The sequence below is a fragment of the Ochotona princeps genome, chromosome 1 (genome assembly GCF_030435755.1).
Source record: "Ochotona princeps isolate mOchPri1 chromosome 1, mOchPri1.hap1, whole genome shotgun sequence".
Lineage (NCBI taxonomy): Eukaryota > Metazoa > Chordata > Mammalia > Lagomorpha > Ochotonidae > Ochotona > Ochotona princeps.
This window is the reverse complement of record NC_080832.1, coordinates 168575582-168647670: the sequence shown is the minus strand read 5'-3', so window position 1 is coordinate 168647670 and position 72089 is coordinate 168575582. Positions and strand designations below refer to the sequence as shown.

At 41.9% G+C, this 72089-nt stretch overlaps 1 protein-coding gene across 1 annotated transcript; it reads left to right on the top strand.

Annotated features, from left to right (window-relative positions):
• Positions 1-29758: 29758 nt before the first annotated feature.
• LOC131481503 (phosphatase and actin regulator 1-like) lies at positions 29759-69083 on the top strand. Its single transcript, XM_058670499.1, has 3 exons — positions 29759-29861; positions 54514-54660; positions 68989-69083. The coding sequence occupies exons 1-3, from the start codon at positions 29759-29761 to the stop codon at positions 69081-69083; spliced, it is 345 nt and encodes a 114-aa protein (XP_058526482.1).
• Positions 69084-72089: the final 3006 nt, after the last annotated feature.

Here is a 72089-nt window from a genome sequence, read left to right as displayed (position 1 = left end):
TTATTTTTCTAAATGAAGTTTAACACAATGGATGTTTGAAACCCAGAGTCCTCTTCAGAAACACAGTTTGAAAGAATACACATCAAATTTTTAATCAAGAGAAGCGTTTGAAATCTTACTGTATTTTTTCATGGGAGAATTTTGACTTGTCCACTTTGTACTCCAACCTTACTCTTTCTATATATTTAATGATAACTAATTGATACAAACTTGTTATTGATATCAATAGCTAAATATTTCTAAATCACTTTGTTTTCAAATAATTATGGAAATTTGGTTTTTCCATCATTTTATATTCAAATGGTCTTACTACTCTTAGGAGATCAAAGCAAAAAGATTTCCCTTTTTAGTACTTTCATATGTCTGGGGTAACCTGGTATTGAACTTGCTCTCACAGTTTTTTCTGGTGCAGTTGAAACTGAATAAGCAAATAAAAACACTTCCTTTCAAAGAGGCACATTGCAGGGCTGGACAGGTGCCACGACAGGCTGAATTACCATGTAAGTGTTTTCCCTATTTGATTTGTCTTGATTTCGCAACTCAGGGGGTGAAGGCAAAAGCAAACAATAAAAAATTCTTTAAGTAATCCAAGTGTAACTCTCTAAGATTGTGTTCTTAAAAGAATAGGGAATAATCTTTTTAAAATACCCTTATTAATATAACATTTTCATTTTCCTTAAACATGATAATAGATCGATAAGAATGCATATTGTCTTAGTTTTTTTAAGCACATACTTGTATAAGGTTAAAAGGACAGGCAACCCTTTGTACCTTTTCCTTCTTTGTAAAAGAAAATTCATCTTTGTTATGCTTGCTGTATTCTGCTTGCTTGCTTATTGAAGACACTGAAGTTCACCAATAAGGTTGCCCTAAAAGCCAACACGTAGACCAAAGGAACAGAACAGAGACCCTATGCATCTATTGTCAGTTGATCTTTGACAAGGTGATAATAAAACACATTGGGCAAAAGACAATCTTTTCAATAAATGGTGCTAGGAAAATTAGATAGCCACAGGCAGGCGGATGAAATTAGACCACGCCCTTTATCATATACCAAAGCCAGCTCAAAATGTATTAAAAACATGCAAGTAAGACCTAAAAACTAACAAAAGAAAACCTAAAGGGACTACTTCAGGACACTAGAACCCTTAAGGATTTTTTTTTCAGCTCCAACACCAAAGTTAAGAAACAAAAGCAAAAATAGGCAAACAGGATTTCATCAAAAAATGGATTTATGCACAGCAAAGAAAATAATTATTGGAAAGAAGACATAACAAGGGAGTTAATATCCAAAACACTTCTAGAATTCAATCACCAAAAAACAAAATAAATAGTTCAAGGTAGAAAAATGAGCTATAGATCACATAAATAGCTAACGGGTACATGAAAAAAATTATCAATGTCATTAACCATCAGGAAAATGCAGATCAAAGCCACAGTTGAGGACCTGGCGGCGTGGCCTAGCGGCTAAAGTCCTCTCCTTGAACGCCCCAGGATCCCATATGGGCGCTGGTTCTAATCCCGGCAGCTCCACTTCCCATCCAGCTCCCTGCCTGTAGCCTGGGAAAGTAGTTGAGGATGGCCCAAGGCCTTGGGACCCTGCACCCACATGGGAGACCCGGAAGAGCTTCCAGGTTCCCGGCTTCGGATCAGTGCAGCACCGGCTGTTGCGGTCACTTGGGGAGTGAAATATCGGACGGAAGATCTTCCTCTCTGTCTCTCCTCCTCTCTGTATATCTGACTTTGCAATAAAAATAAATAAAGCTTTAAAAAAAAAGCCACAGTTGAACTACCTTACATGTTAAATCAGCTTTCATCAAAAAGAAAAAAAGTAGCAAGTGTTGGTTAGGATGTAGAGAAAAGGAAACCCCAACACATTGTTAATGAGAATGCCAGTTAGTACAGTCATTTTGGAAAACAGCATGGAGGTTCTAAAAAAAAAAAAATCTAAAAATCTAGCATATGGTCCAGCAATTGCATGACAAAGTAAATATCAAAGGAAAATAAAACCAGTCTGTTGAAGAGACATTTTCCCTCCCACACTTATTACAGCACTATTCAAAACAGAAATAGTGTTTGAGTCAAAAAGTATTGAGTCAAGACGAATGGGTAGGGAAAGGGCGGTGCATATACGCGGCAGAATGATACACAATCATTAAAAACAATGTTCTTCCCTTCTCTGAGCTCTGGGAAGCCTGGATGTGAATTCTGAGGACTACGCATCTCTTCAGCATAGATCCAGCTAGGTTGTTTGGGGTGGTGGAGTGAGCCATGGAATACTACTCAGCCTTTAACTGGGGGCGGGGAGGGATTCCTGCTATTTGCAATACCCATGAACCTGCAGACTACTGTGCTAAGTGAAGAAGCCAGACACAGAAGCACAAATGCTACTGTCTCACTTACATGAGAATCTTAAAAAACTAAACTCCTGGAAGCAAACAAAGGAGAGCCACTTACTAGAACCTAGCAAAGGAGGGTGGAGAGGTTGATCAAACAGCACAGTGATTCAGTTAGACAATAGGGACAAGTTTCAGTGATCTGTTAAACTTAGAGATGATTTTAATAGACAGGAAGGTGCCATATATTTCAAAATTGCTATTGAAAAAGATTTCAAGACGTCTTCGTCACGAAATGACAAGCATGTGAAGTGCTAGATTTTCCAATCAACCTAACTTAATCAACCCCTTTGTGCATCTTTCAAGACTTTCATTGTAGCCCATCAACAGACACAATCATTATTTGCCAATTAAAAATAAAATGTTCAAGGAGAAGCACAAGGAAAGCATTGCTGAAGGATACTTAATGTACATTCTGTCTTGCAAGGAAACACTTTGAGATTTGTTAGTTATCCCTGCCCCCCCCTTCTTGGTTCAGAGCCTGGTGCATTCAGGAGACTGTCAGCCCTGGGACCGTCTATGCTGGAGCAGCTAGGAGCACAAGGTGCCCAGAAGGAGCTCCCAGCATCACAAGCTGGATGAAGACTCCTGCCAGGGAATGAGCAACAGGACCAGTCCTGCCACCAATAATGTGCTCAGGCAGAGGTTAAGTCCTGACTGTCTCCCCTTCCCCTGCCCCAAGCTCACACCCCTCCCACATCACAACCCACCCATCTTCCAACTCTGGATGGCCCAGACTGGTTGCCTAACTGCCCATAGCATCAATGGCCCCAGAGGCTTGGCACCTGGGTCTAGTTTAGGAAGGAGGCAGAGGCATCCTGCTCAACCATGAATTCTGGTACAGGGTCAAGAGAAGAGAATCAGGTAAAGAGAAATTGAAGGTACAAGACAGAAAGGAGATCAGAAAAACAAAGCAGTATGGTCTCTAATTCACACAAACTTAGGAGAATGAGTGTAACTTTTGCTTCAATTGTAAAATTGGATAAGTAGCCTAAATTTGAAGACCGTCTTTCTTACCTGGTATCCAGGTGTCAGGGGAATAGTAAAATGCTGAAGGCTGGTGGCATGATAAGGGTCCTCACTGCATGCTTTACAGGAAGTCGTGGCAACTACAGAAAAGACACTCAGAAACGCAGCAGAAACATGGAAGAGAATGCTAACCATCAAGTGATAAACATAACTTTTATAGGGATTTTTTAAATTTTTAAAATTTGTTTGATAGGCAAAAGAGAGTTGGGAGCAAATGACCCATTTGCTGAGTCACTCCTTAGGTGCCTAAAATGGCACTGGGCAGATTCTACAGTCAGATACTCAATCCAAGTTTCCCATAGGAACAGTGAGATTCCCATCACTAGAGCCACCCCTGCTACTTCTCAGAGTTTGTGATGGCCACCGGGCTGAACGCCTGCTCCTGTGTAAAGTTTAGTGAGGTTGACTTGAACAGAACAATAGACTATAACAGAATAGAAACTAGGGCTGGGAATAGGAAAGGAGCTCTGAATCACCAAGCACTTTAAAATATTAGAAGAAGAAGGGCATGAAAACTAGGACGGGGGCTGGGGTGGCTAGAAGGAGAGGCACTCAGCAATATCCGTGAGAGCTGAAGAGTTGAGTTGGTTGGAGGGAACTAAGCTTCAATGCCCATTGACAGGTACTGGAACCATATGGGAAGTGGGACAGACTGGACTAGTCTGCTATGTATACTGGCAGGCCAGGGTGAGGGGCGGGCCTGGTGGCAGTTATTGTGGGTCGCCCAGACTGGGCTGCAGACCCCACTGGTTGATGAAAGAGTCGAGTGCATGCTGGGCAGAAACAGGCTGGACAGCAACACCCTTGGTTCCAGTGCAAGTCGGAACTGAGAACGGAGCCAGCCCAGCGATTGCAACCAACAACTGATTGTGGCGATGGACTGTGCCGGGCCCAGTGCTAGCTGGAACATGCGGGAATCTGATCTGGGAATACCTCTAAGTCTCTTTGGTGATCTCCCCAATCGAACTGCTGGACTCAGAGCCCTGGCTAGGAGAAGACGGAGGACGGAACAGGTCAATCAACCACCTCAGCTAAACGTTGGGCAGCGAAATACTGGGCAAACGAAGACTCCGTGATGGACTGTGACAATCAGTGGCTTCTTCAATGACCTAATCGAGCTGGGAGGGATGTGACTGGCAGCGATCCATAACTGGAAGACTATTAAGACCACCTGAGCAAGTATCTCAGCATGCCCCACATCTGGGACCTTGGGCGGGTGGGAGACTGGGTGGGGATTCTCCCTCAATATCCCCCTTCACCTCAGATACATAAATAATATAATAAAAATATATATTAAAAAATATTAGAAGAAGAAGCACTTTCTCTGGAGATAAGTGAAAAGGCAGAGATAACATATGTATATACAGGGGCATTGCCAGAAGCCAGCAGCAATCACAAACTTCACAAGGTTGCAGCATTAGTGGGTGAGAAAGCAGGTTGGAGCAGCAGGGATCCCTGAGAAGTGGGAGAACAGAACCACTACAGCACCAAAGGAACTCCCCGGCGAGGGCAGTGGGCTGTTCGGGGAACAACAGCTGCAACCGGCAGGGGTTTCCACACTCTGATGTACTTCATTTCAGTTTTAAAAGACATTTCTAATTATTTGTTTATTTAAAAATGCAGCATGCGAAAGACAGTGGTCTGGCCAGGCTAGTCAGAAACTCCATTCATGTCTCCCACCTGGGTGGCAGGGAGCAAGTAGTTAACCAAACTCCAGTGCTTTCCCCGGGTGCATTAGCAGGAAACCATCACAAGTGGGACAGCTAGGACTTGAACCAGCACTCACATGAGATGCTGCTGTCTCAAATGACAGGTTGATGTACCATATCACAGCAATGACTCTTGATTTTCTTCATTTTTTAAAGCAGAGGAGCCCACAATGAGGTCTCAAGAGTTGGAGTAACTTAGCACCCCTGAGCTCCTGTGACTGAAACTTTGGGGTTCCTAGTGTGCTTTGGAAAGCAAACAAATATGACCCAAGTACTTGGGTTCCTAACAGCCAGGTTAAAATCCCAGATGGAGGTCCAGGATCCTGGCTTCAGCCTGGCCCAGACCCGGCCATTGCAGCCATTTGGAAAGTGATCCAGTAGATGAAAGATCACATTAGACAAATGAAATAAAAAATTCATTATGTACATGAAAGAAAGAGGAGTACAGTTATAATTGTAAAGGAGAAAGAGACAGGAACCCTGAAAATCAACCACCCCAAACATTTTAACACTATATGACAGTAACAGAAGGAGTTCTCAATGCCAAAAAGCTAAGTGTCGAGCTCAGAAATCGGCAAAGGAGGCCAGTGCTGTGGTGCAGAGGTTTAAATTTAAGACACTTGAATCCCAGATGAGAGCTGTTCAACTCTCAACTACTCCACTTCTGATCCAACTCCTTACTAATGTACTTGGGAAAGAACCGAGCGTAGTAAGCCTAAAAAAGCAACAGAAGATGGCTCAAGTCCGTGGGTCCCCGCCACCAATGTCAGAGAACCTGTCTGGTTATCATGGCCACTAGGTAGTGAACCAGCAGAAGGAAGATATCCTCTCTCTCTCTCTCTCTCTCTCTCTCTCATTTTGTCTTTCAAATAAATAGCTGAATGAATGCATAAGTAAGTAAATGAATGAATAAATAAACAAAAGATTTGAAGTTTGCTTCATAGAATAAATTCACATGCCCAAGATAAAAATGAAAAATGCTCAATATCGCTAGTCATAAGGGAAATGTAAATAAAAGTGAGGATGAGCTATCATTTCACTCCAGTTAAAAATGGCAATTTATGAATGGCATTTGGACCAGAACTGTGACATACCAGGTAAAGCCACCACCTGCTATGCTGGCATCCATATTGGCACTGGTTCGATTCATGGCTGCTCCAGTTCTGATGCATCTACCTGGCAAAGCAGTGGAGGACAATCCAAGTCCTTTGAACCCTGCACTTACCTGAGAGGCCCAAACAAGCTCCTGGTTCTTGGCTTCAGTTGGTCCCAGTGCTGGGATTTGGGAAGGGATCCAGCAGAGGGAAGAATTTCTCTGTCCATATCTCCCTCTTTTACTCTCTCCATAACTCTTCCTTTAAAGTAAGTAAGTCTTTAGGATATGTCAAATTCTGGCAAGGATGTAGAGAAAAGGAAATGCTTATCCACTGGTGGACTTGCAAGGAGAGCAGCTGCCAGTGGGAGTGCAAGCTAGTGCAGTCATAATGGAGAACAGTGAGGAGGGCCCTCATGAGTCTAAAAGCACATTTATGATGTGACCTGGCTATCCCACTTCTGAGTATCTATCCAAAGAAAATAAAAGCAGTATCAAAGAGATACCTGCACACCCATACTCATCTCAGCACTATTAAAAATAGCCAAGATATGAAGTTAATCTACATGCTTCTCATTGGATAAATGGAAGAAGAAAACGTGATGTATAGATACAATGGCGTTTTATTCAGCCACACAAAGGAAAGAAATCCTGGCAGCAACATGTTGAGTGAAATAAACTAGACATAGCTTGACATCAGCTACAATAAAGGAGGGAGGGGAGAAAGAAAAATGGGTTTCGACATCTGCTGTACAAACTGATTGAGTTCTTTATATCATTAATTTATTAACAGGAAATAAATCTTTCTATTGCTCCCTACTCTCATGGCAAAGAAGGAAGGAATAAGTCTGAGCCTGGAAATATAGATGCTTACTTCTTCCACACGTAATTGAGGTGGAGAGTGTGCAAAGAGCCTGCACTGGCTGTATGAATACACACACCTGTTGCTGCATACGTGGAGGAGAGAGAAGGGAGAGGAAGTGAGTGAGGACCAAAAGTGCAGGTGAGCCCTCCCGCCTTCAATGTAAAGCGCAAGCTTCCAAAGACAATCAGGCAGTCAAGTTCACTACCCCAAGCAAGGATGCTCCCACCCACTCCTGCTTCCAAGGTTCCCCGACACCGTTTCATAAAATGAACCTTTTAGGGGGAGATTTTTCAAGCTAAAACATAAGATGTGCTTCGCCTGCAATTTGTTCTAAAAACTATTGGCCTTAGTCATTGCTCAAATGCAAAGCCTATTTGTGGAAAGATGAAAGGCTACAAGTCATGCTGAAACATTGAAACTACAGCCCGGATGTCTCTAACAGCACTACTGTGCACCTCTCACGGTTTTCTATTAAAACGTCCCAAAAAGACCAGCAACCAGGATAGAATCCATTTTCACTGAAAAGTGGATTTCCCTTCTTTCTTTGTGGCTCACGATGTTCACTGCTACCTCTTTTTAGTTTGTTTTAGCAATAGTTTGTTCAATTTCAGGATGCGTCATAAAAGCTTGTGGCCTCCAGAACTATCTTTATCGTTAAAACAGTGAGACTGCTCAGGTACAAAGTTAAACGCAGTATTCTTCACACATGGGAAAATGCAACACCCAGCAAAACTTTCTGCCATCGTGAAGGTGCCTACCCACTCAAATGAAACAAAAGCCTAAGTTTGCATTTCAGAAATCGAAAAAAATACACGAAGTGAATGATTGCAGGTCCTGTTGCTTTCAGAAGAATTTACTAGAATGAGGGGACCCTGCTCGGTACAGCTGCTAAGCCGCTGATGTGAATGTCCATATCCCGCATTGGAGGGCGTGAGTTTGAGTACCTCCCCTCAATACAATTCTGTCAAAAATGAATTGAGTGCTATTTATGGTACCTAGTATTATTTTAAAAACATAATTTGAGACTCACAGGGACAGAGAGTGAGGGGTGGGGTTCCCTTCTGCTGTTCCCTCACTGTTCAAAGGTCCGTACTAATACCAAGACAGGGCTTGAAGTCAGGAGGCTAGGCGCTCAACACCTGTCTCTCACATGAGGTGCCATATATATTACCAACTGCTTGTGTTGTCATGGTTGCCTGTGAGGAGCTGCACTAGCAGGTGACAGATGAAGGAGTCAGATCTAGACATTGGGCCCCGTGCTCTGAGCTGAGGTACATCTTAACTGACAAGCTGTACATGCAGGCCAGGACTATTTTAACAGGGGCTGGGTATGATTAAAAACAGTTCTGTGTGTCAATCTCCTGACAGAAGCCACACAAAGCTAACAGAATGCGTGGACTTATTGCAACAGAAGTACTACAAATTCATGACCTTAAATTGTGTGCAAAACACAAAGATAAGTAAATAAAGAAATCAACTGGTAAAATGAGTTTTAAGAATATCAGAAATAAGACGTGGAGACATACTGCGACACGCATCTCTGCTTCCAGACCAAAGATGGGCTAACATTGAAACTGTTGAATATAGCCTGACAATAGGATGTTGCACTCTCTGCCATTGTCCACGCCTACAGTGTCAGGAAACACTTTAATAGTGGAATGATGGACTTGGGATTGTTCATGATGGACTACCCATTGCAATGCTAGAGGGGAATCAGTAGGGGGTTGGGGGCAGGAGACTTATGGAGGAGGATGGGAAAACCCAAAACCTATGGAACGGAATCATAAAATAATAGTCATCATAAATAGAAAAAAAGAATACTGGAAATACTAAAAAATTGAAAAAACACAACATGTTGGTGTGGTATGCTATTGGAATAGATAAGTAAGCATATATAAAACCTGAGGTAATGACAATTTCTGGCCATCTCCAAATATCTTGGCTCACATTGGATTCTCTGTAAGTATTGCAACTTAAGTGTGCAAAACATTGGGTCTGTGGGTAGTAACACATTACAACAATTCAACAATGTTGTCAGATAATGGGACTATATTTTGGTTTTGGTTTTCAGGATTTCTGTGGACTCTTCTGTATGCTCTGAAAACAGTTCTGGTACTTCTTTTAAAATGTATTGGAACACCACAAGCTAATTACATGGAATCACATAATTCCAAACAAAATGTGAGCAGAGAGTATTTAAACTCGCACAGGTAATGGTTCAAGTCTTGGATCCTCCACTCCTGATTCAGTTTCCTGCTAATATGCAGAGGAGGGCACGAATGCTTGGGTCCCTGCACTCACTTTGAGACCAACACTTGCCCAACTGCAGCCATGGCAGCCATTTGCATAGTAAGCCAGTATATGGAAGATCTCTCTCTTTCTTTCTCTCTCTATCTCTCTGTCTCCCTACCTTTCACCCATTTTGTGACTCTGCCTTTCAAGTACTAAACATTTTTAACAGGGGTCTGGTGCAATAGCCTAGTGGCTGAAGTCCTTGCCTTGCATGTGCTGGAATCCCATATGGGCGCTGGTTCTAATTCCAGTAGTCCCCCTTACCATTAGTTCCCTGCTTGTGGCCTGGGAAAGCAGTTGAGGACAGCCCAAGGCATTGGGACCCTGCATCCACATGGGATACCCATAAGAAGTTCTAGGCTCCTGGCTTTGGATTGGCTCAGTTCCAGCCATTGTGGCCACTTGGGGAGCAAACCAGCGGACGGAAGATTTTCCTCTGTGTCTCTCCTCTTCTGTGTATACCAGACTTTCCAATAAAAGTAGATATTTTGAAAAAAAAGAAAAAAGAAACCAAGAATAAATAATAAAATAGCTTTTACCTCAAAAATCTCATGACCAAGAAGGAAATACATGTTATCATCACCTTGATGATTGCAATTGAGTGAATACGTACAATAAAAACTTGGACCTGGAATTAAGCATTGTCAAGGAGGAAGACTTAAGAAAGCTGTTCACTCAGTCTTTAGAAATTGGTATCAGAGTAGTGAAGAATAAAAAAGATTTACACAGGGAGAGAAGATGTCCTGAGGCAGAAGGGGAACTCATACAATGACAAGTAGGCACCAGAAAGCTCCATGTTGTTAGAGACCAAGCAGGTCTGGTTCCATCAGAGGTCGTCACCCCAAGACATGTGCCCGGGGTGACTCAGTGCCAGTCCGCTAGAGCTGACTGCATCTTACAGCAACAAGGATTCACCAAGGAACACAGCTGTTGAGTGACGCAGAGCCCTTCCAGTAATGAAGCCTTTAGACAAACAACTTCTCCAGTTCAACCTGTCTCCGATGGAAGATTCTAAGTAGATAGCAGATTTTAAATGACCTTAGTTAACATTTATAAGCTGTGTGGAAATACAGCTTGACCAGGGGAAGAGATCTCTGAGTGAATTTTATCATGCAAGTATTTAATTTCAATATTTACTTTAGTGCTTAGAAATTTATTTCTTTTCTTGTTTGAACCTATTGTGTATTTTTTAAAAGTTTTTTTTAAATTTTTATTGGAAAGTCAGATTTACAGAGATGAGGAGAGACAGAGATGAAGATCTTCCATCCGCAGGTTCACTCCCCAAGTGGCCTCAACAGCTGGAGCTGAGCCAATTCAAAGCCAGGAGCCAGAAGCTTCTTTCGGCTCTCTCAGATGGGCACAGGATTTGAAGGCTTTGCGCCATCCTCTACTGCTTTCCAAGGTTACAAGCAGAAAGCTGGATGGCAAGTGGAGCAACCAGAATACAAACCAGTGCTCATATGGGACCTGGCATATGGGAGCACTAGGCTATCCTGCTGGGCCCAACTGTTGTGCATTTTTAACTTTCTAGCTTTTCTATTTTTTATAATTTTTTCTACTCTTGCATCAACCACCACTTCTCCTTTTAAGATCTAATCTAAAGAGATACTCTTCAAGTACTAGGAGATGATTTTTCAGGTCAGGTAGGCACACAGAAGTTCATGTAGTTGGAAATAAATACACTGAGCCACATAGAAAATGCCACCAAGTCGCACAATTAAAGAATAGATGCTTGCCACTTCCAGGGCCTCAGGAACATTGGCCTTCTGCACTGTTTGGTAGGGCCTAAACTAAATATAATTTTAAACTATAAACTCTAAAATTATCCCTAGGCACAGTGTTTGGCGGAGCAGTTAAGTTGCTGCTCGAGAAGGCCACACCTCCTATCAAAGTATCCTGGTTCAAATGCTAGGTGATCGCATGACTCCCGTTCCCTGATCATTGTGTGCCTTAGAAAATGGCGTATGCTCCAGGAATTGAAGCTCTGCTACACAAGAAGGAAACCCAAGCTAGCTCCTGGTTTCAGCCTAGCCCAACTCTGGCTGCTGGGGCTATGGGATACTGCTGCTTTTCAGACCCATATTCTGCAGAAAGCCAACATAACAATATTTTTAACATCTGTAAGTGTTCTGCATTCCCATATCATTGAGAGTTTCATTTTTGTCATCTATTTTTTTAAAAGCTTGGGCTTTATGACTTCACATATTTTTCGTGGCTTGAAGTACAATTTTATTGTATGTTGGAGACAAAAGATTCCCATGATGTACAACACTATTTGTTTTTATTGGATATGCTTAAGTCCCTCCGTGATAGAAAAAACATCTTTCAGCTCTTTCATTGCATTCACAAGTAACCAGGCCAGTTTGCAGAATACAGCAAGCAGCTACGGAACACGACACTGTAGACATTCTATAAAGCATTTCACAAAAAAGCTCTGTTAGCGGCAGGTCACTGTCAAGATGATGATAACACTTCAGTTGTATCATTGTTTGGAAATCTGGAAAAATCATATTAGTAGCAGTATGGGACGGTTTTGAAATGATTAAAATGAAATGATTAGATCATGGAATCTGATTTTATGCTGTCCAAGCTACACTGCTTGAGCTAAATGTTTGAGATAACATACCAAACTGTTAAGAACACATGGCTAATGTCTTCTCCACTCTTTGAATCAGACCTCATCCAGTTAAATTGCAACCTGTTGTAACTAGTGCTATAGGATCAGTCAACAGTTTCCTCTTCCAAACTTTATTTCCAATGCAGGAGCAGTGAATTCCTGGTTCATACTCTATAACTTAGGGATTAATCTTTGACTCATTCTTGACATTTTTCTTACACCTACATGCAGCATTACAAAATGCCACTGTTCAGGGTTTAGCAAAATTAGGCATACAGATCTTTACCCCTGAGAAAAAGCTCCCTCCTTCTCCTGACTTCTTGCTCCATCCTTCAAACTATTTTAACCTAAGACAAGCTTTTGTCCCAGTGTTGTCTCTGCAAACTTTAAAAAATTGTAGCTGCGAGTGTTCTAATTCAAACTCCTGCAAGAGCATTAATAGGAGCTCAAAAGTTTCCTAAAGAATGTGCCATGGTGTAAGTCCAGGATGCCTTCAGAAATTGGCTTCCCTGCATGGTACTGCAAGCCGCAGAGGCCTCTATTAGCGGTATGTTCTCAACGTTGTGCTCTGCTTATATATTGCAAAATGTCCTATTGCATTTAAATGGAATTTATATTTCTGCTTCTCTCCTAAGGACGGTTTTGCACAATGGATCTTTTTCCCTAGGTAGACAATAGACTCATCTGGGGAGCTTTAAAAATATGAATTCCTGGGTCTCACTCCAAAACAAAGAAATAGGAATTTCCAGGGGAAAAGTCTGAGCTTCCTTAGAGGCTTAAATGCATGAAGGTGCTTTCAGGGTAAGGTGTCAGGACTTAAACGCTTGTGTGAGCCATTGGGATTGGTCTGGTCTGCCAATGACCTTAAGAAGATGACTCATCTTCAATGTAATGGCAAGACCCTGATCGACAGGAACACACAAAGTGTATTTAAACTTTAGTGTTTAAATGTCATTTAGATGTGAATTCTGATTTTAAGGGGGTTTGATGTTTCAGGTGTGAGATCCAAGATTCTGCTGTCCTGACTAGTTGCCAGGTTATACAAATGCTGTTCCACGGGCTACTTTGAGTACTAAAGCTAGACAGCTGTCAATTATTATCTTTGGTGATTATTAGCTATAGCTGTGTACCATGCACTCATAAAATAATGAGAAAATAGTAAAATAGTAAAAAAAAAAAAAAGTAATTTTCTTTGATGGTTTAAAAAAAATAAAATAATGAGTGTTTGTCCTGGCCTCCATGCATCCTGAGCTGGACTGATGGACAGAATCCGAATATTTGCAGTAGGGTATCAGCAATGGTGTTTTCAAAATGTTCCCCGAGTGATGAAGCACTACAAAAGCCAGGGTGCTCTGGGCTACCTTCTGTCATCTCAGTTGCATAAATTAGTACCATCAACTGCTCTAAAACAAACACTTGCTGAGATTTGAGGGTTCAGATGTGCACCATTATAGTCGATTGGATGAGCTCTCCTAGTTCGTTTCAGATTAAAAGTTAGGAAAACTGAAAAATATATATATCAGAGCACTGACAGAGAGGTGATCTACTGCCTCTAAAACATTTGGTACAGTGGTTGAGTCACCGCTTGAGATGCCACATCATGTGATGGAGAGTCTAGGTTCAAGCCCCCACTCGTCTTCCTGCTCTGAGTACCTTGGAAAGCAAGATGTAAGAATGACTCAAACGGTTGGGTCACTGTTGCCTATGTGGGAGGCCTAGATTGAGTGCTAGGCTACTGGCTTTGTCCTGACCCAGCCCTGATTGGTGTTGGCATAAGAGAAGTGGGAGACAGCTGGGTGATTTTCTTTGTCTTGTGCACGCACTCTCTCTTTCAAACAAATAAAAAGAAATGTAAAGTAAAATTCACCAAGGTATTTTATGTGGTGGCATAACTTTAGTTACTGAGGTAGTTACACTAGAACTACTATCAAGAACCTGATCAAGTCCGTGGCCACTCTAAACATACAACCAAGAACCCAATCATGTCCATGGCCACTCTAAACATACAGCCAAGAACCCAATCAAGTCTGTGGCCACTCTAAACATACAACGAAGAACCCAATCATGTCCATGGCCACTCTAAACATACAACCAAGAACCCAATCATGTCCATGGCCACCCTGAGCATCTGTGAACTCTTGTTTGCCTGATGCAATGGAAAATTCTTAGATCGGCACCCTTGTTATTGCAACTTGAACAAGATTGGGCTCATCAATAACACGGATATTGAAACCCCAGAATCATAAATTAAAGAAGGTGGAAGTTGAGTCCAAGTACAATAATTAGGAAGTGGGGTTAATGGGCAGCCCTAGAAGCCCCAGTGGAGGAGCGGTGTCACACCCTCAGGAGATAGTGCTCAGAGAAGATTGATCGGGTTTAGCCTCTTTCTCTGCTTCCTGGATGCTGGGACTTCCCTTTTTTGCTAAGTTCTAGCACCCCCCACCTTGATCAAATACCACGCCAACAGGATTGCCCAGAATTAGACCGTGGATCTTTAAAACCAAGAGATCAAGCTTCTCTTACAGTAGCTTGCTTATCTTGGGTATTTAGCTGTAGAGTAATACTCTCCTCATTCTCTCTTGTCACCTAGAGCAACCTATTCCTCCTAGCCCTTCTCAGTCTCTTCTCAGTCCCTTCGCAGGCCCCTTCATTCTGCCTGATCATTGCACATACTAGCCCTGAAGTGATTGTATCCCAATGCATCAATCCTAAATATGCTGATAGAGAACACATACCCAGCGCCCATCCCTGTAGTTCCTATTCTCTTTTAAACATCTACTCTTGAGTAGATTTCAGAGGCAATTGAAATCCAAAGCTACTTCAGCTGTTGCTGGTGTTTCCCATCAAGGCTTTATCGTATTTTGCCTGGACCCTTACTTGCCTCTTAAGATTTCCTGCCTCCCACATAACCCTAGGAATGAAGCTGGGCTATGACAGCCTTCAGAGTGGTTCTTGCTTACTTTTCAACTTCCTTGGCCAGCATCAGAACTTATCGTTTCCTCAGTCTTTACCCCCTCCACTCCAGCCCCCAAATCCTTGCCAGCCACAATTCTATTCTTTGTGGAGTAGTCTCATCTTCTTCTTGCTTGCCGTGTCTTTATTCAGGCTACCCCTCTGCTTAAATGTCAGCTTTGAAATTCTCCAAAATACTACACGCAATATTTTCTGAAACCCAACGTGACCTAATCAAATTTCCTCCGGGTGTCTCTGTTAAAGCACTTTAAATTTTGAATCTTGGATTTGTTATTGTACACCTTTGTCCTTCACTAAATCCAGAGTTGCTTCTCCAGGCAGAGGAACACTGTTGTGTCCTGGTTTGTTGGCACAAGAGAAGGAATTGCAAAGTGAGTGGGTCACACTGATGATCACTGACCTGACCTTCTTTGACATTCCAAGAGCTTAAGCTCAAACTGATGGCTTGGCTGCCTTGGACAGCAATGGAGTTAGAAGTTGATTTAGCAAATAGGAGAAAAGCAAGTACTCCTGTATTAGGATGAATTTAAATGTTTACATGAAGGTTTTTAGTAGGTAGCCTGGCAGCTTTTCTATGTAACCTTCACTCCATGGTTTTAGTCCCGGAGAAAAAAACCACCAAGCTCATCATCAAAAAGGCAACTGAACATCCACCCAAAAAAGGGTGAGGCAGTTTTAAGGGTATTTTTATTGTATCACAGTCTGCATGGCTGAGCAGCCATCAAAGTCTGAACAAAGCCAAATTTTCTAGCTAAATTCTATAAGAAATTCTATAAGTAGAAATGGGAGGCTATGGTTAAGTGCTCAGAAATAGAATTGACAACCCAAATGCGTCAACATCCATGAAAAGTGACATCAGCAGGTTGAGTATGCTATTACTTTTTTTTAAGGTGAGTAGGTGTTTTAAAACTTTGAAATGGTAGGAATAATTTTTTTCAGCTTCAGATTTTTTGAGTTTTTTTTGGGGGGGGGAAGCTATAAATTTTTTGTATGAAAGGAGTTCATTATAAGGTGCAGAAGACATTAATGTAAAAGATTTTTAATTATTGATGACTCAAAATAGGGAGCCTAGAAAGAAAATATCTATGTGCAGTGTGTCTGATGGCAACTATTAGTAGAGCTGCAATAGAACTATGCAGCAACTTGGTTCTGCACATCCCATTTGATGACAGCCTCCCTGATGATTTTTAAAGGACTCCAATGCACTTGTTCAGAGATGACCAGATCAGCTTCAATGTTTGAGCACAAAGAGATGGAAAGGCTCCCAGGTACTCCTCCTCCATCACTCCGCATAAGGTTGTTGATTTTACTACTTTTAAAGTGCCTTCGTGAATCCCGTAAAGGAGAGGTAGGGTATTCTATTGAAGTATTTCATGCATGTGCTTGGGTGGATGGCATTCAGTAAAGTGCCTGTCGAAGCCAAGTCAATTATTGCATTTGCCCTGTTCACAAAGCACAGTGTGTGCCTCTATTGCAAAATGCTCACAACATCAGATTCTGAATCCATTTATCTCAGTTACCTGTGAATTCTTTGAAGGCAGGATTTTCATTTTCAGTCCCTTATTTTTAAATTGTTTTTAGCACCTTACCAGTGCCTGATCCCTTCGTAACCCAACCATGCTTCAGTATCAACAAGTTCAAATAGTTTATCTCAATAATTTTTTTAAGCTTTATTTATTTAATTACAAAGTCAGATATACAGAGAGGAGGAGACACAGAGAGGAAGATCTTCCATCCGATGATTCACTCCCCAAGTGAGCCGCAACGGCCGGTGCTGTGCCGATCCGAAGCCGGGAACCTGGAACCTCTTCCGGGTCTCCCACGCGGGTGCAGGGTCCCAAAGCATTGGGCCATCCTCGACTGCTTTCCCAGGCCACAAGTAGGGAGCTGGGTGGGAAGTGGAGCTGCCGGGATTAGAACCGGCGCCCATACGGGATCCCGGGTGTGTTCAAGGTGAGGACTTTAGCCGCTAGGCCACGCCGCTGGGCCCTATCTGAATAATTTTTAAATATTTAAAGAATGAATACTCAATAGGTTAGTTCAATTCATTTAGGAGGGCTGAACTTCTTAAGAAACAAGATGGTATTCATCCCAGACACTCCTGTTTTACCATGTTTATGAAATGAATACAAGTGTCGTAGGTCTGGTACAAAGGCCTAGTAGCTACATCATCACCTTGCATTCACCAAGATCCCATATGGGTGCCGGCTTTTGTCTTGGCTGCTCTACTGCTCTACTCCCTATCCAGCTCCCTGCTTGTGGCCTGGGAAAGAAGTCAAGGATGGCCCAAAGCCCTGAGACCCTGCACCTGTGTGGGTAACCCAAAAGAAGCTCCTGGCTCCTGGCTTTGGATCAGCTCACCTCCAGCTGTTACGACCACTTGGGGAGTGAATTTGTGGGCGAAAGATCTTTCTCTCTCTCTTTCCTCTCTGTACAGCTGCCTTTCCAAGAAAGAAAATAAAACAAATCTTAAAACTAATAAATAAAAGAAGTGCCAAGTCTTCAGGAGTTTGACAGCGTCAGGATTTGTCCAGATTTGACAAAATAAACAAATCTCTAAAGAGATGAAAAAAGAGGAATTCTGAGCCTCCTTTCTTCAAATAAGTGAACTAAACTTATATGGTCATTTTCTTTTTTTTTTTTTTTTTTACATGATCTTTTTTTTGTTTTGTTTTGTTTTGTTTTTAGATTTATTTTATTTTTATTACAAAGTCAGATACACTGAGAGGAGGAGAGACAGAGAGGAAGTGGAGCTGCCGGGACCAGAACCAGCGGCCATATGGGATCAAGGCGAGGACCCCAGCCACTAGGCCACGCTGCCAAGCCTATATGGTCATTTTCATATGAAAATATTTGTTCCAAACAGCAGATTTTCATCCTGTGTACATTTTACATATTAGATGTATAGAGAATTAATGACTTTTATTCCTATTTCTTAAATGTAGATGAACAGGGAAGTAAAAGGAGCCCCCGGCTGTGCTACCGCAGTTCATCTGTGACCTGCAGCGGTGGCCTCCTGCGAACAGGTCTGAGTGCTGGCTGAACCTCAGTGCTTTGGATCCAGTCCTCTGCTGGTGCCCCCGGGAGGTCAGCAAAGGCTGATCCCAGTGACAGCGCCCTGCAAGCCATGTGGGAGACCCAGGCAGGGTTCCCAGAATCTAGCCTTGTCATGTCCCAGACCTGGCTGGTGCAGTCATTTGGGAAATAAGCCAACAGATACAAAATCTCTCTGTTGCTATCTTTCGCCAACCTGCCTCCACTTGCCTTTCAAATAAGTAAACCTTTTTTTTTTTAAGAAAAAAAAAGCATAAAATGGAATATAAGTCATATTGGTGACTTCTGGAAAGCAGAGATTTTTATTTATTAGAGTACTTTTACGAGTTCATGAAAATGGAATTAAAAACTTTATTTTGGTGCAAAATAATTTTTAAACCCATGAGTATTTTTTCACAGCATGAATTTTTCACAATATGAACTTCTTGACACACCCTTGTGTATTTCAATGAACTTTTGCAGAAGATGTGTCCTTGTAAAGACTTTAGAGAAATCCAGATCAACTAAGGTCAGAATAAATTGCATAGACATATTTTGCAAATCACATTAAAATGATGATATGAGAAATATGTAATAGCACTCAATAATTCATGTCAACAATTACTTTCTGCTACAAAAGAAAGCCACATACATTTTTAAAAAGCATTTCACCTTTTGATGAATGTTTTTATCCAATTTCAATGCCATTTTTTCATACTACTAAAATTATCCTAAAATTTTGAATATGTACTGTTGGGAAATGACATGCTTCATTTGGCGTATACTAAACCACTGGTGGGTGTATTACTTGTCCTCAGCCACTACATTTAGACCAATTGGCTGCTGAAATCAGTGCTCATTGATGATTTGCTGCTATGAAAGAGTTGTTTATTGAAACACGAGTTTCACAATAGGCTCTACGTGTCTGAGATGTATGTAGTACAACCCATTTCTGCAGAGACAGCATGATGCTGGGCTTTGTGAAGTCTTGAGAAGTTACCATCCCTAGCTCCTAGAACATGAACTGAAGAGAATGAGACAATGGTCTGGATGTTAGCTGGGGTTCTGTCAGGGAGGAACTCAAACAAGTCACTCAAGTTTTCAAAGCCTTGCCTCTGATCTTTTCTGTGGAGAAACTCTCCCCTGATTTTCAGGTGGGATGGTCATGACAATCAAACTAAGATGCAATGGCAACTTGGGGGAAAGTTGAGTAGGGGAGGAGAGAAAGTGCTTTCCTGAGAACAGATTCCCATTTAATATCCCAGGAGGAGTTCTATAAGGAAGGTCCGGTGACTTCCCACCCTTAGCAGTCTGACCATGTGGAAATGTCTACCACCAGCACTTGATCATTCACCGTGTGTCCACAGACAAATTACCCGATCTCACTGCTTTGATTTCTGCATGTATTGAATGGGAATAGCAGCTAGTAACCTTACTGGAGTGAGTGAAAGTGGTTCATGGACCTTGCTTCCCACAAATTTATCAATGGGAACATAACCCTGTGGATACTCTGTCCGTAGTCCTCACGCTGAATGTGGCGGCACATTTTCTGATGATCTTGTTACAAGGAAAATTCTAAAAGAAGAAGCCTGGAATAGGGCCTGCAGTTCCCCGGTTTCCAAGAATAATAGTGTTGCTGCTCATTTGTGAGCACATTTTAAACATCAAGACTGTACCATGGCTCTCACCAATTAGGTCCTCTTCTAAGTACCTTAATCTTGCTTCATAAGAAAGATTCAGAAAGTGTTCAAAAGGAACCAATATTGTTGTTCAGTTCTGCAAAATTTAGGCTCTCTAGGTAATGGGTACCCTAATCTTAGGCTTAATTTTAAACTTCAGTAGTCAACGTCACTGTCTTGTGAGCCAACTCTCCCTGCTAATGCACCTGAGAGGCAGGGGATGATGGCTCAACCTCTGAGTCGTTGTCACTCAGCCAACAGACCACTGTGGAGGATTCAGCTTTACCCATGTGGTAGGGTACAGGTGGCGACACCCAGTCCTACTGTTGTGAGCCTGTGGAGAGTGAGCCAGCAGCAATGGATAATCTTTGTCTCTCTCATACTCTCCCCTGATCTCTGTCTTTCAAGTAGATGAAAACAAATTAATTCAAAAGGCATGAAAATAAATGTAAGAAGACAGCAGACTCCAATCTGCATTAGGCATTAGCAAAAAACTATAAAGACATACAGTAGGAACCAAGGGCAATCCTGACAGCCTCTTAACAGGAGGTCATATGCACAGAGCAGGAGGAAAACCCAGGGTGGAACAGGAAAGACAACAGGAGGCTTGTATCCTAACCCCGGAGGCCCCCGGTATCTCACCAAGGACTATATCCCACTGCCAAAGAGATCATGGGAAATTGGAGTACCTCATAGGCCGAGAACTCTTGGGTCAACCATTCCCTATCAGATCTCCCACACAGGATGGAAGAAGCCCAAATCCTTCCTCGCAGGATCTAATGTCGTCAGAACAACAGCCAGGAGCCCTGTGCAGTCCTCAGAAACAGAAGAACAGTAAACTTTCATCGGGACTTGGGAGAGGAGTTTTCTCTGGTCCTTACTTAGTTCCAACTTTGGATCCACACCCTTTCTTGCAATGACCATCAGGGTCACTCCGGAGCCCCCAAAACTAGATCAGATAGACAGACAGAGACCAATAAGAAAAGCTTAGAAGAGTCAGGATAAAAAGTCAGTTTGGGCTACTATACACCTTACTAGGTAGGACACAAAGATCAGTTACTCCTCACTAAGGTACTGAAGATTTCTCTGCACATCCCTCCTAAAACTGTTGTGCTCCTCAATCATTAACATATGGCTTATTAGAGTTATAAACCTGTTTGGACTATCCTAAAATTCTCAAAGTTCAGAAAAATCATGCTTGAATACTATAAGCATCTAAATATAAAAATGAAAATAGACACAAGACGGCTGAATAGTATCCTATAACCATTTTAAGGTGTATAGCAGCCGGTTGTGTATATACTAAAATTGATATGTCAATGAAGTAGTTACAGCATTTTCTAACATATTCGTCACTCAATACCAAGTTAATTAACTTCATGATGTCATAAATTTCCATGTTTCTTCCTGTTGTTGAAATTGTATAGTGGCTTTTCATTGGAGGGGATGATATTCTGCCAGTTCTACTTTCAGACCAAGGATGGTCTCCCAATGGAACTATTGAATTTATCTGGACAATAAGATGCTGGACTCAGCATGGTCCATGCCCGCAATGAAGGAATCATGACTGGATATGAACTATACTGCTGTAACAATATGGAGGAATTCAGTAGGGGGGGAGGGTTTGGGAAGGGGTTGGGGGGAATCCCAGAGCCTATGAAACTGTGTCATAAAATGAAATAATAAAAGAAAAACAAAAGAAAAGACATTTAAGAAAGCAGAGTCCTGAGTCAGGAGTCACTGACTTCTCCATCCTGCCCCTTCCCCTGGAGATGAGTGATACAAGACACAGCCACAACCCATTGCCTCCCTAACCCACTTCCTGAACAAGGCAGCACAGGAACAGAGGGACGACGGGGAGCCTCCAGGGAGAAGCTATTAGGGGTACCCTGCTTCTCTATGATCTAGAATGTTCCTCCAAACTTTTCCAAAGGACTGAAGTCAGATAACTGTTGTGTATTTTGTCAATATCTTATCCTAGGAAAATATTTATTCTCCCTAATGAATCTTAAAACACCTAGCTAGAATTTAGTCTCTGTCTTTTATTTTGCCTTCCGATCCTTAAACATCAAGCTTTGATTTCTTATTCTGTTCATTGAAAAAAGGGGGGGGCAATAGGGGTGTTGGGAGCAATATTGGTGAAAGCTACCCTTCCACCCGGTAGGCAGTCAGCTCCAAGGGGTATTTCTCTGTCCCTGTGACTAACCATTCCAGCTTCCTAGGAACATGTTACAAATGTTCCCAGAGCTGCACGGCAGCCCGGTTGGTGCTGTTTGGCTCAGTCCCACCACATATGTTATCTACATGGTAGCTGCTCCCAAACGGGCGTTAACTCAAGGGAATCTCTTCACAGATTTGTGCCTGGCTTTTAAACAAGGAGCTCTCAAACATGTCGAATCAGGAAAGCAGACGGTCTCCCTATTTTGGGGTGCAGTTTCCCTTTGGGTATGTAAAGGTTTTCTCTGGAAAGACTCTACCCTTTCACCTTCCTGGATTTGGTGGCTTTCAGGTTGGAAGCTAACTGGTCTGCCGGAAAGAGCCTTTTTGCATGGTATAGAGTTAGCGAAGCTCAGGTTGAACGCCACTGGGAGGGAGGCAGCAGAAGGTGGGGGCGGAGCAGGACGCTTAAGGTACACAGCATGTAGCATTACTTGAGTCCTTCTGTTGGTTGCCATAGGAATGAGAAGACTTTTGATTTCAAATCACAGCTCCTTTAGAGCTCTGTGAAAAATATGACTGTGGATTTTTGCTGTTATTGTTACCAGCTTTTTAAACCAAGGGCTCTTTAAGAAATGCAGCCCAAAAGCTTATCCTGCCAAGAGAGGTTACAATAACCTGGAAAATGTCACTCCCAAGGTTTTAACAGCTGCAGAACATAGACTTCTTCAAACTGCCTGGAGTCCTACAGTTCCTGAGCTAGTGAGACACAGCACATTGCTGCTACTTCCTCTCCCAGGAGGCATCTGTGAACTACACAAAAGATCTTGTAAGGGATGGTAGCTCACCCAAAGCAGTTCTCCTACTATTGTGGAAATGCATTTAAAAACCAAGCAGTGGGACCTGGGCGTGGTGGCCTAGTGGCTGAAGCCCTTATCGTGCATGTGCAAGCATCCCATATGGATGCTGGTTCACGTCCTGGCTGCTCCACTTCCAGTGCAGTGCCTTGCTTGTGGCCTGGGAAAGTAGTCAAGGACAGCCCAAAGCCTTAGGAACCTGTGCCCGCATAGGCGTCCTGGAAAAAGCTCCTGGCTCCTGGCTTTGGATCAGCTCTGCTCCGGCCACTGCAGCCACTGGGGGAGCAAAACAACAGATGCAAGATTTTTCTCTCTGGCTCTCCTCTATGTAAATCTGACTTTCCAATAAAATAAATATTTGCCAAAAAAAATTTTTTTTTAAAAAACCAATCACTGGATTTAAAGCCAATAGCTCTTGACTGTATTTCCTGGGTTGTTTGAAATGGGGCAGTGTGTGTTTCCACACCCATCAGTTTTTGGATGATGTGGTGGAAATGCTAAGTTCTGACTTGAGAGTATGAGCCTGCAGGTCAGCATGGAACACAGCCCCAGACTTAACAGGTTCTTCTCTTTCCTACCCTAGCCATTTACTAAATACTCAATTATCCACCTAGTTAGAAAAGCTATGGATAAATGAAATCTTTACAAAACTAAGTAGAGTACACAGAGCTTCCTAACTGAAATTACATAATGTAGTGCCCTCAGCTCTTGGCAGCTGAGTCCCTGTACCGACCATTTGCACCTGTTTGTTTTCAAAGAGGATCATTTTCAATTGATACCTTGCCATGAAAAAAGTTGGCTAATTTGAGTTCAGCTTACTTGTAACCTCTCCAGGAAAAGAAATCAGGCTTGTTTATTGCTGTCTTCCCAGAAACTAACAAAGATCCTGACATACAATGCATGCAAAATAATCACACATCCACCAAACAATGAATGAAGAAAATAATGGCTGAGAATCTGGAATAGACAACATTGGTGGACCCAGTCCCATTAGGATAGACATTTCATTTCTTGAAATATCAAGTATAGAGGCCTTTTCTCTGCTGGAAATCCACTTGTCCTGTGCCATTTAGTTTGGCCAAGCAAAGAGAAGATGAACTTAGGGAAATTCTGCTATATGTGGTCAGTCAGTTCACTTCTGCAGACGTCTCTTGGACAAGTACAGTAGTAAGAATGACAGATGCCCTTCTGGATGACAATGTCTTTGTAGTGATCTTCAGGGCTCCTCTGCTTTGCGTCGCCTTCCAGAAAAAGGATGTTCCTTAGAGGACTCTCTGTGAGAGAAAACAAGTACAATAATAAATACTCTTTGGGTATGTGGATGTGTTACATGTATTAACTCATTTAATCTTTACATGTACATAATTAACTATAGTACAAGCTAGAGATACGGAACTGAGGGCAATATGCTTGTCTTGTTAGAAAAAAACAGTGAAATGACATTATCATATATACCTAAACATATAAACAAAACAGCTTCTTCAATTTCTCTCATCAGCATCGCATGGTAGTTTTCATGTATTTGTAGTCAGGGAACATTTTAGCCATTACATAATTGCTTGATATTCATTCATGTTTGCTCAATCTCTCCCCCTTTCTCTACTTCCAGGTCAATTTTCTGGGTAGTGATTTGGAGACATCTTTTCGACTATCTTCTCCACAAAGGAAAATGATTTCCATGTTATGAGCCAGATGAACTTACTGGACTCCAGCTGGCAGAAGAGTTTGATGGCATCTGGACCCTTGCTCTTCCCTCATTGGACCAGCATTTCCAACAACTCTTCATGGAGGGAAAGCAAGGGGAGCCAAAGTGTTCGTTGTGCCGGCCAGGGGTCTCCGTGGCACTGTGCTGACTGTTCCTCCCACACCAGGGCTTTCACCAGCATGGTTTCAAGAGCACAGGGAATGTGCCATTGGCTTTTGGAGTTCTGCTACATGAGGATGAACCGAGGGGGAACGCCTTGGGATGAAGTTCAAGGTACCATTCAGGGGAAGCAGCTTCAGGCCCAGGTTCTGACTGAGATGTTCACAGAGCTAGTGCGTGCTTTACATGGCTGAATACCCAGCATGTTAGATGTAAAAAAAAAAAAAAAAAAACCCAAACTGGGACTTGGAGCTGAAATGGAGTAGCATGGGACCCCTACTCCTTGGGAGGCTACTTTCTCCTCCTTCTCAACCCCCTACATTATCCTTTGCCTGTCCAAGTATCACCAAACTTCCTCACTCAGAGGAACTGGGAATGCATTCACTCAACATTAAAACTGATGACAGCTTAAAGTGTGTCCTTACCTCGGGAGATTCTGTTAGTTTAGGAAGCTTAACATTTTACCAAAGTTTTTCAATCTAGGTAACCCATTTAAAAGTCCAAAATATGACCAGATTTTAAGAGAACTTCTAGCATGGTGTTTCAAAATTAAAGCTAGGACCAAGTATGTGGTCTAAATGTTAAGTCCCCTGCACCCCATATTGAAGTGCCTGGCTCCAGCTATCAAATGCAGCTGCTGCCCTTACAAGATGTATACTCAGTTTCTAAGCTTTAGCTTTAGCTTCAGCCCAGCCCTGGATGTCACAGGCATCTGCGGAACCAGCTGATTGGAGGACTCTCTCATTCTCCAAGAAATGCTCCCTCTCCCAGCCTTTTGGCAAAGAGGAACTGCCCAAAGGATTCCACGTAGGCAGAAGGTAGAATTTCGTGTAGTGCAACACAAACATCAAACCTGGCCTTGTCAGTGAACACGCTCCAACTTAAAATCACAAATAAGAAACAGATCCAGTCCAGACTGACTCCAATTTGCGCTGATCTAATGGCACCTAAAGAGTCATTTATCTACTTACAAACCATCTCACTTTTCTCTCCTAGAATGTTTTCCCCAATTTCACTCAGTGAAACCAAGGAATACACTCCAAAGACAAATCAACTGAAGCTGATACATTCTGCTATCTCCAGCCAGCATGATGAATAGGCCTCTATTTTGAATGAACTGAGTCCTTCTTTGCGTGTAGAACATTCACTCAGACCCTTTAACACGCTGAAAGCAGAAAAGTCCGTGCTGTCTCATGTATTTTTAAGAAGTCTACCTTTATTTCATCCTTACAGTTCTTCATCACATAATGCATCATTGTTCAAAATAGGGCTACATCATGGAATCATAGAAGTCTGTTTTATTTCTAGTCACGAAGTTACGTTAGCACTATCTGAATTGCACTGATTATCTAAAAATCAGTTGCTGGGGTCTGTGCTACAGTAGAGTAGGTCAAGCTGCTGCATTCAATGCTGGCATCCCGTCTGGGCACTGGTTTGTGCCCCAGCTGCTCCTAACATGTCTAGGAAAGCAGCAGACAATGGCTCAAAAGTATGGGCCCCACCACCCACATGGGAGGCCTGGATGAAGCTCCTGGTGTCTGACTTCGGCCCGGCTGGGCACTGGTCATTGCAGCCACTTGGGAAATGAACAAGCAAATGGAAGACCTCTGTGTGTGTGTGTCTCCCTCTCCCCTTCCACAACCTTGACTTTCAAATCAAGAAATCTTTTTCAGAAATAAAAATAATTTCCTTACGTACATATTTTTATGTGTAATATACACCTATGTGCCTTCACGCATGAAATCACTTTAATTTAGACTTCAATAATTAGTAAAATCAAGTCTCTTTTTCCAAATGTATAATCCTCCTCTTCTCAAATATGTTTCCTTAAATTGAAGTTTCCCTCCCCCCCTTCTTTTTTCTTAAATCGTGGCCCTTTTATATTATTTGTTCACCCTTACAAGGTATTTTAACTTTCCTTTTTTTGCCCCTCGATCCTGTAAAAATGACTGACTTCAAAATCCATTCCCTAACCCCAGGAATCAATTCTATTTTTCAAATTTCTCATTTAGCATTACATTTAATGCATATTCATTTGCACTCACCTAAATGTTGAATGTTTGTCAGTAGCAATCGACTTGTAACTTCTCTCTTCCTCTCCCCCTCTCTCCCTCTCTCCTTCTCTCTCTCTCTCTCTCTCTCTCTCTCTCACCTATGAGTCATTCCAATTTCAGTACAATCACAAAAGAGGGTTCAAAACCTGTCGCCCACACCTCACTGCATGTGAAAGCAATCAGAAGACAGCTTTCTCCTCTTGGAAATGTCAAGTGTTCCACATCTCTCCATTGGGGGCTGAATAGAAATGTAACCAACAAGGAAGTGAAGTCCTTGGGTCTAAGCAGAGCTTTGTGGAGCTCAAGTTCACTCTTGCGTCAGGGCATTCCAGGTTTGGTTTCAGCTCCTTTCCTCAAGCTCAGCTATCTGTAGCACCAGGCTCATGTCTGATTTGTTTGCACTGAGTGAGAAAGCCCACAAGGCAAACAGATAACGTGCAGGTTTGTCTAAAGGGCAGGCATCCGAGCTGAGCATACGGGGGAAGGATGTAGCCCTGCTTTCCTGACAATCTAACGTGCTGCACAGCACACCCTACTAACGGCCACTTCTGGCTTGTCCATAGGGATGTAAGAGGGGTGTGGGGAGCCCACAACAGGGCCTGTATCTTTACTGGGGGCGTTTGGTAGTGAGGATGTGAAACCAGAGCAAAGTCAAGTACCTAACCAAAGTTGCTCTTTGTTATAGGGATTCTTGTTTGGTTATTTTATTTGTTCTCAGAGAGAAATGTGTTTAGAAAATTCAGTCTGATCGGGGCTGGAGATCAGAACAAGCAATCAGAGGCAGGCAAAGAAAGGAAGGCCAGAGAAAAGAGAGGGAGCAAAATCAAATGTGCCCTCTGGAGTTCCTTCCAGTAAACAGCTGACAATTATAATTACCCACCTTGTTCTGCAGCTCAGAATAAAAGTGGTGTTGCACCAAGCCCTGCAGGAGCAGCCTTCATGATTGCAAAGTACTCCACACCTTGGAAAGCCGAGGAGACATAAGAATAATTTTAAATGCAAATTAAATTGAGGGGGTAGCAGAGAAGAGCACATGAAAGACAGTAAAACAAAACCTTTCCATTTTCTTAAATTAGCAATCTAATGTGTTCTAAAGAGCAGCTCCACTCAGATCTCTTCTCTGCATTTCATCACAGTGCAAAATGGGCAAATCCATCAGTTGCCTCCGCTCCGTGTTCTTGAATTGAGATTGAAGGGGAAATTAGAAGCTGCTCATTTGAGCTGTGGGCTCCGCGGCAGCACACGGCTTCCTGTTCTTCTCTCGGGAGTCCTGTTGACAGGGGCCAACAAGTGCTGGTGAGTAGCTCCGAACTTCAAGATCTCTTTTGGGTTATCTTGGGGAATACGCTTCCTTTACTGAGGGGGAAAATTGCCCCCAGAGAGCTATACGATTCTCCATCTTTCCAAATCTGGGCAATTTCAGGCAGCTTTAGAAAGCTGCTCCAGTGACTGATTTGCAGAAAGAAGCAAAGGGTTATTTTCAGCCTAGACGCGGGGACTGTTCTGTGTATTAATTATAGCAGGCGATGTTGAACGTATGCCAGTTCCAACGGCCTCCCCACATCTCGCTCCGATGCCTGCTATCGTTGGGCATTAGGGCAAGAACTGGTGCCCCACCACCTCCTCGACACACAGCAACAACAACATCTAGACCTTTTGGCTGTCATATTAATTGTCACTCCTTTAATATCTTATTCTGCTCTAATTGCAAATCAAACTAGCAGTTGGGATTATAAAAAAAAAAATCTGACTAAAACATGAATCTGCCTTGTAATCAGTAGGGTACTTTGGTGTATATGACGTAGCATGAGAGAGGAATGGCCAGGCATGATCATAATATGTAGCTTGTGATTTTTTTTTTTTTTTTTTGCCAAAGTTTCACAAGGGAAGCTGGTGATTTTCTTGCTTTACAGGGGAGGGTAAGAAGGCTAAGGCTGGCGTCACCTTGTGTTGCTAAGGTAACGTGCTCTGGCCATTTCATCTGATAAAGAAGTCCAGTGGACGGAATACATTATTCATTGCTGATCTAATCAAACCATCAGAATTGTTGACTTTCACCGGCAGTACTGAGTGACATCAAGGCTACTGGCTGAAACTGCTTTTCTTTTGCTGCTGACACTCTTTGGTGAATATATATATCTTGCAGTAAGTATAATTTCCTGTCGGAGTACCTTTGGGTATTTTTTTAAAGTTTCCTCTTACAGGACCTGTTTTGTTCAAATGTGTACTGTTCAAATGTGTACTAATTAGATTAGCCTTCTGAGCTCGGTTTGAATGATTTTGCCTTGTTACCGTTTTCCAAAGATGCATCTTGCAGAAATAGAATTACTGCCCTTACGCAGACAGCAGGGACTGGTGTAAAGCGAAGGTGAAAGAACCCCGGTGGCTGACCATTTGGGGGTTGAAATATATTTGTTTACAGGCAGGCAAGCACATGCTAATGTTATGGGTCTCATCGCAAAGCTGCAATAATTGTCGTGGCTCTAAACAACACAGTTCCCTCTCGGAAACAGCGTGTATCAGGTCCAGGCAGGTGATGGTTTGGGTAGCACTTTCTGAAATGTGCTGGGGAGGGGATCATTGAAAAGGAAGGCATTCAAAGCATTGCTCCAGCAGGCGATTCTGTGTGTGTGTCACACACCCCAGACAGCTGCGAGTACAGATTCCAAATCCTGGGGGATTCTCCCTCGGAGAGGCGAGCACACAGGTCCCTGAAACAATTTGGAGGACAGTCCGAACGACTGAGGCTTCCCAACGCCACTTCTCAGACAGACCTTTTAGAAACTGATGGCATGTGAATTTAGCGGTGTTTTTTTTCCCCCCAGTTACAGCAAGGAAAAACTGGTATGTTATCTCCTTTACCGGATCATTGCTTTTTCTGAGTGGAATATATTACTTTGAAGGAATGTTGCCTACATGGGTTGTCTCCTACAATAATTTGGGGAGAGGGTAGCTTTATAATTAGAAACGTCAGTCAAATTGTGAGATGCTGTAATTGGATATTGGATATTCTTACTCAAAAAAATGTGAAAGGCATATATATGCTTTGTACTTAACAGTCTAAAATACTGAATTTGTCCCCCTCTTTAGAAGCATCCAAGTGAACATTTTCTCACAAAGCTGTATTTGGAGTCTCAAGGATGGATTATCCCAAAATGGATTATTTTCTGGATGTCGAGTCTGCTCACAGACTCTTGGATGTCGAGTCAGCTCAGAGATTCTTCTACAGTCAAGGAGCTCAAGGTAAATCAAAAAAAATTTTTTAATGTGGAAATTCCCATCATCTACATGTTTTATATTAATAGTACAGTGTGGGCTGCCACAGTTTAAGCTCTGCTCCAGAAGTTCAACCCTTACTGTTTCTAAATTAAAAATCTCTACCAAACTGCTGCTAGAAGGGAGAGGGGCATCTAATAGAATAAGTCAATCTACACTTCTTGGGTGGGTATGGAGAAAGAACAAACAAAATAGTGTAGCCACCTTTCATCAGAAATGCCCTTGAAAGCTGTGTGAGAAAACAGTGCCCTGCCTCGCCTTGCCTAAAAAGATTTAGGAATGCTCTTGACCTATCCCAGAAAAGGTCAAGTTCACAGCAGCTGTACTTGGAGTCTTAAGACGCCCTAACCTAGCTGATTAGATCTGGCTGGGTTAGGATCCCTGTGATGTGATTGTGCTTCTGTAGCTGCCTCGTCTGTTTGCAGTGACCTTGGAGAATAACCGTACAGACAGTGTGAGATGGTGGGAAAGATGGCGAACGTATGCACTTCTATTCGATCTATCCCGGGCCTCAGTTAGCTTGTGCTTCTGTTCAGAATGTCATTTATTTTTCTCGCATTAAAGAAAGAAGTTTTGTGGGCTTGCTGACCAGCAGGAGATTTCTTTCTCATGTTTACCAATGTGCTGTTTTCCATGGAATATGGAAAGTGTTCAAAGCCACCGTAGGATGAGCTTGTCCCAAGATGCGCTCAGGAGGAGGCCCCTGTTCCCACCTTTAAACAGCAAAGCGGCTGAATTCCTGAAAGTTGCAGATCTGAGAGGCAAATGTCTGTGTAATATTGGCGGTTTCCCTAGTTAGAACGTAATAGGTCCTTCACATGGGACATTTGTAACACCCAGCCTTGGCTTCTCCAGGTGTTAAATTGAATTGAAGCCAATTTCTCATAGTAACCTTGAAGGCTTGCAAGCTTCCTCCTTCTCTGCTTCTGCTTTCCAGATCATGGCCCATCTTCTTAGAGAAGTTGGAAATTGTCCAGTGTTTTGTTTTTTGTTTTTTGTTTTTTGTTTTTTTTGGCAGGGGTGGGAGGTCATTAATGGATTCATTAGCAGAACTGAAAAGGAACAGCCAATTCTCATTCTTCTGGGTGTAGGGAGTCAACCTTGCTTCTCATAGCCACGTAAAAAAAGACAAGAAAATATTCATGAAGAAAGAATAGGGGAGATCTTGGGCAGCGCCTCCAGCCTCTTCTAGAACTGTGAGTGAGAAGATGCTAGAAATAGATTCAGCAAGCAGGCAGGAAGGGAACAGGAGAGAAGGCCAGACTCCCTCCCCAGCAGCAGTAGCCCTGAGTTTGCATAGCTCACGTCTGGCCCATTCCACTAGGAAGAAGGAATCGTGTCCTCTAGTGGGGTCAGCCACCTCAGTGGTACAGCTGTTCAGAGAAAGAGGGCCACAGCAAATGGCGGGGAATGCAGAGGACATCTCTGCCTTGCATCAGGGAGGATGCAAACCTTGAAGCAGGCTGTGGGCTCTGGACTTTGAAGGAAGGGAGGCAGGCAGGATGTGGGAGGCTCCAAGGATTCAAGGCAGCCTGGTGGTTGTCAACAGATGGAGCTGGGGCGAAGTGGTCAGAATTGTCACCTTCCGTGACTGTGGTTTAGACGCCAGAGCTGGAACGACTAGAAAATGCAGGGGAGGTGGCAGTACAAGCGACTGCTGCTCCTCAGAGTCACGTTCACTTGGTGATCATCAGAATGACGTTCCAATCCAGGAAGGGTGGAATTGCCCAAAAGATTATACAGATCATGTCTAAAAATCCTTTGAATCCCTGAGTCAGAAATTCAGGATTAAGACCTGAGAGTCAGCACATTATACAACAGTGGCAGCCATGGCCACTTGACTGGCACAGCCATCTAGGGACCCACATTCAAGACCTCTTCTACCAGTCCGGAACTGGCACATTTACTATCCCTGGCATTGAAGATGGCCCTGTGCAAAATGGAGGCAGTGCTGGTGCCTAGCTCGTCAGTTGTTAAGAGCACCAATGGGGGAAGTGTCTTCTGTCTGCTACATAAGACACATTAGATGACAGCAAATGAGTACCACACACATCCCTGGCAGAGGGCCATCCCTCTGCTATCTGAGATTTCATAGGGAAGCCACTGTCTTGCAAGCAAAAAAACTTGGCTTCATAGGAACCTAACCTATTTCTAATCAATGCATACATACATGTGTACACATATATAGAGACTGCATAAATGCACAAACACAATGTATCTTGTCCCACAAAAACCCCAGTCAGAGTAAAACTAAGCTTGCCTTGATGCCATCCCCATCCTTCTTGTCCTTCATCTCAAATTACAGGTGAGAGGACCTCTGCTTCTGGTACCTTGGACCCAGCACCCCGGGCTGCTCCTTTCCGCGGCTCTCCTTCCATGACGGACGGAGCTTGTCACTACTTTGCACAGGCTCCTCAACCTTTACCAAACCCCCCAAATCCTAGCCATGACAAAGGGCCCCAGGGGAGCGAGTAAAGGCATGAGTGTCACATTCTCGGGTGCATGGGTATAATCTGTGTCTAACCAAAAGCAAGACTTTGAGGACTGGGGGAAGGAGGGCAGCATGGCAGTCAACTGTTGAGAAGAACACTGGGGAGAAGGAGGGTCTTACACTGTGCTGAATTTCACTACACATGAGCTGTCTTCCCAGGCAGGCCAGCCCAGAAGCAGAGGGCTATGAGGATGGCCAAATAGCCCCAGTGTGATTCCCTTTTCTACAAAACAAAGTGTAACTTCAAGTGTGGTATGGAGTTGAGTACCTGGAACATGGATGACCTAAGATGTGACTGGTAGAATTGCTGTGTGTTTATTGCTTGTTTGAATTATCCATTCTCACTGTCATGCAGATATTCCTATACACTGACTGGACATTCTTTAGAGGTATAAATATTTTCAAAGTGGAAAGCAAGAAATCTTGAGTTTCTCTCTTTCATTTTTCAGAACTGTTACTGCATCCATTTTTACAAAGGCAGCGTCATCAAAAAGCTCATGGGAAACTCATGTTATGAAAGCATGGGGCATGGATTTAAAAATTATTTGCAGCAAAATAAATAAAGCTTTTAGCTCCATTTATTACAAGATGCTTAAAGTACCCTTTTATCCATTTATCTATCTATTAAACTCATTAAATTCCAGGGAAAGAGCACATGTTAAATAAGGCATAAAATGTTAAGCCAAAGTAACAAGTTTAGAAGAGTGTTTTTGGCCACTTCACAGTTGTTGAGAGTAGCCAAAGCCTGCCTCGAGGTAGAGATGCGTTAGCTGATTAACAAAGGGGAAAAAATCTGTCATAGTACAAGTTCTTTTGGAAATCCTTAAGTTATTCGAAGGTCAATGATCTGTTCTGCTGAATCAATGAGCTTGTTATTTCCCCCATCTTTCTTTTCTCTTGGTTTAATCCCGAGCAAGACAGACCTCCTGGGGCATTCTGAATTAGAAACATGGTGTGTTATAGAGAGCAGGAGTGAGTTCAGAGTCATCCTGTTTAGCCTCTTGTTAGTGAAAGATGCTCTACTGGTGGATCCGTGAGTAACGGTTTGTCAACAGTAAATCCTGATAGTGTGGAGAGAGTTCTACAAATGTCCCCTCTAACTCAAAAGAATTTTACAAGTTGAAGATATATATGTCTTCAAAGATCGGCCATATTCTGACATAACATATTTTGAGTTCACTCATCTTTGGAGCTTCTGACAGTGATATGGCACACATTCAAATTGAAAAAAAAATTTTAAGAATTTTTAAAAAGAGTTTTAGGGATAGGCATGATGGCTTAACCGGCTAATTCTCCACATGCATGTGCCAGCATCCCATATGGAAGCAAGTTTGTGTCTGATTCACCTCCCTGCTTATGGCCTGGGAAGGCAGTGGAGGATGGTCAAAAGCCTTGGGACCCTGTACCCGTGTGGGAGACCTGCAAGAGACTCATGACTTCTGATAGGCTCAGCTCCAATCATTGTGACCATTTGCAGCGTGAACCAGCAGCCAGAAAATCATTCTGTCTTTCTGTCTCCCTGTAAGTCTGCCATACCAATAAAAATAAATAACTCTTTAGATCTTCCAGTTGTTGCTTCAGTCCCCAACTGCCACAATGACCAAGATGAGCCTAATGAAAGCCAGGAAGTTCATACAGGTCTCCCATGTGGGTGCAGGTGCCCAAACACTTGGGTACTCCTTGGCTGCTTTCCCAGGCCATTAGCAGGGAACTGGTTCAGAGCCACAGCAACGGAGAAAAGAACCTGCATCCCTTGGGATGCTGACAGCATAAACAGTGGCTGTACCCATTACCACACAATGCCTCTCCTCTGCTCCAAAGTCTGTAACTCTGTAGGGAACAATTAAAAGGGGAGGCAAGTCCTATTATAAAATCACAAAATTGGTGTCATGGCACTTTCAGGTTGAAATGGCCATTCTGGCTCAGTGGTTCTCTCTGGTTCCTTAAACCAAGGGAAGCAGCCTGGAAGGCCCAGACACAGACCCTCATGATCAGTTTTCAACAAGCTCCTGCATGATTCTCATCAGCACCAAAGGCTGAAAACCACTGCTGAGAGTCCCCAGCCACCTGATCCTTAGACCGTGGCCCCAGACCAGCAGCACTGAGCTTCATCTGGGACCTTGCGAGACATGCCAAACCTCAGGTTCCAACCCCAGACCTACCAACCTCAGAACCTGCCTGGTACCAAGATTTCTGGGTAACATGAAAGTCTGAGGAATAACAAGTGAATGGTGCACCCTGCAAACTAACTAAAAGAACCCTTTGAGGGAGAATGGGCAGTGGGACTCCTTTGTCCCAGGTGTTTCAAATAGGCAAGTATGGCTGAGAACTGGCCTGTATTTAATTTCCAAGGAGGTTTTTGTACCTCCAGAAACGAGTTGTCTGAATATTTTTTTTTATTTCTTTCTGTCCCTTTCAATGGATCCAAACTATTTGAAAAGTTGCAAATTTGCTTTGAGGAAAAGGGAGCCTGTCACAGGCCATTGGTCCTTGAAAGAAACTTTGAGACGTGGGAATTACTGGTCTTGAATACTAGAAAACTGAAGGTTGGTAGGGTAAAGAATCATAAAAAGAATTATTCCTTCAGAGAGAGGTATAGATGGGAATTGAATTTAAGTGTGTCAGATCCAAAGCCCAGGCAATTTTGTCAAAAATCCCACATGTAGAAATAGCCACTCCTAGCCAGGTCAATGCAATTAATCCTGCAGGTTCCTGAAAGTAAGATTTCTGTCTGAGTGGTGATGCTGATGCCCAGAGTGGTTGTGCCTTATGCCTTAATCACACAGCTTCGAAGAAGATGGAGACTAAAATTGGATCTCAGCACGCCACATTCATGCCCTTTCCACCACTCTGAATTTCTTTGCTCTAAGACCATCAATATCCCAAGACTTGAATTACCTTCTAGAGGGAAACTACATTAAAAGGCAGTCAATTGTCTAGAGTCACCAGGCAATCAAATTTATGACTCTGTTCACCATTTTCCCTCTTTTATCGTCTTGAATAACTCCTGGCATTAGGAACAGGCACTGTAGTCCTTGTAACTCGTCACAAGGCAGCCTTTCTGTCACTAGCATTGTCTTTCTCAACAAAGGAAATGCCATATTTGACATCTGATGAGTATCACGGGGAACAGCTAAGAGTCTCTGCAAGTTGTTTTAGGGAACACAGAGAAATTCATTGACACCCCCTCCTTCAAGCATCCTCCCTGTTCCCCTCCCACATCCACCCTTTGCCCACCTTGTGAAATCTGTCAGAACAGCTGGCTACTGAGTCAAAAGTACTCTAGACTCCCACCTCTGACGCATCTTAGCCCGGCCCCAAGGGTCAGTGACGTTTGAAAGCACTCAGTTGCAAATGACTAACAACCATTACCAACACAGAGTGTTAAGTGCGTTTTCTACCCTCTTGTACACAGAACACAAGGCCCGGCCCCAAAGTCTTTGCTCAGCTTTTCCTGACCCTCTAGTCCCTCTGCATTACAGCTATTGCCACACTGTATAAGGGCCATCAGAAACCTCATGGGAAAAATATGTATTGGTAATAAGCAATTCACTAACCATTTCTGCACCAAAATGAACTTACCCTATTCGTTCAACGTGACATGAACTTTTGGAAGTCTCCTTAATTTTCATGTTATATCTCTATGACGTACTTTTTCTAAAGACTTATGTATTTATCTGAACTTAGGGGTACAGAGGGGGAAGGGGCAAGATCAATCTTCCATCCTCTGGTTCACTTGCCAGTTGTCCTTCTCCGTGCCTTTATGCCATGGCCTTTTGCATGGCCCTTATGGGAGCTTGTTAGTTTGCTTTTCCCCAGAAGGACTGGAGCAGAAACAATGACTCCGAAGCCTCTCACTCCCCATTCAGCACATGATTGCCAGTGGGACTGGAACTTGTCCCATCTACCGTCTAACACCCTCCACCAGCTCCTGTCTGTGTAGGGATGTCCTACATTTCTACTGTTTGATTTTCCAATTATTTACATGACATCATGCTATCTTACCAACTCCTGCCTCTAAAAACGGCTTCCAATGACAGTTGTTCAGAATAGTGCTGTCTTGCTCTCGTAACAGTTAAGCCATCAGCCTTGGCAAACACGAAAGCTTTTCTTGGTTTCTGGTTTTCTTCTCTGGAACTCTAGCCAGGAAGCAGCGTGCTGTGCTGTACTCTTGATGACAAGCTACCAAGCCTACCCTCTAAACTCCCACATGCTCCATTGGAGACCATTAATTGCTCACACCCTGGGTCTTGAAACCTGTATTTAAGGCAGGGAACATTATGTTTGGAAAGGATGAAGGTAGATCAACAGAAAAATTCTTGTGGCAATAGGTAGCTAGCCTGCCAATTTCAAAGACATGGAGATGACCATGAAATCCAGCCCTGTGCTTCTGAAGGTGCCCTTGGAGCAGGACAATTGGTGACAAAACACCCTTGGCATCTGTAGTTCACCTATACGTAAGTCTTCCACGGCTCTCTGTGTCTTTGCCCCCAACCAGCGGTTACTTTTGCCATGCACTGAAGTACAGGCTTCATATGTAATGTAGGATGTGAGGAAGAGAGGGCAAAGGAAAAAATGACATGAAAATGCAATGAAATAATTTCAATCCATGAATTATTTCTACTGTCACATGACAGAATGAGTTATATATGTGCCCATCTTCACCCGCTAATTAGCCATGACCGATTAGTGTAAATAATTCACAGGTGTTTGAATGAGCATCCGCACTTGTCATTTGCTCAAGCAAACCCATTTTTTTTTCCAGAATGTTCAGTCCTACCCTCTGTGCCTGTGCTAGAAGAGGCAGGGACAGGGGGCATAGCAGATCAACCCCAGCATGTGGCCAATACATTTTTAATGTTTACAAGAATTTCTCAGCAAGCAGCTAGATACATACAGAGATGCAAAACCACTGAATGAGTACTGATTAAACTGAACAGAAAGACTAGACACGAACCCAGAGAGCATATGCAAGGTGCATCTTTTTGCAAATATAAAAGCAAAAAGAAAACAGAGTGGTGTTTAAACTTCTACCAAAAGAGAAAATGGAGAGTAAAAGAAACCATTTGTAAATATTTAAATTTGTTTGTATTTACTTCCTGTCCATTCCAAATATATTTGAAAATATAATTAAATGTCTGTTTTGGTACATTTTTGAAACTCACGAATTGTTTTTTTTTTTTCACGATATGTATTTTCCATGAACTTTTTGCTCCATTTCCAATTTCCAACTGCTGACTTTAGGCAAATTGTTTAACTTTTCTTGGCTTTTCCCATTTCAATGCAAATGAAAGTCACAGAGGTTCTTACTCCAAGTAGAACATTCAAGGATTAAATGAAAAGAGTTTTTAGAAGCTACAGTACAATATGTGAGTTTCAGGTAATAGCTGAATACCTTTTGTAGTAGTAATGTGATTACATTTTAGAAAACTACAGGAAAAATCAGCAATTTAAAAATTTGAAATGTAAATGCCAACACATTCCTCTATACAGTTCTACCATTGCTATTGCTAGCCAGCCTCTACTGATTTCTTGTGCATCTGTAACAACCTAGTTTGTCAGACATGGGAGATTTTCCAAGTTGGCATCCAAGATGAGAGATGACAATTCACTTGCATTTGAGTTAGACTTCAGGAAGAGAAAAAAGAATATTCTGGGCAGTGTGAAATGGCACGTGATAAGGCACGAACATATGTGGTGTTTGAATTAGGGGGACTGCAATATTGTAGGAATTGGTATTTGGAGATGTGGTGAGTGTTCGAACTACCAAAAAATCTAACTCAGAGGAGAGTTGTTGTCAGATTTGCTCTTTAAAAGGTCATAAAAATGTGGGAGAGGGCAGACTGGGGAGAAGCCGCAGCAGGAAGGAAAACCAAAAAGAGGCTACTTCAAGCAAGAAGGGAACAGAGAGCTGACAGAGTGAATTCAGGAGGGAGATGACGGAGCAGGTTATGCCACAGAGATTTAACCACCTGCCACACATGTGTTCCATACTGGAGTGCTGGTTCAAGTCCTGGCTACTCCACTTCCATTCTACATCCCTGCTGTTGGACCCAGGAAAGCAGCACACATGCTTGAGCCCTGCCCACCACATGGGAAACCCGGATGGAGTTCCAGGCACCTGGCTTTAGCCTCTTCTATTGCAAGCATTTGGGAAGCGAGCCAGTAGATGCAAATCTGTGTGTCTGTCTCTCCCTCCTTCTCTCTGTCACTCTGCTTTTCAAATAATTTTTTTTAACAAAAAAGGGGAGAGATACTGAAAATAAAGCTCATGGAAAACAGAGTTATAAGCTAAGTTTATTTTGCACAAAAAAAAACTTTGAAATTTAGGCATACAAAACGTATTTACAAAACTCATAGAGGAGCCTACATGGTGGAATAGCAGATAAAGTTGAGTCATATCCTGGCCATTCTACTTCTAATCGAGCTTCATGCTAAGAGCCTGGGAAAACAAGAGGAAGAAGGCCCAAGAGTTTGAGCCCATACAGTAAATAGGTGGAAGTCCTAACTCCTTGATGAGGCCTGGCTCGACCTTAGCCCTTGCAGTCATTTGGGAACTGAACCAGTGGGTGGAAGATATCTCCATCTCTCCCTCTGTTTCTTGAACTCTGTGTTTCAAATTAATAAGAAATCATGGAAAATGAGTATTACACAGAAACCTCACATGGATTTCAAGGATTTTTTGGCAGCAAAAGAAACGTCTTTAATCTTCCTTTCCATGAACTTCTGAAAGTCCCCTTGCAGTGGTATTGATGGCTGCCAGCTTTTGTGGTGACAGCATGAGTAAACACAAAGTTGAGAAGGGGACTTCAAAAGACCTGGAGGATTCACTGGCACTGCTGGAGGGTTGATAAAGCCATTCACAGAACGAGGGAATACAGACAGAGAATAAAGCTTAAGGGAAGAAGATCCCAGAGCCTATGAAACTGTCACATAATGCAAAATAATTAATAAAAAAAAAAAGTATACACACACAAAAAAAGATTCTATCTAAAAGGTCTTGGATATGGACCCCAGGGAACATCCAAATTCATGACCACCGGTATGAGGTACGTTTAATCAGCATAAAGCTTGGTGATGGAGATCTTGGAAAATCCTCCAAAATACTCCATGCATTTAGCTAATTCCTAAAATCATGTCTACTTACACATTTGTTTATAATTACATGGTTGTACTGGGCTTCCAATTTCACTTTAACACTTTTTGGAGCATTCAGATGTTTTCTTTCTTAAAGGAAACGTTATCTAAATTAAATGTTTTTCCTAGGCCCGATGCAATGACTCAGTGGTTAAATCCTCTCCTTGCATGTGCCCACCCATTATGGCACTGGTACATGTCCCTCTCCATCTGTTTCCCTGCTTGTGATCCAGGGAGGCAGTAAGGGACAGCCCAAAGCCTTGGGACCCTGAACCCACATTGAAAGTCAGGGGAGGCTCCTGGCTCCTGGCTCCTGGCTTTGAGTCAGCTCAACTCTGCCATTTGTAGCCACTTGGGGAGTGAACCAACAGATGGAAGATCTTCCTCTCTGTCTCTCCATGTCTCTAAATCTGCCTTTCCCATAAAAATAAATATATATTTTTTAAGGTTTTTCTTGTAAGTGCAGTATTTTATCCCTAGGAATAACACTTAAAATTAATAGTCTACTTGAAATATTTATGAGAATCAAATGTTTGCAGTCAGTGAGATTATTTCAAATTCCAATTCATGTTCTCATAAGAAGCGACGTTCTGAGTTAGCTCTTACCAAGTTCCTATAAAGAAAATGCATTTTTAAAATATAATGGGGCTTAGTCACTTTGTAGAACTTCAGAGCTTGTCATAGAGCATTACAAAGAAAGGCAACCTAAGGGAGTCACCTCTCATTAAAAAGAAGTCTGACTTTTGTGTCGAGTTATGCCATAAGAGCTTTTATTCTATTTAGTTGATTATGTGTTCTGTGTGATTTAATTTTATAGATGACAAGCAAAAGAGAAACTAGTTGACAGTACAATTTAATTCTTATATTTGAAAATGAAGGCCATTTTCCAAATATCAGAATGTACAGCTGATGTGTGCATGAGCCCCGTGTTCAACCCTAGCTAAATAATCTGAATGTTGAACTTGCACGAGGAAATGAGAGTGACAGGAGGACTCACTATGTGCAAAGGGCTTTATATTGATAGTCTCTTCTGAGCCTTCCAGGGTAAATTTGGGAAGTAAATGTTATCTTGATTCTACAGATGCAGTCCCACGGTCTATTGCTTTACTACCTTCTCAGTGTCACAAAAGTATTATAATGGAGCCAGAACAATAACCTTGAACTCTTCAGTTCTTCACATCGTATCATACCATTCCAATGTTATGTAGGCAGGCTTGCCATACCAGCAAAGACATGTATGAGCAGACAAGTGAATGCATCTCTACCCATTCAAAAACAATGTCTCGGTGGCGTGAGATACAGTTGTGACATGGAGTCACTTTATGTAATTATGCTCTTAGTTCAACTTCTTCGAAGGATGGTTTGCCTTTTTCTCCCTCAGGAAACTATCACAGATGGATTGTGGAAACTCTATCCCTTAGACTCAATTCAAGGAAATGTGATGTGCTTATAATGTCTGAGGGTGAGATAACAGGAACATCTATGAAGTCCCCAAGGGGATTTTTTGCCATACCCGTAGTTTGTTTTTCCTCTTACCACTGATGTAGCAATGATGACCATAGAATATGTAGAAAACACCACCAATAAAGCAAGGCAAACCTTCTAGCATAGGAACACTTCACAATCTGCTGACTATTCCTGCTGAATTTTTATACACATGAGCACACATAACCATTTTAAACATCAAAATCAAATTTCTCAGATTTATTCCCTTTCCTATTTTTGGATAGAGAGAATTCAATGATTTTTTTTTTTCTTTTACCCAAAGCAGTGACTCTGCCAGTTGGGTTGCTGTCCTGGAATCAGCTCTGCCTTTATTTACTAGACAGGCTTTCTGACTAACACTCCGTTATCTGATCACTGTCATCAGTCCATCTGTAGACCAACAGAGTGCAAATAACATGTCTACACACACTGTATGAGATGAGTCTACCCACGAAGACAAACAGGAACATTCCTATCTCCCCCAGCCCTAGCAACATTCGCAATAGGCCCTAATAGCTATGATAGAATGATGCAGGTTTTTATTGCATGTCACTCACAGGTGCCTATGTTTTTCTAAGATTCCACTTAGCTGTGTAATCATTACATTATAAGAATCAAGCCTAGCACAGAAGGGATTGCCTTCGATGGGCTTGTTCTACAGGTGATGAGACTGAGGCTTCAAGAAGAAAGAAAAAGCAAATATTGCTCATGAAGCACCTAACATGTCCCAGAAGTTATGCATATTTAGTTTCCTCAAAATCACAAGTGCATGAATTAAATAGTTCTGTACTTTACAAGAAATAAAGTTTCAGAGGATCTAGAGTAACCTAACATCAAAGCCTGGAGCCAGGACTCAAATCTGAGTTATTCTGTCTTCATCCTCGTTTCTCCCTGGAACATCCTGCCTCTCTGGAAGGAGGTGACTTACCTGAACCTGACAGCCTGATGTCTGTGTCTCTATCCCTGCTGTTTTGTTCTTATGGTTTGGCTGAAACTCAAGACCACAGCCTTTGCCTTCTAAAGTTGTCTTGCAAAGGAACAATTGGCTACCTAAAGATTTGTCAAGGTTTTTTTTACATTAAATATATGAATTACAAATATTTAAACCTTTATGTCTTAAATTGCTACATTAATTTCAGCATCTATCTTGCAATCCAGCCATGTGAAAAATGCAAAAATTAAGTAAATAAGATCTAGTTGACTATCAAATATCCAACTGTATTGGAAAAGTGAATTGTATGTCTTAATCAGGCTTGTTCATCATTTAATTAATAGAAACCTTGGATTTATGCTCAGCTCAATTCAACAGACAAAGCTTTGGGACACATTTTCCTTTTCAGCATCTAGTGTGTTTTAACAGCCAGCCCCCAGCCACCCTGCGCAGTATCTACTTTAAGAAACTGGGAAGAAAGGAAGCAACGAACATTTGTTGCCCGCCCACCATTTCTCAGGCTCTGTGCTAGGTGTTTTACATTTCTTATATAATGTTTTATCCTCCCAGGGCCCCATGAGAGAATTCATTTTACCTCTAGTCTACATGTAAGGAAACCAAAGCTTTGAGAATTCACTGACTTTTTAAATGAGATCTTAGAATTATGGAGTTTTGGAATGATGCCAAGGTTTAATTACACAGTCCCAGTCTTACTTGGAACTGGCAAGTCATAATGGTTTTTTTTAATTTCATTTTTATTTATTTTTATTTTTTTTATAATCTTACATAGTTGATTAGGGTCAAGGGCTACAGGAAAGTGGGTAAGACCATTGTTTCCACACTAATATCATTTTCCCCTCCCCCCTCCCTGCATCTGGGGTCAGGGAGAAGCTTCATTCAGCATCCCACCCATCCCAGGTCCCCTATGTGGGCCATGCTCCGAGGGTCCTGCTCAAGCAGTTTTGATAGTTCAACAGTTCTGAATTGCTGCCAATGTCGCCATTCCAATCACAATGAAATCCATTCAGCATCCACTAGCTGACATGTTCTTTTCATGGTTGGGGTTCTGAGATCAGCAGTTCAGTTAAAGGGATCTCCCAAGAAACTTCGCCTGAGGTGATCCCAGACCTGATTCTTGTGTGTGCTTGCCAGTACAGTATCTGGCACAATCTGTTGTCCCAGTCAGCTTATGCACATGCTGGTGGTTGCAATTCCTAGGTCAGTTCTGTTTGCAGTCCTGTCTTCCACTGGAACCAATGGGTGTTACAGTCCAGCCTGATGCTGCCCACTTCCTAGTCGGCCCTCACACAAACCAGTGGGAGCTGCAGCCTAGTTGAGACTCCCCATAATCCTCACCAGGCCTGCCACCTACCCTGGTTCCCATGAATGCCAGTATGTACTGCAGACTTGTTCAGTCTGTCCCCCATCCTATTCACCTCTCATACATGTCAATGGGCATTGAGGCCTAGTTAAACCCAACCAACCTACTATCCAACCCACACACATACTGGCGGGTACCTTTCTATCTAGCCACCCCAGCCCCTGTCCTGGTTTTTGTGCTCTCCAGTGGGAGTGGTAACCCAAGAGGGAGGTGCCCATTGTTTCCTTACTAGGCCACTCCCACTCCCAGATTATGCACTATCCAGGTGGTTCTGGAGTTTAACTTGACAGATTTAGCTCCCAGTGCAAGCCTCTGGCAGCTGGTGCTGTGATAAAGCCCAACCAACCCTCACCCACTCTAGTTTGTATTGGCACCAGTCAGAACAGTCAGCCCAACTTGGCTTTTCCCTGATCTAGCTCACATGAGGCCCACAGGTGTTGTAGCCCTGCTCGGTCTGGTCTACCCTCTTCCCAACTCCTGCTCTCCAGTGGGAGTGGTTGTCCAGTAGGGGAGCCCACATTCTCCATGCTGGCTTTACCCCCTTCTTTCCTGGTTCTCACGTGCGCTGGTTTGGGCGCTGCGGTCACATCTGGTACAGTTCACCTCACCTTAGCATTCCGGAATGTGCACTAGTTTTTGTCGCGATCAAACTTGGTTCGACCCACACTGTTCTGGTGCTCGGATTCACCAGTGGATGATGTGAACTGGTTCAACCTGGTCTGCCCCCGACCCGTGCCAAATGTATGCCAGTGGGAAACTTTCCATGGCCTGTTCTGGGCTGTTTCCTATCACGCTTCTTGCGCTTACCTGCAGGGACTATGTCCTGACAGAGGAGTTTCCCAAGCTCCTCCATCAGAACCTCTCCCTATGCCAGATCTTGCATTTTGAGAATTCACTGACTTTTTAAATGAGATCTTAAAATTATGGAGTCTTGGAATGATGCCAAGGTTTAATTATGCAGTCCCAGTCTTACGTGGAACTGGCAAGCCATAATGGGTTTAATATAATAAAAGCTTCTCTGGAATTTCCTTTGCCAGAAACTTCATACAGATTGTATGAAATGGTCCTAGGTGTAGGCACAATGTCAGTCCCATCTTATAGCTTCATGCACAAGAGGTAAGTACTTGCCTGGACCCGTGCAGTTATTAAATATAAAACTTGTGTACAAACTTAGGGGGCTAACCTCAGTACCTGTGTTGTTAGCTGTTACTTCCTGTTGTCCAGGAGGAAACTATTACCCATACTGTTTTAGTTACATATTAATACAGATAGAAATCACAGAATCAGGGAATATGTGCAGAGATAAAGAAAGAAAGAAAAAACAATATTGGTGTAGTGATGTGAGAGTGGTAACAAAAACATTGCTTCCATGAAGGAGGCTGCCACTTGTTTGTCGCTTACAGCTCCTTTCACTCACAGCTTGCAAAAGTTCCATGAAAGTGCTTAAGATATGGATTTGCTGACAGACTGTAACCACCTCAGCCTTTCCGAGGGATGCCTAGTTTCTTGAGAACCCTCGGGTACAACATATCTATGGCTGCATAGCAAATTACTCCAAAACCTAGTGTTTAAACCCCTGAATTGTCAAACCTCTTGTGTGAATCAGGAAGAAGTGTCTTAGTTGTGTGTTTCTGGTTCAAAACTTGAAATGACAGTAAGGATGTGGTTCTGAAAACCTCATGGGATTCCCAAGTGGTTCATGTGCATAGCGCTTAACAGGAGGTTGATTCCTTGCTAATGAACCTGTCTGTAAATTTCGTCTTTATCCTCATAAAGCTGCAGTTAACTACCAAAGCAAAGGACTGAAAAAGAAAGCAATGCAGACGTCCTATTTTCTATTGCTTCCTTAGTGATATACCATCACTTCCACCTATACTGTGGTCACAGAGACCAACCCTGACTCCTGTGGAAGAAGGCTTCACAAAGGCATGAAGATCAAGATGTGGGGGTGAATGGGAGTGATTTCAGAACCTGGATACCACCATACACATCTTCACAAAAGTTGGGAATTTTCAAAACACGCAGAGGACATGATTTATACATTTGAACAGATGTTGTTAATTAATAGTGATGACATCATCAAGTGATATTTAAATTGGGTAATGCATTGCATAGACAAATATGTAGGCCTTCTACAAAATAGATCACTCTGCCACTGTTAGAATTGATACTGAACAATTTTGCATCCTTCTATGCTCAGCATCAATTCAAACAATACTGGGTATACATGCCTTACAAAACAGAGAGAATTCACAAGTATGCCTGCATGGTTGTAAGTGACAGGGCTGTCTGAAGACCGAGTAATGGAAGCCACCTCCTTAGAGTTATGGATGCGTAAGTTATAGGTCTCACAATCCCATAATTAGAATCACATAATTTGTGACATGAATGGTGTACTCCCCAAAATTGTGCAACACGGAAAAACTAAATTTTGGGCCAGTAGGAACATTGTGTAGCTGGAATCCTGGGTAGCAATGGTAACAAGATGGCAGCCGCCCCCTCTCCCTTACGGATCCCTTCAAAATTAGCCACATATAAGAAAGAACTAATGGAGAATCAAGATGGCGGAATAGGGTAAGGACACGTTTAAACGGATGGAAAAACATTTAACCAGGATGAAGCAGAGAGGACATATTTCAGGAAATAGGAGAAGACAGAACAACAGCAGAGGGGTACCTGGAGACTGACAGATGGGAAAGCAGCGGACACAACGGTGTGGTGTTGCAGAAACTGATACTCCAGCACGGCATTCTGAACTCCACAGCAGCCGGAACTCCACCAGCAACCAGGTGGGAAGGGACTTTCACTGGGAGCTCGGGTGGTGAACCCAGACAAAGAACTGTCTGTCCTGCTGGTCCGTTTGATTTGACCAGGAGCAGAAACAGAGCAGCAGATCTCAGACGGGCAGTGCGAGAACAGAGTGGATTTCACAGTCCAGTCAGCCCCCTAGAACTGAATTGGGCGCCATTTTGCGTAAGGAGGAAAGGGTGAGGGAGAGGACTGAGCATGCGCTGAGCTGGGAGTGAACTCATTTCTGTCTCGGTGAATTGCAGCAACGTGGCATTCTACTTGTTCCACTCAGGGCAGGTCTGGGTAGCCCTCGGATCTGACGGCCAGCAAATCAAGAACCTTAGTGGTTGTACTTCAGGCGCCATTTTGGGCACTGTGGCAATAGCTTTGGGACTGCAGGGGACAATAGTGAACTGCACGTGTGTTGATCTCGCGAGAACTTGCTGAGGTCAGTGATTGCACTGGTCCCGCAGGAAAATAATGCTGATGCTGTGGCATCATACGGGTCAAAATAGGTCCGTGTGGCACCCAGACCTAACGTCCAACAGGTTCCGACAAGATCAGCACCACCAACAACCTAATTATAGGACACCTGGTGTCTCTCTAATCCTGGGACCTGCTCCAACTGGAAGTGTGAGAAAGGTTGCAGAGACAACAGTGCAGCCTCACCATGGTATCACAGGAGGTGGAGACTGGTGAGCCAGGAGCTGGGGCTGTGGAGACCATGGTGGAAATCTAACATAAGAACCCAGACCTGGAACTCACTGAAGGTTGTGGCACAAGTGGCTGCAAGAAAAGTTGTGAACCAACCACAATAAGTAAAATTGCATTGTAGACCTGTGGGTGACACAGCTTAGAAACCTACCCCAAGGAGAAGACTCTGCTAACCAGAAGTACAATGATCAAGAGCAAAAGAAGAGACAAAGGCACAATGAATATTGCCGAAAGCTCTCCTGCAAGGGAGCAAAACCCTATGCCAACCTCAGAGTTAACTGAGGAAGACATTGAAAAAATGGGGCACACAGAATCCATAAGACTCATTTTAAAGATTCTGATCAACAATGAGAAGCTCATGCAAGAGTTCAAAGAATTTAAGGAAGCAATAAAGCAAATCAAGGCTGGTATATCAGAAATTAAGAACACAGTAGAGCAAGTTAAAAGTACAGTGGAGAGTCTCCAAAACAGAACGAAGCAAGCAGAAGAAAGCATCTCAGAATTGGAAGATACTTGCTGTCACCAGGGGAAATAAACAAAAAGCTGGAAGCAGAGCTGGATCATGCCAAAAAAAGTATCCAAGAATTGAAAGACACTATTAAGAGGCCAAATCTAAGAGTTATGGGAATCCCAGAAGGTGCAGAGAGAAAAGCTGAGTTTGCAAATGTATTTAATGAAATAATAAAGGAAAATTTCCCTAATCTGGAGAAAGAATTGGGAAACAAATTCCAGGAGGGGCACAGAACTTCCAACAGGCTTGACCAAAAGCGATCTTCACCACGACACATGATAATCAAGCTCTCTTCAATCGAAAAGATCCTTAAATGTGCACGTGAAAAAAATCAATTGACATATAAAGGAATGCCAATTAACCTCACAGGAGATCTCTCACAGGAAACTCTACAGGCAAGAAGAGAATGGAGTGACATATTCCAGATTCTAAAAGAAAAAAATTGTCGGCCCAGGATAACATATCCAGCAAAGCTTTCTTTCGTCTTTGAAAATGAAATCAAATTCTTCCACAGTAGAGAAAAGCTAAAAGAATTTGCCTCTTCCAAACCTGCCCTACAAATGATACTTCAAGATGTTCTCTTGGCAGAGAAGAGGAATAGCACCTACCAAAACCAAAGGCAAATGGGAACAACATCCCAGTAAAATGACAACAGAAGACTAAACCAATGAACAACCCATTCCTAAAATGACAGGACCAACGTAACACCCATGTATATTAAACTCTGAATGTAAATGGCTTAAGCTTAATCAAACGTCATAGATTAGTAGACTGGATTAAAAAACAAAAACAATCTGCTTATTGTCTGGGGGAGACACACTTCAACAATGATGGACATATGACTGAGTATGAAGAGCTATATGTTAATAATGATATAGAGGAACGGGAGGTGGGAACTGGGGAGGGGATAAGGGAATATGAAACTGTACTATAAAATTATAACAATAATAAAATATATATATTAAAAAAAAGAAAGAACTAATGTCAACACTGTACAGTCAACAGCTCCTTCTTCACAGGCAGATCCAAGTACAGACAACTGAGACAAGCCCGTAACAATTCCCCAGATTTCTATTTTCTAGCAATATATGCATGTGATATGCTCAACAAAGAAAAAAATGTGCTAGGATTACACACTAAATTTAGTTGTAATTAAAAGTCCAGAAGCATTCTGGGGTTTGTTTTTCTTCAGTCTATTTAGAACATTCAAGTTATCATTGTAAGTTGGTTGGATATTATAGTTAGTGATATTCATTCTGATTTACATCTATACTTTCCACATGAACAACTTTCAATATTTTCTTTGTAACTATTGACATTGTATGGGATTTAATTGTGAAGTAAAAAAAACCCCTAGGTTTCCAACTCTTGTTAGATATGCAAATGGAAAACCATATTTTCATTTATATAGTCCAGCTTCTTAGTCTGTTTGTTTATAATACACCAAAATCAAGTTTTAACAAAGCTTAAAAAGCTTACCATAGATCTGGCATAATTTACCCTTAATATAAATCTTGTATTGGTGTGGAAACCTACATCTGTGGAAACACTTAAAAAATAATCTTTCCAAAAACTGTCTTAAATAAGAATAAATTATTTTAGTACTAACCTTTTAAATTTGATTGATTGCAATTTAAAGGATATGGAAAAGTTATGAAAAACAAATTTACAATGAAAACTTACATACTTTCTGCAGGAGTCACCATTAATGGCATTTTACTGTATTTTCTTGCTCTGTTTTCCATGTATGTATCTAAGTTTTAAACTGTATTATAAACATCATACACAATACACATACATGCATGTATACATATACATGTATATGTTGTATATTATACATATATTATATACATGATTTTTACATGTGTATATATTAATACATTCTGTCATGCTCCTTGATTCCTAACCCCTTAGTGCAGATTTCCTATGAGTGGGGATCCTTGCTACAATAAGCACTACACATCTTCCAACCATAGTAAATCCAACAAGTCTAATACAAATCTCAGCTTCTTTTATAAGTAATTCTAATCTGTATACGCCAATTCAAAGATAAGTTGATTCTAATCTGTATATGACAATTCAAAGATAAAAGCATAGCCTGCAGAACCTTGAAAAATTAGATTAAATTTTGAGGTTACAATAAAAGGTAACAAGATACACATGTAAAGTACAAAAACTATAAGAAGAGACTCTGTGTTTACCTTTCACGTTGAAATCCATGATACTTGGGGTTGAATTTTGTGTGCTGTGTGAGGTAGTGAGCAAGGCTTGTCTTCTCCCACCAGGAAGACAAGCAAGTGACTAGCAAAGCCCATTGAAAAACCTATTCTTTCTCTTCTGTGCTACAATGGGACTCCTGCTACAGTCCAGTATCTCCATGTATGGGCATATTTTTAGATTCTTCATTCCTGTCCATTGGTTTATTTATCTCCTATTGTCTTTGTATTCTACACTCTTGTAATAAGTTTTGGTTGATAACATCTACAAATGCTCCTATGCATTCTGTAATCATGTTTAAAAATAATAATGATTTGAGATTTTGATTGCAGTTGTACTGAATCCACAGGTCAGCTTGAAGAGCCTGGTGGCCTAACAATATTATGTCTTTCAACCCATGAGTAAAATTATTGTATTTTAAAAATTATTTAGATCTTGATTTCTTTCAGCAGTTTTATTATTTTTCATAAAATCACATAGAAAATCTTTCTTGGTTTTTCATAAAAAGCCTCACTCATCTTTTCTTAAATTTAGTCTTTGGTACTTGATAGTTTTTTCTTTAATGAAAATGTATTTACTGATTTGAAAGGCAAAGTAACAGAAAGAAAGAGAGGGAGAGACTTTCATTCATTGACTCACTCCCCCAAATGGCTACAAAGGGTCTGGACTGGGCCCATCCAAAGCTGGAAGCTCAGAATCCCCATCCAGATCTCCACGTGGGTGACAAGGGCTCATGTGTGTGGGTTAACCACTGCTGACATCCAAGACACTTTAGAAGGGAGCTGGATGGGAAAGGAACAGATAGAACTGGAACCTGAGCCCCAGTATGGGATAATGGTGTCAGAAGCGGCAGCTTAACCCACCACCATACAAGGCCAGTCCCCTGCTTTGGATAGTTTTGACACTATTATAACTGTTATTTGAGAATTTAAACTTTTCATTTTGCTGACATCTGGAAGGAAAAGTGAGCTTTGTATTGATTTATTCCAGTGACATTTTTATATAAATAGCCTATGCATACAGTCATAATATGACTAATAATGTTCTTGTTTTCAAGCTATTTCACTATTCTAATGTTTTTTACTTGCAATATTGCCTACTAAACTCTGCAGTATCATATTGAGTAGAAGCAATGAAAGTTTGTGAGATTCAGAAACCTTTCGAAAATCTAGGTACACAGGTCTCATCCATCCCCTTCTGATACAGTAGGTTCAGGTTTGGGGCGGTTCTGAGGAATGAGTAGTTTAGAAACACACTTTAGATAATATAGTTAAAGGTTAAGTTTTGCTTATCAGTAATTTTCCTTTTTGAAACAAGGAATTATTTATTTATTTGAAAGACAGTATTACAGAGCGGTATAAGCAGAGATCTTCCATCCGCTGGCTCACCCTCTAAATGTTAAAGCCAAGACATTAGGATGTCATCTTACTCTCCTGTGGGAGTGGCTTGGGCATCTTTTGCTGCTCTACCGGGTGCATTAATAGGGAACTGGATCATTGGAACATCTTGTACTGCTTTACCGGGCGCATTAGTAGGGAGCTGGATCAAAAGCAGAGCAGCCAGGACGTAAGCTAGAGCTCACGGGTGATGTAGTATCACAGGAGGCGATTTAACATATTGCACCACAATTCTGGCTCCAGAAGAATTTTCTTAGTAAGGATTTATTATTACATCCTTCTTTCTGTTTCCTTCCTCTTCCCACCTCTATCCTCTTCCATGGTAGTGATCAATGAATAGCATGTTAGTTTTAAGCACCCTATTGGGTCACTTGTTTTTCTTCAATATGTATCATGTTAACACATCAACTGCAGGGCAGTAATTATTAGCATATTGGCTGGCAGGATACATATCTGTAGCTACGATGCCAAATAAGATACCTGCATCTTATACCGGAGAGCGTAGATTTGAGTCCCACATATGCTGCCAGTTCCATATTCCTCTTGATGCACCTGCTGGGAGACAGCAGATGACAGCTCAATTACTTGGCTCCCTGTCTCCTGCATAGGATATCTGGCTTGCACTCTTAGCTCCCAGGTTTAGCCTCAGCCGGGTCCTGGCCATCATGAGCACTGGAGAAGTAAAGTAGTAGATTAAAGCTTATTGTGCCCATTTCTCCAATAAAGAGGGGATAGGTTCACAATTGAATCCAATCTTTTCTACAGTGGACATCCATATCTATAAATACAATCGCAGTAGAGCTACTACCACATGCTAGAGACAGTCTTGGGTTAAAAAAAAATAGATTCTAGAGGATATAGAGTTACATAAAATAGACTTGAATCACATGAAGTAAATCACTTGAGGCAAGCTATGCCTTCCTAAATAAGACTATTTACAAGCAAAAAATGCATTTACTTATACTTAGAGCAAAAGTATGCCGTGGGCATTGGTGAAAACCAGCAGAGATACAAGAATAGCTGTAAAGAAATGTAGCTGTTAAAGCTATGTAGACCCTGAAAATCACTTTTGGTTGAGGCGACTGAGACTCATACTGCCAGTGGGATGAACTGTCTCCTGACACTTACTGATGGAACCATTGTGCTGGGAGCTGTGCCCACCATCACTGCCAGGACACTTTTCTGACCTCAGTTCATCAGATATTTCTTAAAGGGTCATGCATGTGAAGAGGATATTGGAAAAGCATAGGATCTGTAATGGAATTGTTAGAATTAAAGAAAGGAGAAAAGAAAGGCAACGTGAAAAGGATATTGGGAAAATTAGATGAAGAACTAGAAAGCAAATTAGGGAAGCTAAAAGACGGAAGATAGTCATCAAAAATGCAAAGGAGGTGAAAAAATTTAAGAACATGAAAAGATAGTGTTTTATGCTCATTTTAATTAAAAGTGTATCAAGAATTAAATATTTGCTTAGGACATTATATTTAAAGTGCATTTAAACTATTTTGCAGAAGGATAAACAAATTGTTAGCAGTATTTAATTCCTCATTTTCCTTTTTTTAAGATTTATTTTTGTTAGAAAGTCAGATATACAGGAAGGAGGAGAGACAGAGAGGAAGATCTTCCATCTGCTGATTCAATCTCCAAGCAACCACAATGATTGGAGCTGCACCAGTCCGAAGCCAGGAACCCAAAGCTTCTTCCAGGTCTCCCGTGCAGATGCAGGGTCCCAAAGCTTTGGACCACCCTCAACTGCTTTCTCAGGCCACAAGCAGGGAGCTGGGTGGGAAGTGGAGCTGCCAGGATTAGAACCGGCGTCCAGATGGGATCCTGGTGTGTTCAAGGTGAGGACTTTAGCTGCTAGGCTATTGCGCTAGGCCTAGGAATGCACCTTCTATATTAATCATCATTAATACCCCAACTCAAAGAAGTATCAGTAAAATTGAAAGTAAGCACTCCTTAAAATGATTCTGTATCATTTTCCTAGAAACATGACTGATGAATGAAAATACAGGGGGACGGGGAAGTGCAAAGATTCTCAACAAAGATTTTCACTGTTGCTGGAAGGAGGCACAGTTTTTACAAATGTTCAGAATTGTCCGTGTTTATTTCTTCACATTTTGCACTTCCCTAAATACCTAAACTGTCATCATCACAATACTGCTTTATAGCCCAATCAGTCATGTAAACGTGTTAACCTTCCTGGTTCAGTTCATAAACCAAAGATCCCTGTTGTGCCTCTTGAAATAGAAAACATCCATTTTTAATCTATGCCTATCAGGAATAAATAGGCCATAAGTGATGAGGCAGATGGCACAGAAAGTCTCAGAGTTGGTCTGCGTGTTGGAAAATTAAGAGGGAGGAAGGTGTGAGCATGTGAGATCACCAGATGAGAGTTAGAGCTGACAGTGGAAGTGCAGCCTTGTCAAGCAACACCTCCCCTGAGATTTAAGGGCAGCTCTCTGCAGCTGAACGGCCTTTGGAGCTGGGAGGTTTGTCTGTACTCCGAGAGTGGCAGCATCAGGCCGCACAAAGCCCCAGTGACCAAAGCTGCAGCCAGACCAGCATCAAAGGGATTCCCCTGCCAATAGTCTGGGAGCTCCACACCCCAGGTTCTTGTGCAGTGGTTCAGGGAGGGTTGCAGGCTGCAGTGCGGACCTTCAAAGGAGCCTCAGGTCCCCTTGATCTTGACCTCTCCGGGCTGCAGAGGCTACATACTCCACCCAAACACTATGACTTGTGCTGGAGTGATCAAATAAAAGGGAAGCTAGGGGTGAAGCTGAATGGGTGCTATGAAAACAGACACGTGTTCTACAAGTTAGGAATGGTAAGAAAGATGCTCGGTTCTACATGAATATGCCCCGGCCACTGCTCCCGAACTTGGACATGCTTTTTCTCCACTTCCGCTCTAACTAGTAAAGGACAGGATCAAGAGCTTCTGAGCCTTTTCGCACTGGTGATGCGAGAAAGGATGCAAAGGGCCGCCCTGGGTACCATACCCTCCTCCATGGCAGAGGGAGACTGGGGCTTGCACCGCAGGAGTGACCGGAGTGGGATCCCACAGCTGGGCTGTCTCACAAGCGCGCCCTCAGCCTGGAGAAGCCTGCAGGCTCTGGGCACCCTGGTGCGCACCTGAAGCGCAGAGTAAGTGCATTTGGCGGGAGCCTGCACAGTGCTGACTGGGCATCTTTGCCTGGGAGTCTTCTCGCGGGCCTGAGCCGGCCTGAGGTTGCCTGTGTCCGCGCTGAAAACTCGGGTATCTTCCCAGAACCCTGAGCCTGAACCCTGCAGTGCGAAGAGGGATGGGGGCAGCCCCGGGGCTGGCCAGCCAGGGGTAGTCTGATCTCTGCTCCAGTCCATAATCCTTAACGGGTTTTCTTTCTCTCCCTGCACCCTTTTCTCTCCTTTGCTCTCTTTCTCTCTCTCTCTCTCTTTCTCTCTCCCTCTCTTTTCCTTGCTCCCTCTCTCTCCCCCTCCCTTCCCACCCCCTTCCCTCTTCTCCTACCCCTCCCCTCCCCCTTCCCTCTGCACCTCTATCCCTGTCACGGGCTCCTGTCCCTCTCAGCTCGCCGGGCGACCCTGCTCCTGCCTCCCACATTAATGGCGGCATCTTCGGAGGACGACATCGACCGACGGCCCATCCGGAGAGTGCGCTCCAAGAGCGACACGCCCTACCTCGCCGAGGCCAGGATCTCCTTCAACCTCGGGGCGGGTAAGGACGCGCGCCCCTCGGGCTGCTCAGGCTAGCTCTTTGTGTGATGAGGGTGTGAGGAGGGCGTGTGTTGGGGATGGGGGAGGGGTGGGGCGGAGGGCTGTCTCGGAGTGGAGGAGGGCTTTGAGTGTCACCCGGGTCCCCGCGTGGAGGGAAGAAAAGTGCTGTGAGCGACAACAATGACCTGGGAAAACCAGGCGCCCTGTGCCATGCACCTTGCGCCGCCCCGGCGGGCCGGCCTCGAAGACTCCTGGCCTGGCCCGCCTGCTGCAGGGTTGGAACTTGTTGGTGACATTGGGTTTCCAGCGGTCCTGCTTGGGTGAAGCCGCAGCTGCGGTGTTGGAGTGACGAGAGGGGGCGGGGCTGACCGCTGGGAGTCAAGCTGTTCCTTGCACCAAACGCTGTGAAAGCCACGAGGTGGCCATGAGGACGCATGCTGTGCAGAACGCGTGTGAGGGTACTGCAGGCTGTCTCCGGGACAGTGTCCAAAGTTGCCTGGCACTGAGGTAGAGGAGGAAGAGAAGGAAGGCGAGAGAAAGAAAGGAAGGGAAACGGAAAGAAAGAAGGAAGGAGAGAATGAAGGAAGGAGGAAAGAGGGGAAGATGACAGAGAAGGTGGGCAGAAAGGAAACTGAGGGATTCCTAAGGTCAACGAGGACTCCGTTGAGTGGGCTTTAAGACACACCAGAGCCCTCTGGCTCCTCTGATGCTGTTCCCAGGTGTCCTGAGCAAGTTTCTCAAAGGTGGTCACCATGACAGAGGAAGTTGCTCACACCGACTTCCCAGCACCAACTGTTCATATGAGCCTTACACCTCAGTCCCATCTCCTGGCTTTTCCTCTCCAGGATATCCTTTGATTCCAAAAATTCCAGTGCAAAGAAAATGCTTTTTCTTCAAAAGAGTGTCTTTCAAAATATGTGTTAAAACCAGGTGATACACTCTTACTTATGGAGGGTTCTGAACCCTCAATAACAGAAACAAAACCAAATTCTGTGTGTGTGTGTGTGTGTGTGTGTGTGTGTGTTAGAGCAAAGATAGTGTCAGCTGATGGGTATTTGATGCTCTGTTGAGAAATACCACCCCCCCTCAAAAAAAAAAACTGAATAAGGACTTGAGATGTATTGACTGAGCAATCACATGTTTATGGGCTGGAAGAATGGGAACTGAATGTACCGGAGGAACTAAGTTCCTTGAACTGCAATTTGCCTGACTTGGTGATCCTGTTTTTCTAATTATGGATGTCCTGTCACATCTTAAGTGTTTCCATCTAGATATGGAGATGAGAAAAACAAAAAAGAGAAAAATCTTGCTAAGAAAGCTTCCCTAGTTCTTGGGGCATGGTGTTGGAAATGATGATGCCCACCTTGGAGCTGTCAGTCTCTCCGCTACTTACTCCAGATTCAGCATATGGCTGTGAGGAATCTTGGAACAGAATGGAGAAAGTTTCTTTAAGACGAAGTTGCTTTCCCCCCAACGCATAGACAGTAGTGCTTAATCTGTTGATGCCTTTGCTAACAGACTTGCCTGTGTTCCCTGAAAGTCAGTAGAGTAGAATAGAGTCTAAAGCAGAGTTAAGATTATTTACCTTCCACTAGTCCTTTAATAACAAAACAAAACAAAACAAAAAAATGAAGCACTGGAAAGAGTTCCAAATTTCAGCTTTTACTCAATTACAGTAAGTCACTCTGTCATCAGATTACCCTTGTAATCTTTTGTTCTGTTTAAGTTGCTCTAGGGTCTAATTAAAAGATTAGAGGCACTTGTCTTCCTTTCATCTGGGAGTAAACTAGCTATACTGGCACCCATTAATTTCTGTGTCCCTTAAAATACTCCTAAATGCAAAATGGAAAGAAACATGTGCCCTAAAGGCGATAGCGCTGCTCTGTGGGGTCCTTGGGAGCTGTTCTGCTCAGTGGTGCTGAAGCAAAGGATGGAGACAGAGAGATCGGACTTTATAGGCTGGGCAGTGGAGGGAAAGTAAGCAGACCCTCTCGAGGGTGGCATCTTGTGGAAAATGGTCCCTCCCAGCTACCTTTTCCTCCTGTTTCCTATGTCTGACACCTAAGGCTCCAATGCTCAGATCTGCCATTTTTGCTCTGATTTTGCGCTGACTGCTCACTCCTGGGCATTGTTTATTTCCCAGCTGGTTTCTGGTTGCTCTCCTAATAAAATAAGATCCATTCACAGATGTGCCTTTCCCTTGCATTTGAAAGTAATTGTAACCACTGGTTTAAAAATCAGCAGCCTTGTGTATCTCTTTGAGCAGCAAGTTGTAATTAAACTATTAGTATCATTATCAGCATCGCTTGAACAGGAGCCTGCACACTCCCAACGAATTACACAATGTGTGCAGGGAAATAATTTTGTTTGTATTACCAGCGATTTATAAAATCAAAGAAGCATTCTTCTGCTACTTCTTCTCACTCTTTTCCTGACCCCTTTATTGTTTATTCTTTCTAGACAAATTCTTTATCGAATTTATGTTTAAAACTATTCATGTTTAATTTGTGCTTTCCTACACCCACTGATTATACGTACACTCATGTGTAGTATTTTAGAAGTTTAACAATTCTCCAAAAATAAGTATATTTATTTGCCTAGTGTAACCATCAGTTTGGGGACAAACTACCTTAATTCATCTGTACAGTTGCCAAATAAAGTGAACTGGATATCTTGAATACTAATTAAATTCTTACATACTCCATTAAGGACACCCTGTTTCTGAGAGCACTTGCTATCATTTCAGATATAACTCCTCAACCTGAGTGAAGGGTACATTCCTTCACCTATTGTCAAGTCTTACCAAGATACGTGTACCTTCCACCATGAGGATTCCAATCTTCAGATTCAGCCTAAGCTAAGAGAGTAGAGCAGCGAAATTTAGGGAACCACAACTTTTTTAAAAGAACCTCTTTCATAGGTTCTTAAACTTCTTTTCAGTATTTACTCATTGCAAACATTGAGAAATGATTGAGAAATGATTCCTGTTAATGCTAAAGAAACATAAGTCAGTATTTTGTGAAGTTACCCAGATAATCAGATCTCCTTCTAAAATACTCCAAGAGGGCTTTTTCCCCCTGAAACTCTCAATCAGTGTGTTAAAGGGACATCCTGCAATGAATTACGTGTTCACACTGTTAGTATCAATTGTTTCTAATTGTGTTCTCATTTAATAATGAAAAATCCCAAATATTTAGCTTAGAAGAACTCACCCTGCCTTATGAAGTCATTGTGATTCTCTGCATTGAAGTGAATATAATGAGGAGTTGTAGCTCATCTGCCAGGTACTTCTCTGTGGTCTAGTGTGTTCTAGTTATCTTCATACGCATAATACCTGAGAGCGCATCCGATACTTAGAAAGGATAGAAACTGGTTCTCCATGATGTCATGGTAAAAGAAGAAGTAAATTAAGCATGTCCTGTATTTTGTAAAGGGCGTCAAAAGAAAGTCTGATTATCTTTGTGGTTTGTCATCCGTAAAACCGATATTGTGCACTATTGAAATGAATGCGTGCCTTTATATCCATAATAAAGTTGAATTTCTGCTGACATTTCAAAGTTGCTTTATAAAGAAAGAATATAATGAATGTCACGGTCAACCTCAGTGTACTTATTATCTTTGGAGAGTTGAAAGCTGTTTTAGCGCTTGGCATTACTCAAGCATAGCTGTTTCCAGGTTCTATTGATCAGTTCCACACCTTCAGGCCCACCAGATAATGGCTGTCAGAATTGGCTAGCTCTGGGTACTACTAAGAATAAAAGGGTCAAACACAGGGAATTATAAACAGAGCCTCAGGAGGCCAATTTCACACATTTTTGGAGGAGGAAAACTTTCAACCCTTAACTAAATCCTGAAAGCCTAAGAAAGTGAGAAGTGGCAACTTGCTATGTGTTAGTATCACTGAGCAATGAGAACCATTCTTGGATAAATGGTGAACGCTGTCATGTTTGAAATTGCCTTACTAACTTAAAGGTCTGGGTAAGCAGCCTGCTCTACTTTTTCACTGAAGAATATCGGGATGACGCTCACAATATTTTTTGTTAAGGCTTTCAGATGGAAGCAGATGCTATGTTGTCTGCTTCAATCTGGTGAGCCCAAACTATCATGTTAAGTGTTTCTTGCCATGCTCAGTAGCCATAATTATGATCAGATAGCAAATCAATGGCCTCTGTTATGAGTTTCTTCCTTGTTTTGTACCATTGATTAAGCTGGCTAACCTGATCCTCTCATGTACTCAGGTTGTACTAATGGAGATCACCCCAGATACAACGAACAACATAAACAAGCTACAGGAAAGTAATTAATAGAATGAATAAACATTTACCTTGACTGCTTATCATGTTGTTGTTCCAAAAGCAATTTATAAATTTAGGAGACAGCACGAACACAAATCGGTGTTGAATAATCAGATTGCCTTAGGATCATTGGGGCATTATTAGTTTTTCCTGACATCTGAGGATTAGCTATTGTCTTATAGATAAATGGTAAACTGGTTTGTATGTCTGCACATATCCACAAAATTTGATTCCATAGCAATCCATAGAGATGTGTTTTATATGAAAAGAAGAGTCAGAAGAATTCAGCTCTCATGTAGCTCTTTTCCAAGAACATGGGAAGATCATTTCACCTTTTGGGGCTTGATTCGCTTAGCTCTAAGTTGAGGAACTTAGATTTAAAATCCCTGAAGACCTCTCCAACCTAAAAACAACTGGGACTTCTAACTATATTGTTGCATGGATACACAGGAGAGAACTTCAAAACAGTTTGCGAAAAACTGGAATTAAACTCTAAGTTCATTTTGATACCGAAAAAATCCTGAAATCCATGCACAGGTTCTTTTCAAAATATGCATTTTCTGTGAAGTTTTGGAGAAGTCCCTCATACTATACCATTGATTTTGTATATAGTCTTATTTGTGACTTAACATGTAGAAATGTGTCATTATAATAAGAAACATTTGATCACAGCACAGTCATGGAAATATATTGGATTGAAAGAACAAATGTATACTATTGCCTATGGTACTGATTAAAGTAGTTTTAACTTCAGTATTTTCAGTATCAAAATCTTTAGCCAGTTGGTCTCTATAAATATTTATGTTATGCTTGAGTAAGGTACTGGAGAACCGTTAGCCACAAGTGTTCAGTGAGGAAACTGATGTTAATCCAGTTCACCATTGACATTTAAAACCTCTTTACCCTGTTCTCTGTTGTCATTACAATTGGATGAGCATGTGAGGTCTTTATTTTCCTTTAATCTTTTGGACCCCAGGAAAGATAAACATGTATTCAGTCGGATAAGTGGGAGGATTCAACAAAGCTGTAACATATTCGTTTGAATTCACACAGAAAAATCCTCACCTCTAGGCACTGAGTTGGCCATGAACTGGCCATGCACTACAAAGAACATTTTTCTTCATGAGCATATAATTTAAAAGGAGCAAATAAGCTGCTTGGAATAAATGCAACACATTAACCTCAACAAATTTGCATACATATGTTTTAATATGAGAGCAAAAAAAAAGTTACATATGGAGTTACTCTTTGATAGACGTACCCCTAGTTCATGATAATTATTTAGTGTGTAAGAAAAAGAATTCAAACCCAATTAGGAGGTAATTTGTTGAACTTTTTTTTTCATGTAATGAGATGGAAGCAGAAATACCTAGCAAAAATGGGTGATGGAGTGTTTCCTTTTTGCATGGTGCAAGAGAAAACACAGTGTTTTTGTATTGTGTTTTATCTTTTTCCCCCCTGAAGTAAATGTGGTTTCTGGAGGAAAGGTGAACCATATTGCCATCTTAATTTCTTTAATTTATGTATTTTTTAATCTAATGAAGAATAGTAAAACAAAAGAAAAACACTGATTTTCGTGGCCTTACTGAACGATGATAGATTGTGTGATGTTCCATGCAGGTTACCGAGGGACGACAGGAATTATGTCCAACATGAGCAGTTATTGCATATTTATGAATGTAACTGTTGTGGAAAGACCTGTAGGTTTCCTGTTTATCTAGCCACATTGTGTACTCTCACCCTATAATTCAGCATCAGAAGCTTTGATAGGAACCATTTGGACTGTCATGCTAGATACAAGGATTCAACATATATCTTGATTATGGAGCTATGCTCAGCTTTATCAATACGCTGCTTTGCTGTTTATCCATATAGAAAACTCATTGTGACTCATAACAAGGTAATTCAGTACTAAATAATGATTTAATCAAAGGTGCAGAAAGAATTTTATTCTTGAGTTTCTCCCTTATTCTCCTCAGTCACTTTTTTTTTGGGGGGGGGGGGAAAGGGTGAGAAGAAATAGTATAACATTCTTGCCATGAGTATTTAACTATGTAGCAGATCTTTTTTGTTGACACTTGGGATGTATTAGTGATCAAAACAGATAGCATCTGCTTCACAAATTTTAACTTTTAACACAGTTGAAATATCCACTAACTGGAATGCTTAGGCTGGACATGTCTAAAATTTTGGATTTTTTTTTTTGGCATTATAGAATGTTTACCTAGACTTGATTGGTTGAATATCCTAATATGATAATCAGAAATCTAAAATGTACAAAAATCTAAAACTTCTTGAGCACCAATATGATACTGAAAGGGTTGAATGACACATTATGTAATGATAAAATCACTTTTTCAAGAAAAAGCAGTGTGTTGTACCTATGAGGTGAATATGCCAAAAGGTTAAAATTGTTTAATCCTAAATATATTTTCGAAATGCAGAAAGGCAGTTTTGGAGTTTAGGGCATCTCAGATTTTAAATTTTGAGATTAGAGATGCTCCAAGTGGCCAATATGACTAAAGGGAGCTGAGAGGGTGAGGTACTAGGAGCAGCAGAAGGAGTAGGTGGAAGAACTGGGGAAGGAGGAATTTGAATGAAGCTCTTTAGTGCAGATGAAAGAATGAGCAGTGTCAATATGGAGTGGGAAACAGATTGAGACAAGGATAAAAACTCTGAAGCATGAGTTTTCCTGGTGTGCCAAGGAGGTCAGTGTATTTGGAAGGAAGGGAAGGGTGGGGGTGGAGCTGAGGGCCAAGGATCAGATCCTGTAAGGCCAGAAAGGTCCCTGCAAAACCTGGACTTGAGTTTTGATTCAAGCAGAGTGTTAACCACTGGACCAATCTTTTTGTTTTTAATTTCACGTATTTTATTATTATACCTCAAATGCCAAAAATGATAAAAGCAACATACAAAGTAAAATTATAAAGCAGCTTAACACATAAATAAAGATAGAAAGATTCTTGATAAGATGTTGTGAAGTCTTGCCTGGCAAAACTTAAAATGATAATACATCAAGACAATATATTTTATATACCTTAAATGGAAGGTTAGTTCATCTTCTAATACCTATCTAATCAACAAAAATACTATCATAACAAATTGGCAAACAAAAACCATGACCATCATCATCAAAGCAAGGGCCTTTCATACAATTTGAATGCATCCTTTTTAAAAAAGAAAATACTCCTATTAACGGGACATAATATGATTATTAACATAATAATTATGTTATCATATGATTATTAACATTAATAATCATACATAATATGATTATTAATGGGACCAATCTTAAAGGAAACACTGGGACTGTTATGTTAAGAGCGAACTGTCATGGGGCAAAGAAGCAGGAAAGGTGGTTTGGAAGTCATTACAGCACCCTGGAGAACGGTGGCAGTTCATGGTGGCGGTCCAGCAGTGACCATGGGAAGCACTCATACTCGTGTGATGTGAAGGTCTTGTCAAGAGGTCTTCAAGGTGGAGTGAAGGAGGGTCAGGAGAGGAGCAGAGCCTGGAGTGCTTCAAAGGCTTGGCTTGAGCAACTGGCAAGATTTGGGAGAGCTCTTCTAGGGACTAAGGGAGTGATCCGCTGTCCAAATGACAATGGGTCAAGTGTGACGTGTTTACTGGACATCAGGAAGAGATAACAGAGAAGAGTCTAGATAAGTCTCAGCTTAAACATGAAGTTCTGTCTAGAGATAAATATTTATATTGTCACTATATAGAGCATGTTTATTAACGTTTATTGGGTCAAGGGTTTTATAAGTACTTGCTGCCTTATTTCTCACCATGATCATTTGATTGGCCTTATTATCGTTCATTTTATCCACAGGGAAATTAAGTCACAGAGAAGTTAAATGACTTAACAAAGACAATACAGTTTAGAAATGGAAGAATTGGAATTGAGATAAGGTTTTATATAACTTCAAACATATATTCCCAATGAGCATAATTTACTATAAGAGAGCTGCCTTGCATTGCCGGTTCTACTGTGAAGTCATATTTGAATTTGAATATAGCTAAATAAAAGAAAGAGATAGCATCAGGAATGTATACTCAGTATTTAAAATATTTTTCTTGCCTGGGACTCACTGTAAGAATTGTACTTTATAGCACTTCCCAGGATGCATGCATGTATTTATAAGTGTAGTTAAACCTTTCTCCAAATACCCATTTATGAAATGTGAACACCCTCTGGTGTTTTCTACATTGTCCTATCCCATCCTTCCCCACTCCATTTCATTCCAAAACATTTTAATTACAAAATGCTAAATACAACCCACCTAATGATTTTACAACCCATCATTTGAAAACCACTGTTTAATTGATGGTTTTCTAGGGATTGTGTCTGAACTCAGAAAGTTATTCCAAGGAAATCCCACCAGTCACTTCCAGAAGGCTATACAGGTGGTGAATAAGTCCATTCTTCTGCCTGGACCTGAGTCAAGGTGAAATAGAAAGAGTTCAGAAACTCAGGAACAACTTTGCCCTTGGGCACAGGGGGCACAATGCCACACTCTGAGATTTTTGGAGGGCTTTTAATTTTTGAAGGAAAAGAAATGAATGTAATCTAGTGTTTTATATTTGTCTTTGTACCATCATGATCATAAAATGTAGTTTTTAGTACTTTTTTTTCTTTTTGTGGTGACCGAATCCCATGAAGGCCAAAGTGTCTTGAACACAGGGATGTCGCAGCAAGGTCTACAAAGATGGAAAGGGGCAGGAAGAAAGGCCCATCTCTCCCAAGGTGGTGGCAATGAGGCTGTGCGTGGCAGCCAGTCTTCCTGGGTGTGATGCCCCATCTGTCAGATTCAGTGTAACCCTTGCCAAGACATTTTACCTTTTCTTGCCTCTGCATTCCACCCATGAAATGGAATTAATGATGGCGTGATATCCTTAGAGGTTTGTTCTGAGTAGCGAAATCTTTGTGAATGTGAGACCCTGATTGCCTGTTCATTGTGTTTGTTAGCACAAAGCAGGCAACGGGGTCTCTTGGGTGTCTTCATTTTGTTCTTCCAAGATGCTACCAAAAAGATTTGTTTTTAGTGAACGCATCTTACTCCTAGCAGCAGATTAAGAGAGGTACACATTGAGAAATATTCACATAAGGAGTACTTTTTCCTAGGGGTAACTTACACTTCTTTTCAAGCTGACATGCTAAGATTGCAGAATGAACACCAAGCACCCCAAATGGGAACAGAAGTCATGGAACTTTGCATTAGGAAATACAGAAAAAGTCAGGGAACTTTGCATTAGGAAATACAGAAAAAGTGAGCCAACACGACACCATGGGTCAATCTGAGAGACTAGCCTTCCAGATCGGCTGACCTGCCAAAAAATAGTCTCTTAACATCAAGAGGAACATCTTTTTTAAATGCACACGAATGGATGGGAGTAGTGATTTCCTGTTTCAAAAGCCAAGTCTTCTACCCAGGAGCTGAGTGTTCTCTCTGCAGCTCTGGAACCTGTAACGTGCGAATAACACTCTTCGCCTCATTCTCATCATTGCTTTGAGAGCCACACACGAAGACGCTTTGTCAAAAGTAAAACAGATGTAGTCTGGGTTACTGGAAGCTCTGGCTGTCTAGCTGTGGCACAGATAAAGCACAGGAATCAAAGTGTGAACTAGACACTGAATTAACACAAAGTGTTCATTTGCCAGAGTTAAAAACTCAGTAGAGCTTAACAGTCGAGAAAGACTGAACCCAGCAAATCCTAATAGGTCAGTGTAGGTCATGTTCATACCTCCAACTATCAACTCTCCTCAACGTAGGAAAAGCATTCTCCTTGTAACATTACTGCTTCCCAGTGGGAGACATGGTGTTTGCATAAGTATTTCTCAGTTCTTGATACAGCCCAAGCCTCTCTTCAACCTGTGATATGAAAGCAGTCCCCAGGCAGGTAACTATTGTTTTGATGCTGAAGCAAACTGTACTCCACACTAGAAGTATATGGGGCTTTATTCTACTATGGCCCAAGACAGTGAGCTGTATAACCAGTCGGCACCCTGCTTTCATCATCTCTCTCCTTTTCTTTCATGATGTCTCTCTCTTTTTTTCAACCCCTCATCCTTTTCCCTCAAGTAAATGCCCTAATCATTTTCTTTGACCTTACAAAACACAACCAAGAGTGTTGAGGCGAGATCTTCTGTTCTGAGAGGAAGACAATGGAGTGCTTCGTGTGGGTTTGCAAATGCCTCAGTCTGCTCATTGCCTCCTGCTCAAGCCAGTGTGACACGGTTAGCACAGCTGTCTAGCCAGCTGCCCTGCGTGCACTGCGGACCTCGCACAGGCAGCTGTGTCACAACATCCTAGCTCTTGTTGACCGTGATGCCGGCTCTGATCAAGGAAAACAAAACTCCTTCAGTAAGAAAAGGGGCTTCTGCAAACCAATATGACTTGAGACTCAGCTGCCTTTCAGGTCAGGAAACTTAATTCTGGGGACAATTTCTCATTGCAGTGATTCAATTTTAAACGGGACAGTCGGAGATATAATTCCAAGTGACTGAGCTTGAACTGATTTATTTATTTAGTCTTTGGATTTTATAGGTTGAATGTCCCCTTTAACTCTGGATTTTATTCATTTAAACAGTAGCACTTTTCATCCTATTGTCTGGAGCTGGAATTATGATGGATAATGAAGAGCAACCAAATTTTGGTTACTCCTTGGCTCCATATTATGAATAATTGATAATTCAATGTGATTTGTGTGTGTGTGCTTTTCTGTGGTGGACATAAAAAGGCATTTAGTAGGTTTTAAGCATATCAGCTACTTGATACATTATTACAGTTACGCAAAACTTTGCAAGTCTTTTTCAACTTGTGTAATGCCAAAGGTGGTTTCCTTTTATCTTCTCTGATAAAAAGGTCAGTTTAAAGATGCAGAAATAAACCAATAGTGTGATATTTGAGATGTCAGCCGAAGATAGGGCCCACATTCCCCTCGGTCCTCACCACAGAAATCCTCCTCATGCTGGGAAGCACCCACACATCCATTCTACAAACCACGTAAATGATGTGTGGTCAAGAAATAGCCTTTGCTCCATGCTAAGAATATCTGTTTTTCTAGAAAGACAAGGTTGGCTCCTATTATTCTTGCCTGCCAAAGCCTGAGTCAAACCATGTCACCAACGAAAAGCAACCCAGTAAACGGACTGTGTGTTAAGTCTAAAATCAGCTGGCACTGCCCATAAAAACAACACCAGGTTGAGCCAAAGTAAGCATAAATCAGCCTTAAGTTCACCTCATTGTCCTCTGGGTTACAGCTCATATAATATGATCTGTATGAACAATTTCTGTTGCAAAGGCACCTCGTAAAGAAATATATCATCTTCAGGGTCCTTTCATAAACCCAATTATAAGAACAATTCAGCAGAGTTATAACTACTAGGGTCTGCATTCTATAACCTCCTTGGTTCCACTTATTAAAGACAATGAAGCAGAAATATCGAGGGAAGGGAACAGCGATTGAGTGTTTTCAACACAGTAAAAACCGACCTAATTATTCAGTAGGCCTAGCTTGAAGCCTGTCTTCTTGGTATTTTGTCAGTTTCATTAATGATAGGTGATGTGTTGCAGGTAAAATTATAAGCAAGTCCTTCGTGTGCAAATTGAACATATTGTTAATATCTCAATGATTAATGCATCATATTATACCTGAATCATTAAAATATTAATTAATTACATAAATTCAATCATCAAAGTACTTTGCTAACCAAGATGTCTGGGAATGAGTGGCAGAGTAGCAACAATAGCAATTAATAAAATGCATGGTTAATAATTAGTAAAAAAAATACATTGCTGCAGGGAAAGAAGCCTGATTATGAACGATACAATGCCTTTTAACTTTACACCAAAACTCGGATCAGAGGCAATTCCTACTAACTCTGTTATCCCACAGAGCATTGAAATGTTGATTCTGCTTTTGAGGAACAAACAACCACACATGTTATAATGAAAAGACACTGAAGGGGACAATGTAGACGAATATATGTCAATGTTCAAATGAAAGTAGTTAAGACCTACCGCTGAGAGCTGAAGGTGTTGACGAAGGAGCGTGTGTGTCTTGTAGTACATCCACTTCAATACCTAGTGCATTTGCTGCAATGGAGCCACGCTGGAGTGGGTTAAAGCAAGGATAATTTCCTTGCCAGTGTCTGCTTCTGCAAGGGTTTTGCTTGCTGTCAATCTGTGGGAGACTCAAGTGCAATCCAATAACCACAATGGATAAGAAGCACGTTTTAGTGTCATTTCTAAATTATAGATGATTTCATTTCTTGTTGGCTCGTTCTTTGGTGGTTTAGGGAACAACAATAGTGTTGGTTATGTAGGTTCATCAAAACATCATTTTCTCCCTAAATTCTTAGTATCTGTTAATGTGCTGGTAAGGTTCAAAGATTTTTCCCTTGAGTGGGAGAGAATGGTTCTAAGACTTAGGCTTCCATAACTTCACTCATTATATGCCTAGAGCAGCCTGGTATTCTGATAAAGTGCCTTACTGTGGTGAGGAGCTGCAGAATGGGCAGCCAGGGGTAGATGAAAACAGTAGGGCGACAGTAACAGGTGGAACTTTTGTCTGCCTGAAGATAAGCAACCTGGCGTCCCACTGATCTCAATACACCATCACACATGGGAGAAAAACATTAGTGGATGCTTGGTTTGCAGGGCAGTTGCTCTTGCCAGGGAAAGCTGAAATGGTGATATATATTCAATATAGAAGATAAACTTGGGTTTGTATGACAGAACTCAGTTTAAATTCTGACTCTTTGGGACGTTTTTGGTTCTTTCTACACTTTAGCTTGCTGACCAAAAAAATGTAACTGCTTCTTCAGAGCAATGGGAACTGCATGTAAACCTGTATATAAAGCTAAGCACCCACCCAGGTAGGTGCTCCGTTAGTACCTTTCAGAGAGCTCAATCAAGAAACAAGCTCAGTTTAGTTTATTGCACAGGATCTTGTTGATTGAATCAAAGCAAAAAATATTTACTCAGCTAGGATCTGTTAGGTAAAAGCTGGACAAACTTTTAGGGGAAAAAAAGACCTGTTATTCTTTAATTATGATTTTATTTCATTAAGTTAAAACCTAGTAAACGTTTACCAAAGTCCGTGATATACTCAATATGGTTTAACTGTTTGATCAACAACCTGCTTGGTAGAAATATCAGCATCCACTAGAAAGATTCCCTTGCAGTAGGAGGAGGCCATGCCTGCTTGATTTAGCTCTGAGTCCTCAGTGGTTAGGAGATGATATGGACTCTAACAGGTGCTCAAAAATGCAAGAAAAGGAATGGGTGAGGGCCATGACTACTTTGCTATATATCCTTATACCAAACTTGTGGGACTTTTTTTTCTTCATTATCTAGTAAAATCTATAGACATTTCCACATGTCCGATCCTATCTCATCCTGGAATTTTTCCTTAAATTCACCCTTTAGCTCAGAAACACAAACGTATCCCCCCAGAGCCAGCTACAAGCCAGCCAGGCCTCTTGGCATTGCCATGTCTGCCACTCCAGTCCCAATAATTTCTAAGGAATGGTCTAGGAAACCGGTGTTCTCTATATAGTTTTATTTTGGTTCCAAAACACATGGAAAGAAAGGATTATATTTAATGTCTCCTGCAAAACCATTAGCTTGTCTACGTTAGCAGGTTTTTTCAGAGAAGAAGAAAGGTTTACAGTATATTTCCTGAAAATAAAAGGGTGTTACTTTCCTAACAATTCAGAAGGAGGAACACTTTTGATTTCACTCATTTTGAAACAGAGCAAGTGCAACACAAACATGCCATGTTTCTCCTCATTGATGTGGAAATTTTTCCCTTTGTTGAGCTGTGCCATAGGTACTGGCATGCTTGTGAGAAAATCGTTGGCACTTTTCATTTGATGTATTTCTGAAAGCTGTATCTAATTCTTATAAAATAAACTGATGGATTTGCAGTCTTGTACTAGGTATTGGAGGGCGTACTTTGTTTCCAAGTGCTTATAGTGTAAATTTGAACTGCACAAAACTTTTCTGTGATTCCATTTTCATGTTCAGGTTGCCTTAAAATTCAACGTAGGAAAATTAAATACTCGAAGAACCAAGTAAAAGAAAGCTTAGAGATGACCTACTCTAATACATCTTGTGAATGAGGAATTTGTAGCCTACAAATTCTGTGGTCCTTCAGAAAACAAGAAAAGACAATGCCCCAGATTCAAGACATTTGAGAGTTGTAGCAGAGCCAACTCATTAAGTTCACAAAAGACAATTGAACACAGCTCTTTGCGACTCCATGATCAGCTTGAAATTAACCGTGAATGAGCATTTACATTTGGGAATCAGCAAACATTGCTACAAATTAGAGTTGATGGTTAAACATTAATAGCACATCAGTGTTCAGTTCCCAGAGTTGAGTTTGATATGTGGTACACCTGCAATAAGCCCTATAGAAGTACACCTAACCCTAAGTAAGTTAGATAGGACTTTGTTGCTGTTTAACAGTACAAGTTAAAGTATCAAAACAGTACATTCAGCATGGTCCTGTTAACCATCTCCATCTTACAGTCTAACTTTCAAAACTTGGGTTTACTTCATGAGAAGTAAGTAATAGGTAACCTTATTATGAATTATTATGAATTTCCCATGGTTTTAGTATGAAAAAAGCAACATCGATAGAATGAAGAGTCGTAAGCAAGGCTAGTAAAACACATACAAGTTCATCTTTAGAATAGAAATAGATGTGTGATAACAGCACACTTTATTTTTCATAGAGAATATTTCATCGCCTCATGTTGTATTTTAGACACAGTGAATGATGAGAGTGGATTCCCTTTCTGGCAATCCATTCAAAAAGGAGATCAAGTTGATAATACTCCGGTGTGATGCAGCATTTTCACATTTCCCACCTGCTGCCACTGTAATACATCAACTCTGCTTAGAATCCAGTTTCAATCAAATAAGTGGTGCATTGGCTGTCGCATCGACATATCAGCCTTGCCAGCTGGAAAGGTGCATTATGAAGCAAGACATCCACAGCTATTTAGAATTTTCCTCACCTCTTTCTCTCCTCGGCACAGTTGCTTCACTATATCAGAACTGTTTCAAAATCACCGGATGTGTTTTTCCAAGAGGGACCTCTATAAATGAGATCTCCATTTCACACGTGCGTTTAAGCAATGGAGAGAAAGCTTTTGTTTGTTTGTTTGCTGAGCAGCTGCTAACTCATAGGCACAAGAGTAAATAAAATGAGGATCTCAGATGAGCACTTAAATAACTGTGGGGATTTGAACAACCTCCTTTATACTCTCTTGTTTCTGTTTGAGATGTGACTCAATGACAAAGGATTAGGTGTGTATACACTAAAGAACCAAATGGGAATTTTGCTTCTAAGCTCAAGGATTGCATAGGTGATTGTATCGGTCCAGTTTTCAAGGTGATTGTATTGGTCCAGTTTTCATGACTTCAGCGAAAATGCTAGGAAGGAGCTTCCTGGGAAAGGGTAGGTTGATTTCAGCTTGCAATGGCAATTACAGACTGGAACCAGGCGGTCCTATAGTCCAGTGCCTGATGGAGACTGATCATGGGGTCAGGGGAGGGGAGAAGGCAGAGAACAAAGACTGCATGATTAGCCAGCGAGCACAGAGAGCAACTAAGCTGAACTTGGACACAAATAATCACCCATATCCTAAGACCCACCCTCCAAGGGCGTGCCCTTATTGATCTCAATAGCTCCAACCAACCCCACCTCTTAGATGCCACAATTAATTAGATCAGGTCTCCACCCGTAATCCAGTAACCATGAACATTAACACATCAGAGTTTAAGCATCTGTATACATTTTGAAAAAAAAAAAAAGTTCTAGTCAACTCACAACAGTAATGAGTGACAACATTTGCTCTTTTGTTGCATTTGCCAGTTGTCCAAGTCATTTTCTGGTGTTCTGACATGCAGAAGAAATCAGAGACCATTGATTGAGAAAATGACTGGAAGACTTAGATTCCAGGGAAAAATAACACGACCAACTTAACAGACACTAATAAACCCTGCTTGTATTACTTTAGCATATCCTAGCAAAATTCATGAATTAAACAGGACTTTTTTTTTTCTTTACTGGTACTAGACCAAACAATTATTGTGTAATGGGCTTGGAGATTTTCTTCTATGTGGAATCTGAAAGCTGGCCCATTGGGACAACTGGGACTGGCCGGGTGGGTGTTAGAATTTCCTGATTTTGGCCAGTTACATGCAAGTAGGTACATTTGTCTTTCTATGGATACAATTGATTAGAATGCTGTCAAGCCCTAAATTTTAGGGAACTAATCTTGGGAGAAACAAGTTTCTTCATCTGACCTCCATGGGGTAACATCTTAGACAGAGAGTCCCATTGGAAACTAACTTCTACCGTTTCAAGATCTGAGGAGGATGAATTCAAATGAAGATGCAAGGACTTTTTTTCAATTTGTCATTTTGAGAAAGGAATGAGGCCTGGGCTTGGTTTGGGTGGGGTTTCTGAGTGAGGCCACACACAAGGGGTGATGTCTTCCCCTGATTTTGAAGCTACAGTCTTCAGTCAGTACAGAGCCTTGGGTTAGCTGATGTACCCCTCTAGATCTTGCTTGCTTGTGGGTAGCCTGGGGAGAAAAATAGCATCTATTTCACTGCCAAGAAGACTCAACAAGGAAGATGTATGAAGTTCATAAAATGGTTTCGGGCACATGGCACACATGGAGGAAATGCCCACTGGCATCATGAAAAGGGTCAGCAGACTCCATCAGCCTGGGATGCTAATGAGCATCATGGACTCAGCACCTGCTGTGAGACGAGCCCCAGACAGACTCGGGTGAACACAGCCAGCTGGCTCTGCAGTGAGATCCCACTACAAGTTGATGTTTTTGCTTTTCTCCCCCTTTCTACACAGATCTGCTTAGAGACTCACAGGAAAGCCTCTTTAGCCCCCTGGGTGGAGATCTGGCTGAAACGGCCTGTACATTGCATAGTTCTAGCTGTGACCGGGCAGATTCAAGTCTCTCTGGCAACTCAGCTCATGGGGGGGAAAGTATTTAACTCAGTAGGCAGGGAGCAGCTGTGATACACCAGCAGTTAGTCACTTAGAACGCTAGCTGCCTGAGATAATTGTGCAATTTGAAATGTCATAAGAT

What these genes read in the sequence shown, in the direction of transcription:
- LOC131481503 (XM_058670499.1), top strand. Translation starts at nt 29,759, where the DNA reads ATGGATTATCCCAAAATGGATTATTTTCTGGATGTCGAGTCTGCTCAC. An exon ending in CTACAGTCAAGGAGCTCAAG is followed by an intron (nt 29,862 to 54,513) that starts GTAAATCAAAAA and finishes TGTCCCTCTCAG; the next exon opens with CTCGCCGGGCGACCCTGCTC. An exon ending in CTCCTTCAACCTCGGGGCGG is followed by an intron (nt 54,661 to 68,988) that starts GTAAGGACGCGC and finishes TTTCATGTTCAG; the next exon opens with GTTGCCTTAAAATTCAACGT.